General features: G+C 51.4%; 1 long non-coding RNA gene and 1 other non-coding gene across 2 annotated transcripts; one reads left to right on the top strand and one right to left on the bottom strand.

Annotated features, from left to right (window-relative positions):
• Positions 1–12,580: 12,580 nt before the first annotated feature.
• LOC138848605 (uncharacterized) lies at positions 12,581–36,648 on the bottom strand. The gene is made up of 4 exons (XR_011386618.1): positions 36,327–36,648; positions 14,378–14,473; positions 13,419–13,731; positions 12,581–12,805 (listed from the first exon to the last, which is right to left on the bottom strand). It is a non-coding gene; the product is annotated as an uncharacterized lncRNA (long non-coding RNA).
• A 2,293-nt stretch (positions 36,649–38,941) lies between these two features.
• On the top strand, positions 38,942–39,058 carry LOC127490388 (U5 spliceosomal RNA). The gene has a single exon (XR_007918350.1). It is a non-coding gene; the product is annotated as a U5 spliceosomal RNA (small nuclear RNA).
• The last annotated feature ends 31,866 nt before the right edge of the window (positions 39,059–70,924 follow it).

Raw genomic sequence — 70,924 nt, 5'->3', positions numbered from 1 at the left:
ACGGATGATTCAGGGGCCTGCTCTCCAGAAGCCAGTTTTTGGCGTTGAGGGGAACTCAGCACAATCTTCAATGCATGTTTTCAGCCAGTGATGGGAGCCACCCAGGAAAGGAGCCAGGCCTGAGGACGTGGCGCAGAGGGCTCTGCCTAGACTGGGTGTTGAGGAAGACTTCCCTAAGGAGACAATGCTGGCATCAGAGGAGGAGGCATTACCTAGAGGAAGAGGGTGAGCCGTGGTGTGCGGAGCCTTGGGCATTCCAGAGGGTAGGGGCAGCATGTGCAAAAGCCCTGTGGTAGGAGGGGCTCTGCAGTTCTATGGGACTGGCACAGAGCATGGCAGATAAGGGGGTCAGATCAGATGGGGCTTGTCCGCCAGGCTGAGGGTTTGGGAAATTGAGCAGTGTGGTAAGCAGGGTTTATATGCATTTGGGCAAGGTCTGGGGTGGTTGCAGTTGGAGGGTGTGTTGGACAGGGGAAAGAAGGGGTAGCATTGTCATGGGCATAATCCCGACTGTGGGTAAGCACCGTTGTCGTGGTAAGAGGGGGCAGAGGCTAATCATCAGCTAATGAGACAATGAATTTGAAAACATAACACAAATGCCTGGTAGTTTTTATCTGTAAAAAACCAAGAGTTTTCAATGTGGAAAACATGTTCAGGTTTTGTTACTTGGCATTTGAGCCCTTTTTTCTCTTGGCTGTGCTGGATAAGCAAGGGTTATTTATTTATTTGAGAGAGAGTGCGCCAGAGGGCACTCCCATCCATGGGCTCACTCTCCAAGTTTCCTCAACAGTCCCCACTTGGCGGTCAGAGCCAGGTACTCAATCCAGGTCTCCACAGGGTGGCAGGGACCCAAGTGTTAGATCTACGACCTGCCACCTCCAAAGAGTTTCATTATCAGGAAGCTGGAATCAGGAAGCAGTGTCAGGACTCAAACACAGGTACTCCGCTGTGGGATGTGGGCATCGTAACAGGCTTTTTGCTAAGCCACAAGCTGAGTCCTGAGGGCAGGTTAACTAGCACTGCTGTGCCACTGCTGGTGGGAAAGAGGGGTTCCCTTCCTTCCTGGAGTGTGACCCCCAAGCGGAACAGCCTCTGCGTCCCCTGTCCCTGCCCTCTTACTCTGTGTGTCCCAGAGCTCAGACTGCTCTCTCACCCTTTCCTGCAGAGAAGCAAGGGGCCGTGATTCTGGGGTACAGTGTAGAGCCAGTCCTGACTCTTAGTAAGTGTGGGAGAGCTTACAGGCTCGTGGTTCTGGACGGCAGGGGTGCCCTTGTTCAGCTTTGTGTAATGAGGAAGCCCTGGCAGGGGGGTGCAGGGGAAAGCATGTCAAGCTAGTGCCAGCTTCCACCACTCTGCTTTTCTTTTTTTTTTAAAGATTGATTTTATTTATTTGAAAGGCTGAGTTACAGAGAAAGAGTGAGAGAGATCTTCCATCTGCTGGTTCACTCCCCAAATAGCCACAACGGTTGGGGCTGTGCTGATCTGAAGCCAGGAACTTCCTCTGGGTCTCCCACATGGGTGCAGGGTCCCAAGCACTTGGGCTATCCTCCACTGCTTTCCCAGGCCATAGCAGAGAGCTGAATCGGAAGTGGAGCAGCTGGGACTCGAACCAGCACCCATATGGGACGCAGGCACCATAGGTGGTGGTTTGCCTGCTACCCCATAGCGCTGGACCCTACCACTCTGCTTTGAATTGGTGGCAATAGCCACGATAATGTGAAAGGTGTGTACTTAACAGACCACACCCTGTGTCCACGTCCAGTGTTCATTCCCTGAGATGAGTTACCATCCAGGAAGCCGACGGAGGTGCAGGGAAGCTGAATGACTGGCAGTGTTGTACCCTGACTGCCTCAAACTCGCTCGCTACCATATGCCTCCGTGGCTCTGAGGCAGCTGTTGATGTTCCAGAAACCCTGCTTTCCTCGCTGGGAAAGTGGAGGTGATGATGGCACAGGATTATCCTGAAGGTTAAATGATTGTGCCTATAAAATGCCTGGCCCCTGGTAAGTGCTCGGTGGACACTGGCTCTTGCTAGGGGTCGCAGAGCTGTCTGGCTTCGGTCTGAAGGGAGCGGCCGAGAGCCGCCGAGAACCGCCCTAAAGGTGGCCTTGATAAGATAGAAAAACAGGAACTTCGACCCAGTACTTTTCCACTGACTATACTTCCTCACCGCTCAACGACCCCCTCCCCTTGTCCAAGCTTAACAAAGAAAGGCAAGGCACGTAGGGCACGTAGCCACGCGTTTCTCCTCCTCAACGACACCCTCCCCTTGTAGTTGCCCAATGAACTCACGCCACCCTATGGTATGTTAATTTTGTGGTTTTGCCCCTTAAAAGCTGTGTGAGATAACTGCTCGGGGCTCCTCTCTTTCTCGCGGCTTGTGGCAGCCAGCAGAGGGCCCATTTGCGCAAATGAAATAAAACTGCCTCTTGCTTTTGCATCGCCTGGTCTGGAGTCTGTGTTTCTGGGGTTGTCACAAAAGGGCACCGCTTTTGGGGTCCTTCAGGTCGACTGTTCTTTTTGCCAGATTTGAAGTCAGCACGCTTATAGTGAACAAATGCATGGCAGAGTATGTTGGAAGAATTTGTAACAATATTTATCTGAAGAGTTGGCATTTGCACTATCAAACCCAGAAGTAGGGCCCTGGGGCTGACCGGGGAGAGGACTGTGGCTGCTTCTGACGAAGCTGGGTCTTCAGATTGGACCAGGAAAGGAGGACCCATGCTGCCTGCCTAGAACTGCAGCGTCCAGCACAGTGACCTCAGCTTGGGGTCAGCAAACAATTCCAGCAATTGCTAGAGGCATCGCTTGAGGACGGAATAGCACACATTTGTTCCACAATCATTCGGAGGGCACTCACTGGGTGCCAGCCCCGTGCAGGGCAGCAGGATGTGGTGGTGAGCAGAAGAGGCAGCGTCTGTGGCTGTGCCAGGGTCCCAGTCCACTAGGAACCCTGGAAGGGCTGCTCTTACCCGGGAGAATCTTGGTACCCCAGGAGCCACACTGCTGGCGGGGCAGGAGCGCTCAGGTTGGGCCTGTTAGGATCCGTTTTCTCCTCGTGGTGAAATTGTAAGCACGTCTCAAAGTCCGTTTCTTCTCAGGAAATACGTGCAGACTGGAATTGGTCACAGACATAAAGCCAGAGAGGAGGGGTCCTTCTTCAGGTGGGGGATACCCCCTGGGCTGGAGGGAGAATCCCAGGTCTCATCCCCATCGAGGCTGATCTGTCCTTTACATACTGTCCTAAAGGACCTGTGTCCTTGGCTGATAGGGTGGCAGAGGAAGCCCCATTGATTTTCCGTGAGACTTAACTCTCTTCAATGTAGATTTACAGAGAGATGGTAGCTTAACAGGGAGAGGCACGTTAGCCAAAATTCACCACTGATTGCCTGTGGTCTTGGGCTCATGGTCCTTGACACAGAGGTCAGCAGAGGTAAACCACTGGCTTGGCAGGCCTCTACCTAAGGCCACACGCTATTTCCAGGGAACACATCCAGATCCTATTTTCTAGTGTCACAAACCCAGAACTGGTACAGGCAGAAAGGACCTGGTATAATTGGTGCCATGCCCTTTTATTTTAAGTCAGGCAAATGTCCTATATAGGACTTGCATTGCAGAGTGAGCTCAGTGTCAGGTGAGATCATTTATGTAAAACACAGCACAGAACCTGACAGGTCACAGAGACTTCACACTTGCTGTCCGAGTGTAGCGGATGTCTAGTGTCAGTTGACCTTGCACTGACTTCTCATTGGAGAAAGAATCCCCCTTCCACTCTGCATGGCCATGGTGCACATGGAACCAAGACTGCGCTGATCAAGTTCTCTGTACCCCAACAGCAGCAGCAGAGAGCTGGGCCAATGAGCAAAGACAAGCAGCGAGAGAGCAGATGGACAGAGAGGCTCCCGGCTGCTACCGTCCAGCTTCTCATAGCTCCTTTCCCAAGCCCACGCGCAACCACAAGCCGCAACCTATGCTTCCGAGGTCGTTTGAGTCGGATTTCTGTAACTCGCCACTGGGACCGTGACAATGCGAGGGCAGAGTGCCAAAAGCCCACAGTAGGACAGCACACTCTCAGGTGCCCACAGTGAGAAGTGAGAGTGTTCTAGCACTCCCCTGGCTGTGCGTCGCTGACATTTAAGCAGGCTGCAGAGCGTCACTCAGACCCCCGGTGGCTTGCCACTGAGACTAACACCTTCCTCCCACGGCTCAGAGAAGTCCAGCTGAGAACTCGGAGCTGTGTGTTCGCAATAGATGAGGAAGGACATCTGATAGGTCAGGGTGCAGCCCAGGCCAATGACTGGAAGGACAGCAGGATAGGCACGGTGAGCAGTGACTATAAACAGGGAAGTACACATTCATCTCAGGACAATTTCTTTTTTTTTTTTTTTTTTTTTTTTTTTTTTTTTTTGACAGGCAGAGTTAGACAGTGAGAGAGAGAGAGAGAGAGAGAGAGAGAAAGGTCTTCCTTCTGTTGTTTCACCCCACAAATAGCCACTACGGCCGGAGCTGTGCCGATCCAAAGCCAGGAGCCAGGTGCTTCCTCCTGGTCTCTCATGCGGGTGCAGGGCCCAAGCACTTGGGCCATCCTCCACTGCCTTCCCGGGCCACAGCAGAGAGCTGGACTGGAAGAGGAGCAACCGGGACTAGAACCCGGGGTACCGGCACTGCAGGTGGAGGATTAGCCAAGTGAGCCACAGTGCTGGCCCTCAGGACACTTTCTATATTTTATTTCCTTTTGGAACCTCCACCCCCACCACAGCTGAGTGAAGTGTCAGGTTCTGGGCGCAGCTCTTCAGGGGGGTCTCAGTGAATGGAGTGGGGTGGAATCTGCTGGGGCCAGCGGTGCGTCTTGAGCTCTACTGGGTTAAAAGGCCACATGGAATGAAGACCTGGGGGTCGCAGGAAAAGGCACAAGGGCTGTCTGAGCCTTCCAGCAGCTCCACCAGTGAGAGCGGGATGAGAAGCTTCCCGTGCTGCAGAGCTCAGGAGAAATGGGGACAGGTCACAGGCTGCGCTCCCACTGGGCTGGGTGAGTCTGGCAGGGAGCATGGGGTTTCCGTTGGCTGTGGAGCACGAGTGGCAATCCCAAAAGTGGAGGGTGGAGTGAAAGGCCAGGCGCTGTGGGTAAAGGCCAGTCGGAGCTAAGCCTGGCTCAGGCAGGGAGAAAAAGCCAAACGGATCAGATGAGGAGGAGGAGGGGCTTCTAAAAATTCACGGAGAAAACAGAGTATGATAAAGCTGTGCACACATTTCGAATTGTTTTGCCCCAAATAAACTTATATTTTAATTGTATTTTCCCCAAACATTTTTAAAGGAAAGTTTTCATTCATTTATTTGGGAGGCAAAGGGTGTGTGTATGTGTTTGTGAAAGAGAGAGAGAGAGAGAGAGAGAGAGAGAGAGATCTTCCATCATTGGTTCACCTCCCAAATGGCCACATTGGCCAGGACTAGGCCAGAGCTGAAGCCAGGAGCTAAGGGTTCAATCCAGGTCTCTCACAGGGGTGGCAGGGAGCCAACCACTTGACATTACCTGCTGCTTCCAAGGCTATGGATTAGCGGGAGGCTGGCGCCAGGGATGGAGCCGGAGCTCAGAACCCAGATACTCCAATATACAATGCAAACCACTTAACCACAGTCTTAACCACTAGGCTAACCATCCACCTCCACAAACTGAAGTCTCCTCACATCTTGTCAGGCACAGGGAGCTGTTAGAAGCTGTTAGAAGCGGTTAGAAGGGAATGGCATGAGGAGCATTTTTTGCTAGTGTGTTCTGTTTTGTTATCAGGTAGTACTTGAGATGGACCTTGATCAACAGGTGGGGCAGGGTGAGGGGTCACTTTTGCAGGAATTGGGTGATAGGACCAGCAGCAACCACATCTGGGAACTTGTTTGAAAGGCAAGTTATCAAGTCCATCCCACATCTGTTGATAGTGACCTAGCCAGCTGTGTGTGTGTTTAAAGATTTATTTATTTATTTATTTGAAAGGCAGAATTAGAGAGATGATCAATCTGCTGGTTCACTCCCCAAATGGCCACAATGGCCAGGGCAAGGCTAGGCTAAAGCCAGGAGCCTGTAACTCCATCTGGGTCTCCCACTTGGTGGGCAGGGGCCCAAACACTTGGGCCATCTTCTATTACTTTCCCAGGACATTGTAGGGAGCTGGATTGGAAGTACAGCAGCCAGGACTTGAACCGGCATCTGTATGGGATGCCAGTGTTGCAAGTGGTAGCTTTTAACAAGTCCTCATGCAGTCGGTGTGCAGACTGCCTGGGGTGACCAGATGGGCAACACAGGTTGGCATCTAATGGCAGGGTCCTCAGTACCATGTTTAGGAATGAAGACATTTTCCATATTACTAGGAAGCTCCTGAAAGTTTTCAAACAAGGGCACCTCATTCATTCATTCTCAGGTACCAGATGCCAGCCCCAGGGCTGGACACAGATCCAACAGCAGATACGCCCACATGGGTTCCGGGCAGCTTTTAAGCAAGGGCTTATCTGGAGACAAGATAGCCATTGTCTGTGGTTTTAAAAAATCTTATTTCCTAGTGGAACATACACCTCTTTCGCTCTCCGGAAACAGCCCCCTCTGTGTGTGCCGTTATAAGCTGTACAGTCAAGTACTTAATGAAATTTCAAATACTACTGAGCAAACTGAGCAGGGGAAAACAGATGTGCGTTGCACACACACATGCACGCACAGCCTGCCGGAGAGCTGCTGCTTTGTGAGGACTTCTTCAGATGGACCTTGTAGCCTTTGACTTTTGCCAAGGGAGGGTCAATTGGCTCCAGGTGTCGCTGTGTTTTCCTAACCGATTCAGGAAGCTGTGGGCTGGGAGGGGGCAGGGAGCCAGGGACAAGTGAAAGAAGGCTAGAGGCGGGTCTATTCTGCCCCCCTTACCGCCCTCCCAGTTCCCTCTCCAGAGCCCTGTTGAAAACTGGAGTATGATTTCAAAGACAGGCGAGACTTCTCATCTGGATTAAATGCAAGGGACAAGGATGGGGAAGGAGCAGCGCCTCCTGGGGTCACACAGCTCCTCTGGGTTCTGGGCAGGCTGAGATTAGTGGCATTGTCCTCTGCTGGGGCACATCAAGAAAAGTGAGTTAAGGCCAGGGCCCATCGCGTCAGGTAGCAGGGAGGCTACTCTGGTTCCAGCGTTGGCTCCCTGGCCCCTGAGAAGGTAGAGACGGTTTTCTGCTGTGCTCCATCTCTTTGTCTCCACGTCAGGACTCCAGTGCCCTGCCTGCTCCCATGGTGCAGCTTGGGACTTCTTCCCCTGGACCACCCGCAGCTTTGTACCAGATCTGAGCGGGGAGGGGAGAGGCTGAGAATGTCCAAGCTCTCTGTCCTGTTTCCTAGCCCCATATTTGGGGACACAATGGCAGCCTTTCTGATGGAGGCTAACCTGTCCTTCTGATTCCCAGGGCTGGTTTATAGGAGACAGCATCTTGGAGAGTAGGTAGGCAGTGCCCCTGGGTCTTATTTTAAACTAATTGCATTACAAGGGGTGGGCGGGAAGGGAAGAGAGGGGGTAATTATAATTGGGGGAAATTTTTTTTAAGACCTAGTTTCAAAAATCTCAGACTTAATTTAGTGAATTTCAGTTCTGGGGAGGGGGTTGCTAAGCTGAAGCTCATCGCCTTCTGTCACTAATGACCGCGTCCTTTGTATCTGAGATCCTCCATAGCGACTCCTGGGCTGTTCACTGGATCATCCTCCTGAGAGCCTCGGTCCTGCGTGGGCGGAGACCCGCAAGTCAGGAATGGAGGCTGCCAGGGCTCAGCAGCTTTGGGATATGTCTTGGCCGCTGGGGCAGAGGCTGCCACCTGACCCCGCCCCTTATCCCTAGCTCTCCCCTCCTGCGTAGTGGCTCTGCTGGCTGTAGGGGGTGATTTGCATGTATCACCAGCCCGGATGTCCATCTCTAAGAGCCAGCAACCTTTGGGCCTTCCGGTTGCACGGAAGGGTGCTACTTCCTCCCGGGAAAGTGCATCCAGCTGTCCTGGCCATGGTGTCTTTATTGGAAAAACTATTTTCCAAGATCAGTGAACTCTTTAAAAAATAATAAAAAGTGGTGAGCCGCTCCACAGGCCCTGGGAGACTGTGTGTATGAAGATTGCTTTTGTAGGAGACAGGAGGGCAAAGGGCAAGGTGAATGAAGTGTCCCCTTCCCAATTCTGCCCTCAGCCAGTCCCCACCACATGGGCCCGCATGGGCAGGGAAGGTATGCATCCAGTTGACCTCACCCCCACTGCAAGGGTGCCTGAAACTGCAGATAGCACCAAACCCCATATAGACTATTTTTTTCCCTACATACATAGCTGTGATACAGTTCATCAGTAAGAGATTAGCAACAATAATAAAATAATAAAATACAGCAATTCCAACAATATACTATAGCAGAATTTACATAAAATGTATGAATTATTTATTTCTGGAATTTTCCATGGAACATTTTTGAATCATGGTTGACCACAGGTAAATCCCTGGAAGCTCAGGAAGCGAAACTGCAGACCAGGCGGGTGTGGGCACACTGTGTCGCGTGTCCTGACTCTGCAGGTGGGGAGAGTGAGGCTCAGAGTCTTGTGCAGGGAGCAATGGCGTGGTGGGGGGGCCCTCGGTCCAGGGCTGTCAACCTTGTGCTCCTTCTGATCCCCAAACCACCTGCCACTGCCGGCCAGCAGCCTGGACATGCACGCATTCATGGAGGCCAGGGTTTGGATCCCAAGGCAGGGCACTGCCCTACTTAAACTTTATTTCTGCATCTGTAAACTTAAGCAACGGTTATCCTCCCTGAGGAATCCAGGGAGTGGCCTTAGTTAGCCTCTTCCTGCAGGTGTGTCTGTCTGGCGGCGCCTGGTGGAGGAGCAGGGAGGGAAGGGTGGGACCAGCAGGGAATTTTCCCAGTTTTCCACTGGATCGGGCCAAGGCCCAGGGAGTGAGAGACAAACCCAGGATTCTCCGGGCGCCGGTTCGCCTGCCAGCCCCCGGCTCGGCGCGCTGCTGCTCCGCGGTGCTGTCCAAGGGTGGAGGCGGGCAGGCTGAGGGAGCCGAGGTGTGGATGCCAAGAGGCCAGCCACGCCTTGGCGTCACAGGGCTGGCCCCCAGCAGGCTGTGTCTTTGAGCTAGAAGGCAGCTTGTCGCCTAAGAATCTTCTGGAAGCGTAGTAGCTTCCTATGCAAGAGGGGGAGACCGCTTCCGAGCTGCATACGGTGTGCAAATCCCGCTTCTGCTTCTTAGCGGAAGACTCTTGGGAACCCCCCTTCAGCTCCCACGGGCTCAGGTTCTTCCCGACGGGAATGCTGCTGTCCACTCTGCACTGCCCTAGGGGGGAGTGGAGGCCGCCAGGCAAGCAGCACGTGCTGACTTCACTCGGTGGGGAGTGGGGAGGGGCAGCTTGGAAGTGGGAGAGCAAGGACGGAAAGCCGCTGGGCCTGCCGCCGCAGCCGGGATGGAAGGGGAGGCAGCCGTGAGTGATGCAGCGCGCAGAGACTGCGGTAAACAACCCCCTCTGCAAAAGGCGCTGCAGGAGCTCCGAAAAACCAGAAGCAGAAAAGTCATAAAATAGCACCACTGTTTTCTTGTGTGAGCAAAAATAGGCATGAAGACAAACCCAAGCCAATCTGGGACTAGGAGTCTAAATATGACTCGTGAGTCACCCCAGCTCCGTTCCAAGGGAAAGACTCCCCCAGCCCCGCACTCCACACCCTCGTCCGTGACACATCAGGGTTCTAGCTTTCCGGCTTCTCCCACCAGACTCCCAGGGGCGCCTCGCGCGCGGGCGGACCGGCCCTCTGGCGGTGGGAGTCCATTTCCCGAAATAACCCGGCGTGCGAGCGGGACCCACGCCGGCCCCGCAGCGGGCGCTAGGTGGCGCCAGATCCCGCGTTATGCGGCCAACACTGGCTCTGCCGCCAGGCCTTGTGCTTCCCAGAGACTTGGGGCGCTGTTTCAGTTTATGCCACATCCCTCGCGCCCCGCCAGAAGGCCGCTAGTTCTGCCGGTGCCCAGGCCCGGGTCGCTGTGGCTGCAGAAGCCAGTCCCCAGCCTGGAGGCTGGAGACAGCCGCAGTGCTTCGCTGAGCTATAAATAACGCCCAGAACAAGAAGTCTTTTACAGCTTCACTCTGCCCCTGGGTCAGGAAGGAAAAGAGCAGGGGACAAGGCAGCTCCTAGAGGCCCCTTTGTGAGAGCAGCCAGGCATTCTTCCCTCCCCTCTGACCTCCCCCGCTCAGGGCAACACAGATATTCGTGCCCAGGTAACGGGGGTTACAGGTGCTCTGAAGCGGCCAGTAGATACCCGCATGGCTCGGCGAGCCGCCGTCACCCGCAGGAGAGCGCCTGGACAGTGGCCGTGACTGTGGCCTTGATTGTTTAAAGCCATTTCCAGAATCTTTACTTAATATATGCTAAATTGGTCTTCTGTATATTAAGATAATTGAAAATTAATCTTGATGTGCATGGAAGGGGAGAGGGAGTGGGAGAGGGGAGGGTTGTGGGTGGGAGGGAAGTTATGGAGGGGGGGAGCTATTGTAATCCATAAGCTGTACTTTGGAAATTTATGTTCATAAAATAAAATAAAATATTAAAAAAATTTTAAAAATTAACAGAAAAAGAAAATAAAGCCATTTCCAGGAGGCAGGTGCGCAGCGTTGTCCGTTTCCAGGGATGCTGACTGACACCCCAGGGTCTCATGGGAGCTGGCGGCCCTGATGCTGTCTCTTTGAGACCATCACAGCCATTGTTGCTTCTTACAGTTGTCACTGTGTGCGAGGCACGCCAGGACATCACCTTTTGGCTCAGGCTTTCTGGTTGGCAGAGGCGGGCTGAATGGGGAGAGCCCCTGGAGGCTGGCGGTGCTTGTGGGCCACGAGGGAGTTTCCGGGACTGGGAGGCTGGGGCAGGTGTGCTGGGGGCCTCCTTGCCCCTGCCTCTGCTTGCGGCCGCAGACAGGAGATGGCCCTCACAAGCCACCGCTGGGGCTCAGTGAGCAGCGCCTGGTGTGCGGATGAAATTAAGGGCCCTTGGAGAGCAGCAGACCCTGGAAGAGGCTGGCCCCCGATCTCCCCTTCTGTGCTTAATCGGTCCCTTGTTTAGCTTTCATGAGCCAATCACCTACCCTCCAGAAGAAAGAATAACGGCCGGCGCCGCAGCTCACTAGGCTAATCCTCCACCTTGCGGCGCCAGCACACCGGGGTCTAGTCCCGGTCGGGGCACTGGATTCTGTCCCGGTTGCCCCTCTTCCAGGCCAGCTCTCTGCTGTGGCCAGGGAGTGCAGTGGAGGATGGCCCAGGTGCTTGGGCCCTGCACCCCATGGGAGACCAGGAGAAGTACCTGGCTCCTGCCATTGGATCAGCGTGGTGCGCCGGCTGCAGCGGCCATTGGAGGGTGAACCAACGGCAAAAGGAAGACCTTTCTCTCTGTCTCTCTCTCTCACTGTCCACTCTGCCTGTCAAAAATAAAAAAAATAAAAAAAGAAAAAAAGAAAGAATAACGGGTGTAACCCTACCTGGATTTTGTCACAGCCGTTGGCCACTTCCCACGCCCACTTGCTTCCCTGAGAGTCATTACCGAGTGTTATCCGAGCACTGGGCCCATTCATTCACCCATCACTGGCCACCCCTCCAAACTGTCCTCTAGGAAGGGGGGGGCGATGAGTGTGAGGGTTCCTTGGGTTGGTGAGAGTCCCATCCTGTGACTGTCCCCAGTGCGCACGAGCACGTTGGTGAACCTGCGGCTGCTCTGCCCATGTCAGGTCACTCTGGGGGGCCCTCAGAGGACGAGAGGCAGCTCTGCCTGCCCCCCCGGAACAGGCATCTTGCTGTCAGACTTTGAGCCTCCAGAACTGTGGGAAATGAGGTGCGTTGTTCAAGCCCTCCCGTCCCTGGTATTTGATTATAGCAGCCCGAACAGACTAAGGAATTCGCGAGTCTCTGTGAGGTCGCAAGAAGTTTTAAGCCCCCACAGAGCTTGTGGTGCGGTGGAGTTGAGGCAGGTGCAGTTCACAGGAACAAAAGGACAAGTAGTGACTCGGAGCCGTGCTGGCAGGAGTCCAGAGACCCGCTCCCTGGCTTGGTTGTGTGGAGGTTCCCTTTAAGGCAAAGAAAGGAGAGGGGTGGCTGGAAGGAGGGAGGCGGGAGGGACAGGGCAGCTGTTCTTGGTGGGCTTGGCTGGATCTGTGTAAGACAGGGTCCACCCTTAGATCACCCCAGAGCTCTGGCCTCACAGCTGGGGTCAAACTGTAACCGTGAGGGTGCCTGGATGACCCTTTGTACCCAAGGGGATGCTCTTGAATCTGACATTGCCAGGACTGCCTTGAACGAGGCTGCTACTGCAGGGACAGTGTGTGCTGGGGCCCAGGACGTCCGAGGGGTATCCACTGGGGGCCCGGGCACCCTGCACCCTCTTGCCTGTGTCCCCATCAGGCTTCTTCCCCAGCTGCTTGGGCTAATGTGTCACAGCCTCCGGGGAACTCTGCTCTGAACTGTCCCCCAGCCCTTCTGCACCACTGCCACCGTGCAGGGCAGGCCCTCGTCACACCTCATCTAGAGAGCTTTTCTTGTCAAAGACACAAAAATTATTCTTTTTAAAGATTTATTTTATTTATTTGAAAGAGTTGCAGAGAGAGGTAGAGACAGAGAGAGAGGTCTTCCATCTGCTGGTTCACTCCCCAGATGAATGCAACGGCCGGAGCTGCGCCAATCTGAAGCCAGGAGCCAGGAGCTTCCTTCAGGTCTCCCATGCAGGTGCAGGGACCCAAGGACTTGGGCCATCTTCTACTGCTATCCCAGGCCATAGCAGAGAGCTGGATCAGAAGAGGAGCAGCTGGGATTAGAACCGGCGCCCATATGGGATGCCAGCGCTTCAGGTCAGGGCGTTAACCCGCTGCGCCACAGCGCTGGCCCCACAAAAATTATTTTTATGAGAGATCCATGCACATGGCGATGGATGCACATGTGGAAGTCCGATGAGAGGGTTTGTATGGAGCTCGATCCCCTCCAGCCCTCGTTCCAGGAGGAAGCACTACTCCTTCCCTCCCCCCCAACTTCTGTCTTTGCTCCTGCTGCTCCTCATTGTCCTCAGGACCTGCGAAAGGCAAGCCCTTCAGCCCAGGCTGCTCTCCCACAAGCCAGGCCCAGCCACTCAGAGCCACCTGCTACCTGCGCTCTCTCACTTTGGTGCATTTCTAAAAACGGTTTTCAGTTTACTTTTCTGCATAGATCAGACACACACATGGTCCGTGTTCTCCGTCTCACGTCCCCCTAGTAACCGCTGTTTACTGATTTCTGGTATTTCCTTCCAGATAATATTTGTGCATACTTAATAAAACACAAACATTCCCTCCCCTTTCCACCCAGATAGTAATAGGTAATTCACACTTTTGATATCTACTTTTTTAAAAAAATGTAGTAACAGACCTCAGTAACCCTTCCAGGGCAGCTTGTCCGTAGCTTTGTCAGTGACTTTGCAGCTGTGTATCACTAAGGCAGCAAGCTTTCTCTGAAAAGGGCCAGGCAGTCCACACCCTCGGGTTTGTGCAGTGTGGAACGACTCAGCTCTCCAGTATGGTGTAGAATAAGCCTGAGCCCACGTGCACACCAGGGGCGTGGCTGCTCCAGAATCTTCATCAGTGGACACTAACATCAGAATGTTAATCTTGTTCATCTGTGGCACAATACAGTTCTTTAGATCTTTTTTCAACCATTTAAAAATGTCGCTGTCTCTGCCTACCTGTCAAAAAATGACAAGATGCATGCATTTGTTATTTGGATACTTGCTATGAAATTGCCCTCCAACAGGCTGGACTGGTTGATACACTCACTAGCAATGTTTGGGAATATCTGTCCTCACAGCCAACTGTGTATTTTCAAATCTGAGTTTTTCCCAAACTTAGATGGAAAAAAACATGGCATTTCAATACTTTTAATTTGCATTTTTCTTATGAATAAATTGAAGATCAACAGTGTCTTGTATTTGGTCACTGTTCTATGAGCTGCCTTTTCATATTCTTATATTTTATATTTTAATTTGAAAGGCAGAGGGATAGTCAGACATATACAGATCTCCTCAATTGTCTGAAATGGCTGGGACTGATGCTGGGAGCCCAGAACTCAATCCAGGTCTCCCACGTGGGATTTATTCTGGTATATGGTGGGAGGTATGGCGCCAACGTAACTTTTTTCTAGAGGGTACTGAGGAATCTAAAGCCCCTTATTGGGTAGTCTCTGGACTTGCAATGCTACATTTATCAGGTACTAAACCCTTGAATATTATTATGCTCCCCCCACATTGTTCCAAAGTTCCATTTGTTTATGTGCTAGTACCAGACAGTGAAGTTTTTAATTATCAAAGTGCTACGCTATGTTTTTATACTTACTGATCTAGTCCAGGGTTTCGCAACATGAGATCCATTGACATCTTGGTAAAATCATTTGTGCATTGTAGGATGTTTAGCAGCTCCTGTGGCCTCCATCTATCAGATACCATTAGCATGGGTGCCCTGCGTGCATATACAACCACACCCACCCACACACATACACACATGTGTGCACACACACACACACACACACACGAGCTACGATCAGCAAAACAGACAAATCTCTAGGTGTTGCCAATGTCAGATCACACCTATTGGTCTAGTTATTCAAGGTTGCTCTTCTTTTCACATAAACAGCTTCCTGTATATTCTTTTAAAATTATTCATTTACTTATTTATTTGAAAGGTAGAGAGATTCCATTCCCTGGTTCACTCCCCAAATGCCTACAATGGCCTGGATGCAGGAATTTAATGTCGGTCTCCTACATGAATGGCAAGGACCCAGATACTTGAGCCATCCCCTACTGCCTCCCAGGGTGTGCATTAGCAGAGAGCTAGAATTGCAAACAGAGGTGGAGTGTGAACTCAGGCACTCTGCTGTGGCTTGGGTGTCCCCTCCAAAACTCACCTTGGAATTTAATTGCCATGGTGACAACACGACATGGTAATTTTCTCTTGAGGCCACCACCACTGTGAGTGGTTATCTCAGAAGTGGGCTCCTGACAAAAGGATGAGTCTACTTGCCTGTTCTCTCTGTCTGCCGTGTTACCACCAGCAAGAAAGTCCCACCAGAGGGGCCCGGCCTTCTGCAGGTGCCCAGCCTGCAGAACTGGCAGCCTGTTACTGTCTGTTGTCATGGCAGCAAAAAGGCTGGGGGCAGCCCACCTCCGGGGCTCCTGTGAGGAGGCAGTGCAGCTGAACTGTACTGAGAAGGGTAAACAACTCCCCTCCCCCTTCCCCTCCCCCTCTCCTCCCCTCCTCCCCGCTTCCGACCTTGCACTGCCTGGGGTGTTTTTACAGCTGCAGGTTGATTTAAGAATCTCAAAAATGTTAGCACCAAAAGCATTTCCCAAAGATCTTATGTGGAGGGCAAACTTTTGGTTAAATGCAGAGGAGGAAATACTAGTGATAAGTAATTGTAAAAAGTAAAGCACCTCGGTGCCAGAGAGGGTGTGCTGCGTCACTTACACGTGGTTACACGCCCACTCTGGAGCAGGGCTCTGTCTGGTTTTAGGGAGGGCTTGCTATATCCTGCCCTGCTCCCTTATTCACTCTAGCCTGGTTTATTTCTAACCTAAAGGGTGGGCTGCGCTAGCACCTTCCTGCCCGCCATGGCCTGCTTGGGAAGCTGTAGCTGGAAGCAGACAGAAAGGAGTCAGGTGCCGGTGCAAGCACTCTGTTGGTTTCTAGGCGCTTTGTCCCGCAGCCACTCGTGGTTGGGGGCGATGCATGTTCGGCCCAGCCCCCATGCTTGAAGCCTCCTAAGGCGCATCCCTGCTGGAGGGAGAAAACATACCTGCCAGACACGAGCACCTGTGGCCTGGATGCTGAGCACATGTTGTTCTGGTCCTAGTTGTGTTTCCAAGGCTGTGGCCCAGGCGAGGCACTGGGAAAAATAGGGCTTGTCCTTTCAAAAGTTCATCTAAGAAGGGAAAACGGGGTGCCCCACTGATCTCATTCCCCCAGAAGCTTGCCTCCGTCCGTTCCTGACCCAGACAGTCTGCATGCCATGGTCCAGAGGGCCCTTCCCCTGGTTTCTCACCAGGTCGCTGTCAGCACAGCGCTGGCTGCAGCAGTGGGTGAAACTCAGCTCCTCCCGCCCTCTCCTAGTCCACTCTCATGCTGGTTCCACTCACATGCTCCGGTTTGTCTTTGCAGAACAGGGTACTCATGAGTAATAAGCAAACATCTTTGTTTTGCATGTATGCAACTTGGTAGAATAAGTTTAGAAAATGCTGAGTTAAAAGGGTTAAAGTGTTCTTTTTTTTTCTTTCTTCAAGACTTCTTTTTTAAAGATTGATTTGGAAGGTGGAATTACAGAGAGGGAGAGAGAGAGAGAGGGAAAAAGAGGGAGGGAGAGAGAGAGAGGAGAGAGATCCCCCATCCACTGATTGACTCCCAAAATGGCTGCAGTTGCTGGGGCTGGGCCAGGCCGAAGCCAGGAACCTGGAACTTTACCTGAGTTTCCCATGTGGGTGGAGGGACCCAAGCACGGGACCATCTTTCACTGCTATTCCAGGTGCATTAGCAGGAAGTTGGATTGGCAGTGCTCTGACACGGGATGCCAGTTGCAGGTGGTGGCTGCACCTGCTCTGCACGGCACTGGCCCCTGCAGGATTTCTGAGTCGCAGGTACGCTGTGACTCTCCACAGACAGCTCCAGGGAGCGTGTTCCCTCCTGCTGACCTGGCGTGGAACCCTACATGGAGCACTCTGCAGGACCAGCATTCATGGACCCCACTTGGGGGCGCCCCTGAGCAGGTGTCTGTCTGTGTGCCCTTCAGCCTTGGTTGTCCTGTCCTCCCCCTGGGAAGGCTTTCTCTTTGCCACTGTGCCCGTCCTGGCTCCCCTGTGTCTGGAACCGAGACAGACATAGCCTCTCCTCACTGCATGTCATAGTCAGTCCCAGCCCGGTCCACTCTAACATTCATTCCGTCTTCAGATACATATTTTTTTAAGTTCCTAAATTTTTATTTATTTTTATTTCATTTGAAAGGCAGAGAGAGACAGACAAAAAGAGATCTTCCTCAGCCAATTTACTCCCCAGATGGCTGCAATAGTCAGAGCTGGGCCAGGCGGAAGTCAGGAGCCCTGAATTCTTGCAATTTCCCATGTGAGTGGCAGGGACCCAAGTGCCTGAGCCATTATCTGCTGCCTCCCAAGGTGTGCACTCGCAGGAAGCTGGAATGAAAGTGGAGCAGCTGGAACTTGGGGCGTTCCAAGTAGCAGCTCAACTCTTGTACAATGCATACGCCCTAGTTATTTCTTTTACATATATTTTTAAAGGTTTATTTATTTATTTGAAAGGCAGAGTTACAGAGAGGCAGAGAGAGAGAGAAGTCTTCCATCTGCTGGTTCACTCCCCTCAAGGCTGTGATGACTGGAGCTGGGCCAATCCGAAGCTGGGAGCTTCTTCTGGGTCTCTCTCGAGGGTACAGGGATCAAAGGCTTGGGCCATCATCCACTGCTTTCCCAGGCCATAGCAGAGAGCTGGATTGGAAGTGGAACAGCTGGGACTGGAACCGGTGCCCATATAGGATGCTGGCCCTGCAGGCAGCAGTTTCATCTGCTATGCCACAGTGCTGCCCCTCACCCCATTCTTTTTCTTGTTAATTTTTAATTTATTTTTTTACTTATTTGAAAGGTAGAGAGACAGAGAGCTCCTATCTGTTTGTTGACTCCTCAAATGCCTGAAATGCCTAAGTCTGGGCCAGGTGGAAGCCAGGTGCTGGGAGTTCAGTCCAGGTCTCCTACATGGGTGGCAGGGACCCGGTTATTTGCGCCATCCCATACTGCTTCCCAGGGTGCACATTCACAAGGTGTTGGAGTCAGGAGCAGAGCCAGGGCACTCTGATATGGGATGCCAGTGTCTGAAATAGCATTTTAACCACCGTACTGAATGCCTGCCTCAATCAAATGTTTTTTGGGCACTTTATTCCAGGCCCTGTGCTGGGGGATACGACAGTGACCAGGGAACATCCCAGCAGGGGACAGACAGGTACACAGATGGGCTAAGGACAGTGTGAGAAGTACAAATACATGGACACAAAGACCAGATCGAGTCCTGGGCAGTCAGACTCCAGGAAAAAGTGACATCTACTTCCTCTTCCCCATGCTAAGTGAGTCCTTGTTGGTCTCCCATTTCCTCACTGGGTCAGTCACATGGCAGTTGCTCAGGGCTGGGCACGGTGCAGAGACATTACTCTGCACTTGGCTGAGGGTGATGGGATGGAGGGGGTGGGGGAGTGTCACTGGAAGAATCTTAAGCAGAAGAGGAAGATGATGTGTTTGCACCGATAGACGTCACTTTGGGAATAGGAAGAGTGGACGGCTGCCGGCAGGGCTTGAGCAGGAAGCCAGCTTCGGATCTCATCTGGGTGCATGAACCCGGATGAGAATGAGGACTCAGACCAAGGGAGCAGGAGAAGAGTGATTTGAACTTGATGGCTACTTAGGACCAGAACCAATGAGGACTCAGTCAGCAATGGATGTGGAGGAGAGAGAGGGAGGAGTTAGGATGACCTTTCCCCTTTTCTCCCCTCCCCGTTCCCTAGGTACTGCTGGGCTATGGGGAGTGGGGGTGGGGTGAGGGGAGCAGGTCCCAAGGGTCAGCGTGGAAGGAGGAGAAAGTGCATCAAGTTTTAAATGTACTGAGCTTACGGTTCCCATTCCTTTGGCCATTCAATTGGAGCTATCACGAGAGGAATCGAAAGGGAAACAGAGCTCTGAGAAGCAGCAGCAGCAGCAACGTGTGGCTGGCCTGCCAAGCCGTGCACTTGGCTGGCGCCATTAAGCCAGTGTGTGTGGGAGGGGTGGGTGGTGGGGATGATGAGAGAAGTTGGGGTTGTTGGCTGGGAAGGATGCCGGCTGGGGGAGGGTCCCGGGAAAGGGCCCCTCCTTGCCACGGGGGGCAGGCAGGGAAGGTGCTGGCTTCCGCCCTGGCGTGTGTCTCGTCCACTTGGAGGGTACAGAAGGAGAGCCGTGGGCAGCCGCACTGCACCAGGCCGAGCCTTCTTACTGGCCTGTGCCTCCTCAGTCCATTCTTCCACTCGGCAGCCAGAGCAATATGTTAAACACTGCGCCCCTCCACTCCCCAGCCCTCCGTACACACATACACACTCAAACACACGCACACACACTCACACACTCACACACACAATCTGTCAAAAGCCGTTTCAGACTGCTGTGGCTCCCAGCCACAGACCAGGCTCTGCATCGCGCACTGCCCCTCCCTCACTCTCTGCCACTGCCACAATTCCTGAGGCCACAGAGAGTGTGCCCTCGTCCTGGTGCTTTCCCCTCTCCCGTCCTGTCTGCCTAGCGATCTTTTTCTAATGAATTTCTTTAGCTCACAAGTGAATGTCCCTTCCTCAGAAGGCCACCTGAGTGCTCACTAGTGGCTCCCATGGCCCTGAAGTGCCATTGTCCGCCACAGCGTCCGTTATGCCTTCTACACGTGTGGTTGTCAGTTGCTGTCTTCTCCCTACTCCATGAAGGCAGGTGCTATCTTTTTTTTCTTACCACTTATCCCCAGAGCCTGACACATGCCTCTGGTGGATACTCCAAGTATATATTTACTGAGCCAATGGTGTAGTGGTAATATAATCTGGAAGATAATGCTAATATTTATGTGCCACTAAAGTTCTAAGAATGTCGCAAAGAATTATATTTAATCCTTTAATCCTCATGGCAGTCTGTAGGATAGGCAATGTTAACTCTCTTTAATGCAGGAGAAAATTTGCTTATGATCCTATAGCTAGTAAGATCCAGGATTTGAACCCAGGCACTGGAGCCTGAACGTTTAACCACTGTATTATTCAGGCCATTGCTATTCTCTTGTTGTAGTAAATCTGTCAATTTCTTTTGGCACTAGTTAGCTTTTAAATAGTGTCTTATGGTTGGCGCCACGGCTCAATAGGCTAATCCTCCGCCTTGTGGCAACAGCACACCAGGTTCTAGTCCCGGTTGGGGCGCCAGATTCTGTCCCGGTTGCTCCTCTTCCAGGCCAGCTCTCTGCTATGGCCCGGGAGTGCAGTGGAGGATGGCCCAAGTGCTTGGGCCCTGCACCCCACGGGAGACCAGGATAAGCACCTGACTCCTGCCTTCGGATCAGCGTGGTGCACCGGCTGCAGCGCGCCAGCCGCGGCGGCCATTGGAGGGTGAACCAATGGCAAAGGAAGACCTTTCTCTCTGTCTGTCTCTCTCACTGTCCACTCTGCCTGTCAAAAAAAAAAAAATTGTGTCTTATACCTCTTGCTACAATGAATTATATTTAACTTGACATGATATCAGAACATTTTCTTGACAAGGAAAAGTTTTCTCTGCCAAATAGCACCCTACGAATATACATCAAAATGTTTTAGAAAAAATAAGTTGTACCTATGAATCACAATTTGGTGGCAAATTTAGGGACACACATCACTGTACATGGTTTGAAAACTACTAGTGTACTGTCTGATGACCACTCTTTAGTACACTGCGTGGCTTCTTTCCCTTTTGGGGATGACAGATAAAATTTTGCTTGGGAGCCGGCGCCGTGGCTCACTAGGCTAATCCTCCGCCTAGCGGCGCCGGCACACCGGGTTCTAGTCCCGGTCAGGGCGCCGGATTCTGTCCCGGTTGCCCCTCTTCCAGGCCAGCCCTCTGCTGTGGCCAGGGAGTGCAGTGGAGGATGGCCCAGGTGCTTGGGCCCTGCACCCCATGGGAGACCAGGAAAAGCACCTGGCTCCTGGCTCCTGCAATCGGATCAGCGCGGTGCGCCGGCCGCAGCGCGCCGGCCTCGGCGGCCATTGGAGGGTGAACCAACGGCAAAGGAAGACCTTTCTCTCTGTCTCTCTCTCACTGTCCACTCTGCCTGTCAAAAAAAAAAATTTTTTTTTGCTTGGGAAAAATGTCTTCCTGGTCACAGTGTAGTCAGAGTAATGTGGCGCCACCTCCAAGGCCAGGCCTGCACCCAGAGGTGTTGATTTTTTACAGCTGTGTTCCTGGTTCCTCTGTACTTTGCAAAGCTACCCTCACCACCTTGTGGGAAGGGGCTGGGCATGTTAAGCCAGGGCTGTCCTGAGCCACCTGTACTTTTTCACTTTTCCCAGTGGAATTCGAGGCCATCTGCCATCCCAGTAAACAAATTGAGGACCTGTATCCTAGAGATTTGTTTGGCTCCTTGCCGAGTTCAGTCGACCCAGACCAGCGGGCATCAGGAAGTTGGCAGTGTAGAAGGGAGCCCAGGGACTCGCTTGGCGGGACTTGACCAGATTCTGCCAGGGCTCAGGCAGCTGCTGTGGGCCTGTCGCTTTTGCTGGTTTCCTACCAGCCTCTGCCCCAGATCCATTCTCTATGCTTCCCTGCCCCGCTCTGCTTCCTGGTGGGTTTGGCCATCAAGATTCACAGAAATCTGTAGGGGTTTGGAGGATGGGAGGAGTGGGAGTCTTACTATTCACCCTCCCTTCCTGCTCTGTCTAGTCAATGACCTGGCACTGACTAGAATCTTCTGTGGCCACAGTTCTGAAGAGGCTGCCCCTCCTGCCCCTCCTCTGCAGCTCTCACTGGGCTCCAGTAAAACCATCTCCTCTCTGCTTCAGGCTTAAGGGTGATGATGGCTTCTGCCCATTGCTAGCCCCCAGGTGCCTCACCATCTGTTGTGGTTCCTTTAATGCTGCCCATCTCTCTATAAACAATCCCTTCGTGAAAGTGCCTCCAGCTAAGTCTTTTTGAGTGTACCATCTTCCTGCTGGGCTACCCTGGGACTCCCTGGGGGCGTCCAATGCCTTTCTTGATGTGTGTTTGGTGCCTGACAGGTCCACTTGACTGCAGTCGCCTGGGCTGCCTCTCTTGTGTCCAGCAGCTCTGGACGAATCCTTGCGCGTGGAGAATGCCCTGTGTGCCGAGAGCGTACTGCATACTGTGGGCATCATTTCCGTGAGCACCACAGTTCAGAGGAAATCAGTTTGCACTGATTTATTTGTGGCTTGAGAATGGTCCTAAATCTCCTTCGTGCTTTAACCCACAAACAAGTTTCTTGAAGGTGTAGCCCCTGTTCCTGTCGTGATTCAGAGACAACCATAGTGTCTGTGGTTTTGCCTGCTCCGCTCACTTCCCCATTCCCCTTTTCATGGTGACAGCTCCCCACTGTGCCACGGAGGGACCTCCCTCCTCTGTTTCATGGCTGAAGTGAGACACCTGGCCAGTTGTGGAACCCCATCCTCTTGGCCACCATCTCTGGTCAAGGTTTAGACTTGCTAGATCTAATGGAAGGACTCTTCCTGGTGAGGTCCACCTGCTGGGAAGATGGGAATTTATGGGCAACCATCATGTCTGTCTGAAGCATGAAGTCAACAAGACAGGCAGAGCCAACAAACTAGAAAGAGCCCTGACAACATCATTCAAGACCCTGAATCCAGCCATCCCTGAAGCCAGTGGCATGCCCTATACGCTCAAGTCACATGAGCCAGGAAAGTCCCTTTTTCCTGATTTAGCTTGTTGGAGGTTGTTTTTTTTTTTTTTTTTTTTTTTTTTTCTGAATTACATCCAAAACCTTTCCACTGGAAACTTCTTGCTGTCACCAGTCTGTCTCCTACAATTTGCACTCTGTCTACTACTTCTACAACTTCTTTTCCACCAATTTGTGTGTGTGTGTGTGTGTGTTTAAAGATTTATTTATTTGAAAGGCAGAGTTACACATAGAGAGAAGGAGAGGCAGAGAAAGAGAGAGAAAGAGGGAGAGAGGAAGGTCTTCCATCTGCTGGTTTACTCCCTAATTGGCCACAATGGCTGGAGCTACACCAATCTAAAGCCAGGAGCCAGGAGCTTCTTCCAGGTCTCCCATGCGGGTACAGGGGCCCAAGAACATGGGCCATCTTCTACTGCTTTCCCAGGCAATAGTAGAGAGCTGGATTGGAAGTGGAGCAACCAGGACTAAAACTGGCGCCCATGTGGGATGCCGGCACTGCAGGCGGCAGCTTTCCCAGTTACGCCATAGCGCCGGCCCCATCCTGTTGTGTTTTACAGTCACCCTCCTACTACAATGCTGTGTCTGATCACATATATCATAGTGTTTAATTCCTGGGTTAGTTGCTGGTGTGCTGTCTCTCAGCCGCACACTCACCCTCTTCTTTGCTCTGTCTGGCTGGGGTAAGGCTCTCCAAACGGTATTTCCCAGGCTGCCTATCTGGCTGCTTTTCCAGTAGGAACTCTGCAGAGAACTGCATGCAGGGGGGAGGAGACGCACTGCCCCCTCTCTCCCCTCCTCCCCCTCTGCCTTCCTCCCCTCCTTCTCTGGTGGCAGCTGGGGACATTTCAGAATTCCTCTTGGTGACCAGGCTTCAGCTCAGCAGAGTGCTGTCCCAGTGCTGGCCTGGCGGCCCCTCCTCAGTGGTTCCAGCACCTTCACCCATTACTGTTAAAGAGTGCCCAGGCCTGCAGACCCTGGCCCTGGCAGCACCTCCTCCCCTCCCCACCATGGAAACTGGCTCCTGGTGACCTTCCTTTTTCATCCCGTGAGCCTTTCTAGCACTTTCCTAACTAGTTTCCTGTGTGAAACATCCAGCCCGATTCCTGTGTGCCTGGACCGCGTTGTGTACTCTGGAATTCACGAGTGATTTTGGATTTCTTCTCAACAGGATGATGCACTTCTGTCAGGCAGACTCTGTGCATCTCTCACAGACACGGCAGAGTGCAGTCATATTTAATGATTGTTTCAGAAACCCGCAGGACGGTCTGTGTCTTACAGGCATCTGCAAGCTCCAAGGGGCATGGACGCAGAAACACTGCCAGAGCAACATTAAAGGAACGTTTACGTGAACGCACCTGCCACTACTCATTTCAGCTGGGTAGCAAGTACAAGGACATGGTGTCCTTGACTGACCTTGACCAAGGCAGCCTTTCTGGAAGACAGGGAGCCTCAGGCTGGAGTGGATATAACATCCCACATGTAAAGTCCTTATATCATGGGCGTTTCCTTATCACTTCTTTGCTGCTGGGAAATGCAAACAGCCAGGAAGACCAAGGGGAAGCTAAAAGGCAGCTGACTCCACGTCAGACGGATACGTGCTTCCATTCAACAAATCTTTGCAGCCGACAATGTGTGACACAGGGGAGGCCACAGCTCTGCTGGTGCTGTCGCTGAGCATTGCGCATAGGTCGTGGTGTGTGCACTTGTGTGCCGTGACTTGCACTTAAAATATACACTTGCTCATGTGGAAAATCTGCAAATGCCTTCAAGCGGCCAGTCTTTCAAGGCAGCAAACCCAGCTGGGAGCCTGCTGCCTCTTTCTGCCTCTGACTGTAGGGCGTTTATGTCGTCTGGGCTCCAGAGGAGGTGGACCTTGGTGACGCTGTGAGCGTGGCTTTCATGTGAGCTTGATCTTAGAGAGGCATTGACTTAGACCACAAAGGTGCTTCCTGACACCTTAAGAGGGTGACCACCTCAGGTTTCCACAGGGACAGTTGCTAACCTGGATGGAAGCAAAGACCTTACTTGGTGTTTGGCCTACAGTAGTTGAAAGTATTTATACTGAAAAATTGGGCATAACCTAAATGCCTGCTAACAGGAGTAAATAGAGTACATATATTATTATGGACTGCTGTGTTTCCATTAAAAATAACTTGATAGATTTATGTGTACTGGCCTGGGAAGATGTTTAAAATATGCAGTTAAAGGAGAAAAAAAGGATTCCAGGATAGCAAATATAGTTCAAGTCTACAATATAAAAGTGCTTTTGAAAGATGTATTTTATATATTTTTAGAAGATGTATAAGCGTGTGCATATTTCTGTGTGTAGTGGGATATATGTGTATATATATGTGTAATGGGGGTATATGTGTAAAGGGGTAGACTAGAGAGAAGTTCTCTATCCAGAGTCCCCGGCATGCTTACCTCCAGGAGCACGGGTGAGAGTGAAAGGGTCGGTGAAGGGGAATTTTTCTAATTCAGGGAGTGGTTTCTCACTGAACACTTGGATCTTTACAGTAAGGCTGTACAGTCACAGGCCACTTGATGACAGCCATGCATTCTGTCAGATGGGTCACAAGGCAATTTCATTGTTGTGTGAACGTCATAGAGTGTACTTACACAAACTAAGACAACCACGCTATTCCAAGGCTGTATAATCTTAGGGGACCACCAACATTTTTGTTGCCCGTCTTTAACGGAATCATTGTTAGGCAGTGTTTGACTGTAACTCAAGTTACCCACCCCCACCCTTAAGTCAGCAAAGGAGTCCAGGGCACCCACAGTCACATGCGTCAGCCAGCGGGAAATTGGATTCGTCCTGTGCTGCCTCACCACAGCAACAGCCGCCCGCCCCTCTCTCCCAGCTGCAAACCATCTGGCTGGGGGAGGCTGTTAGGTGGAGAAATGAGAAGGGGTCACCACGATGCCCCTGTCCCATGGTAGCCGAGGCAGGAGGGGCCTGGAAGGAGCTGGGCACGCAGGGTGAGTGCTGCCTGGTCTTCCCATCCCCCCATGCCACCGGGACAGGGCTCCAGGGCTCACCTAATTAGGCACGTATTACGTATTACGAATGATGAGGGCCTTGCAGGAACTTCGGGAGATTACTTGTGTCTACTTCATCTAGCCAAAGGCTACAGGACAGCTGCTGGCCATTCTCTGAGTAGCTTTACATGGGAAACACAGAGTTCCTGACGCTGGGGCCAGGGATTAGAGCTTTGCATAATAAGAATGTAATGCCGAAAAAAGTTCTCTCAGGGAAAGTGGCTCATTTGGCACGGTGATCAAGAGGACTGCGGATGCCAGGAATCAACGCACAGGGCAAAGGTCTGCCCCGGGCCATGGGGGTAAACCGGCACAGAAATCAAGGGAGCCCTGACAGCTTCTTAATCAAGATATACACACACTATTTTAACACAGTATTTTTTAAAAATCAAAATTAATGCAAAAAAGTCCATGATGAACAAGATATTGAAATTTGAAATGAAGACCAGGGCCTGAGCAAAAGGACAGATGTGCAGCCTGGCTTTAGCAGAAGCAAAGTCATCAGTCACAGTGTCCTAACGTGCTTCTTTGCTTATCTCCTCTCCCGTGGAGAGAATTGCCATGTTTAACAACGTCCTTGACAAGAAACAGTCTCTAATAACAATTAATGAACTTAGACTCAACTAAAGTCATAATTATTTCAGTTTGGGCCTAAACCAAATATTTAAATCAAAAATAATGAAAGGTTTGAAACACTTTTCAATATTTAAATATGTTTTCAACTCCTTTAATATTTTAGGAAAAATTACTCACTAAAGAATGCATATGAGGACACAAAGGTACCTTTCCGCCCTAGGCACCACACAGCTCAGTGAGTCCCCAGTGAGAAGTGTGCTTTATATATATATATCCACATGGGTTTTCATCTATGGCTGCTGGCTCATAACTCCCTCCCCAAAGCAGTCCACAGAAACTAGAATTCTCCTCTTCGCCAAGGCAGGTTATAGAAACTCTAATCTTGCCCTGCCTCTCTGTCGTGGAGCTGGCCAGAACAAGAGTCTCCGGCCTGCCTCAAATGATGGTGGATGACGGGAGCCCGTACCCTGGAGGAAGCAACACTGCAGAGAGGTCGAGAAGAACCTGAGTGCACAGGCCTGGCTGGGTTATCTCACTCATTCTGCTCACATTGGGTCAGAGCCTTTCAGCAACTCATTTCTGCAAGTCTGTCCGTGCTTCCATCATGCCTTTGCAGTGAAGTCTCCTTCAAAGCCCAAAAGGACAGGGTTCAGAGAGCTCCCAGGTGGCTGCACACATTCCTGGAGGTTCCTGGAGGTTGGTGCACCTGGAGAGGGCATAGAAGCTCCACACCCCTTGCCCCAAGCGTCTCTTCATCTGTGTCCTTCGTAAGATCCTTACAGTAAATGTGTAAGCGTGAGTGAGTGCTCCCCCGACTTTGGTGAGCCACTGCAGCAAGTTCTTCAGCCCTAAGGAGGGGCTGCCGAAGTCCTGACTTGGAACTGGTTCATCAGACACGCAGAGTAAATTAGCTGGGGCTTGCAGCTGGCATCTCCAGGTAGGACCAAGCCCTAAGCCTGTGGGATCCGGTGGTTCCGTAGTTGAACTGAATCAGGGGACACCCCGCTGGTGCCCCCTGCTGTGGAACTGCTGGCTTGGTGGTGTGTGGGGAGAAACTGCACATCTGGTGTCGGAAGTGGTCTATCTGTGTGTGAGCGTTCAAGGATCAAAACTATGCATGGCTTTCACTTTTTTGGCACTAAAATAAACATCTTTCTTTTTTTTTTTTTTTTTTTTTTTTTTGACAGGCAGAGTGGACAGTGAGAGAGAGAGACAGAGAGAAAGGTCTTCCTTTGCCGTTGGTTCACCCTCCAATGGCCGCCACGGCCAGCGCGCTGCGGCCGGCGCACCGCGCTGATCCGATGGCAGGAGCCAGGTACTTATCCTGGTCTCCCATGGGGTGCAGGGCCCAAGCACTTGGGCCATCCTCCACTGCACTCCCGGGCCACAGCAGAGAGCTGGCCTGGAAGAGGGGCAACCGGGACAGAATCCGGCGCCCCGACCGGGACTAGAACCCGGTGTGCCGGCGCCGCAAGGCGGAGGATTAGCCTAGTGAGCCGCGGCGCCGGCCCTACATCTTTCAATTCTGTCTTTCTATGAACTTTTCGAAATACTCTCGGAGTAGGAGTAACTGAGTTTGAATTTGTTTTTCCCTCTGAATCTTCAGAGGTATGTGGGTTTCAAAGGTGGTACTGTTCTGGCTGGCGCTGGCTGGCTCCCTCTGATGCTGGGGGCCCTCACTTCACACTTTCCTCACATCCACGAGGTTATTGGAGATTGGGGACAAGATTATCCTACTTTCGTTGTCTAACATGTGAGCCCCTGGTCTTTGGAGTGAGGTGATCCTGAGTTGAGACCAAAGAACACTCATTAACTGGATATTGCACACGGGCAACTTAAAGACGGAAGTCCTTGGCTAGAAGAAACTTTCTGGAATAATAAGGTCTTTCAATTTATTTATTTTTGAAGATGTATTTATTTATTTGAAAAGGAGAGTACAAAGAGTGAGGGAGAGAGACAGATCTTCTGTCTGCTAGTTCATTCCACAAATGACTGCAACTGCCCGGGCTGGCCAGGCTGAAGCCAAGAGCCAGGTGCTTCACCCGGGTCTCCCACATGGATACCATCTTCCGCTGCTTTCCCAGGCGCATTAGCAGGGAGCTGGAATGGAAGCAGAGCAGCCAGGACTATAACTGACGCCCGCTGGCGTTGCAGGCAGCAGCTTAACCCACTGCATCACAACACCAGCCCTATTTTAAAATGTACATATATACATATGGTTTATAATTCCAAGTGAGTGAAAAGGAAAACATTGGAAGGTTTTTGTCCTGCCTTTGTTCCCCTCCCCCATAGGTAATACCTTTGGTAGTTTCTTGGAATGAATGAGATTTCTTAAAAAAAAAAAAAAAAAAAAACACACACACACACCAAAATAGGTTTTATGAGTTAGGCTAGGCTGGAACATATCAAACTCTTTCTGGAAGTCTACCTAGCTGGTGCAGAGCTGTCTTATTTTGTGTGTGGTTGACACTGGCAACTTGGAGCTGGTGTCACACTCAGTGGCCGCCAGAAGGGCCCAGAGGGAGAGGCAGCCTGGTCCCCCTTGTAGCCGGGCCTAGGAGGCTGGGGCTTCCTCCTGTGACAGCTTTGGTCTAATAATAATCCCCAGGGAAACGGTATCAGTGCTGCCTAGACACACATGACAGAGTTTGTAATCTGTCCCACATCCAGCCACGAGCAAGCTTCTGCAGTCTCAGGATTACACGCATCCTCACGACTGGGGTGACATTCCACACCGCAGGCACAGCTCCGGGCCCGTGTGGTCAGCGTGCTCCCTCAAGATAGCTGTTGCTTTCCTTCGCTGTCTGGGTTGTGGCTGAGGAGGTCAGCGGAGCGTGGGAGGGAGGAGCCCCCTTCCAGGGAGCATCCCAGGGGGCTGGAGCTGGAGGCCGGGCTGACCCGCCGTGGCATGCCCCTTCATGATGAGGGGGAGGCGGCTTCTCCTCACGCCTCTCTTGGCCACGTCCTACCCGTCACTCTTCTCTATAAAGTTGTTTCCCACTGAGTCACCCTCTGAGGCTTGCTGGCAAACGCTCAACCCCTGCGGGCCCCCAGCCCAGGGCCCCTCCCAGACTTCTCCACTCATTCCCAGCCATGGGCCCTAGAGACCGTCACTGCAGATCCACATGGTGTATGGACTCCCTGGGGCCGAGGAGAGCCCGCCATTGCTGTCTCTGGCCCATCTGTCTAACGTGAGCACAGGCAAACAGAGCTGGGATTCCACCCTCGGGCAGCTCGTCATTGCTAACTAACCTTGCCTGCAGAGAACCTATGTTCTGTGAGCATTGTGGGAGGAGCTGTTAGAGCACTGGGCCGGGGAGGAGGGGCAGGAATGGTAGCCAATGGCAGAGGAGAGAGAGCCTGCGCCATTAGGAGGCGGCGAGCAGGACACAAGGTGAGTGCTGAAGGAAGTCCACGCGGGGGGAAGGGCCTTGCGAGTGGGACTCTGAACTGGGGTTGCCACCCACGCACGATCCCACGCCGGTCCCCTGCTCTGCTCCAGCCCACGGACGCCTCTCCCCGCCTTCGATGCGTATTTGCACCCACTTCAGTGACGGACACTCAAGAATCAGTTGAAAATAATGTCTTTCTCTGCACGGTCTTCCATTTCCTTGGATATTTCTTCAATAGCCGAGGAGCTATGTAAGGATCTAAAAATCCAAATAACTTGCTCTTTGGAAGCCAGATTTCACCACGAGCCGTTTGTTTCCAGGAAGGGTTACGGGCTGTGCCCAAGGAGTAGCTCCCACCACAGGTTTTCACGCGGGACAGGCACTCGTGTCCTCACTGGGCTCCTCCCATCAGTGGGGTCTAGATGAGGTCGAAACCTCCTGAGTTAGACAAGCACAGAGGAGCAGAGGAGGATGCGGTTTGCGACACTTGCTGTGCTTTTCCTAAACCTGTCTACGTTTTTGAGGTCATGCTGACAGAATGTTCTTTTGTATTTTTGTTGCTGTCTAGTGATACTTGCTTTCATCTCAGGGATTAAAGAAAGCTCAGGTTTCTATATTGTAATAAGCATGACCTAGATTGTGGCAAACAACCTGCACTTCACCATCACCATGCCGATGCAAGAGCACACGCCGGAGATCCTGATCAGCTCCAGGCAGGAGGGCCCGGCCTGCTTCCGGCTTCCCTCCCACTCCAGGAATCCTGCCTTTAAAGGCGACTTCAGGGGCCCCTCCCCTCAGGGGGCTGGCGAAGCCAAGAAGTATTTTTCTCTCCCAGCCAAACTGGGGAAACTAACTTCCTTCCATAGGCACACGAGCTATAGTTACATAATCTGACTTTCCAAAGCCAGTTCCTCCCTCCTAGAAGATCCCTCCACCTTCCCCAGGTCTTCGTTCCTTGGGGTACCCCCTCTTTCTCCTTCCCACGGCTTTGTCGCCTGTCCCTGCCTCCTGACCCATTCCTGTCTGAAAAAAAACAAAAACAAAACAAAACAGCATCTCTCTTTCCTCAGGACCCCAGCCACAGCTGCACTTCTCTGGCCCCATCATTCTCAAGTTTCTTTTTCTTTTTTAAGATTTACTTATTTATTTGGAAGGGCAGAGTTGGAGACAGAGATATCTTCCATCTGCTGGTTCACTCCCCGAATGGCCGCAATGGCCGGAGCTGGGCCAATCCAATGCCAGGAACCCGGAACTTCCTCTGGCTCTCCCATGTGGGTGCAGGGGCTCAGACACTTGGGCCATTCTCCACGGCTCTCCTAGGCCATTACCAGGGAGCTGGATGGGAAGTGGAGCAGCCAGGATTTGAACCAGCATCCTTATGGGATGCTGACACTGCAGGCAGCGGCAGCTTTACCTGCTATGCCACAATGCCGGACCTTCTAACTTCTTGAATGACTTCTCTGCCCCTTGCCTTAACCCTCCTCCCTTTTTTATTTATTTGACAGGTAGAGTTACAGACAGTGAGAGAGAGAGAGAGAGAGAGAGAGAGAGAGAGAGAGAGAGAAAGGTCTTCCTTCCATTGGTTCACTCCCCAAATGGCCGCCGCAGCCGGCACTGCGCCGATCCGAAGCTAGGAGCCAGGTGTCTCCCTCTGGTCTCCCATGTGGGTGCAGGACCCAAGCACTTGGGCCATCCTCCACTGCCCTCCCAGGCCACAGCAGAGAGCTGGACTGGAAGAGGAGCAACCAGGACTAGAACCGGGTGCCCACATGGGATGCCAGCGCCGCAGGCGGAGGATTAGCCAAGTGAGCCACGGCGCTGACCCCTAGCCTTCCACTTTACATGCTCCTGAAATGGCGCTTGTCTAGGCCCCCAGTGACTGTCCCACTGCCATATCCAGTGGCCACAGTTTTATCCTGATCCTTTCCCATCGGACCACTCCCTCCTCGTGGAGCCTTGCTTGGCTTCCAGGCTGGGCTATCTCCTGGTACTCCTCCTCCCTCACCACCCACACCGGCTTGGTCTGCTCCACCCAGCTTTGGACGGCCCCAGGCAGCTCGGGACTTGGTCCCAACCCCTGCTCTCCTGCATTTTCACCCTCTACACCCTCTGCCTGAGCCAGCTCAGCAATGCGCAGGGGCTGCAATGCTCTCATGGGCTGCTTACTCCCAAGTCTCTCCCTACCCCAGACTTCTGCAGCCCAAGATTGGCTCAGGGAAGTGTCCGCCTATGCGCCAGCTCTCTGTTGTGTGTCCCCTGGATGTCCCAAATCTCATCCAAGGGATCGTATACCTTTCTGAGCATTTAGGAATTAAAGGAATTTGTTTCCGTTGCCTTCAGCCTGAGTGATACTGGCTGCTGTGTGTGTGTGTGTGTGCGTTCGCGTGTGCACATGTGTGTGGCAGGCACCTGAGTTCTATTCCCACTCCTCCCGTGCACAGTATCCTGACAGACAGCTGGGTGTCATTCCTCCTGAGAGGCTTACTATTAGACTCCCCATTCCTACCGGCTCTATGGCATTCTGAATCACTACCACCTACTCCTACATCAACGAAAATCCACATCCCACACATTTCTGGGAATGTTAGGACAGGCTCTCCAAACAAGCCCATCCTCTTTCAGTGGGGTGTGCAAAGAAGGTTCTCTCTGACGCAAACAAATGACCCCTCTTGGTGTTTGTCACAAACATAAAGCAACGTTTGAAAGCTTCCATAAAGTTTGTTGACCCTTAGCCTATTCCCCATTCTGAAGCCTGACCCCCTCCACCGAGAAGCCGCCCATGAAGAGGCAGTGTGTGGAGCAAGGCCACGCGAGGAGGCCTGGGAAGCTCTGGCCAGGGCTCGCAATCATGCACCTGGGGAACTTTAACACCTACTGATGGCTGGCACCTTCCCCGAAGATTCCGATGAACTTGGTCTGGGGTACGCCTTGGTGGCTGACAGTTCTCAAAGGCTCCCAGGGGTGACTCTAGCACACAGCACAGGTTGAGAGGCCTGCCCGGGTCCATGCCTGCCGCAGCTTCACAAGGTTTTCCTTCAGCACAGCTGAGTCCTAGCAGTGTGACGTCAGCCCCACAGAAAGCCCGGGGCTTGCACCTGTCTTACGGCACTGGCCTGTGGTGTGCGGTGTGGGTCTGTCTGCCCTCCACGGCCTGTGAGTTCCTTGAGGACTGGTGCTATGTCCTGGCATGTGTCTCTCCAATGTCTAGTACATGGTGGGAACTCAGTGAATGGAGGCACGTCACGAGTAGGGTAAGGGGGACAGCTGCCACCAATGCCCGCGCCCTCAGGGGCACAGCCACTGCACTTCCCATCACAACACGTCCCCAGTTGCACCTGGCTCCCAGGTTCCCACGTGGGGCACTCCTCGTGGGATTCTCTCCACTCTTCCTTTGTTCTGCTGCTGCCTCCTCCACCAGGGTGGGGGAGCTCAGCACATGGATCGGTTCCCTCCTTGCTACGGCAGAGGACTGGCGCCGGGCAGAGCTTCATCCTGCCGCTCCAAGCCTGCTCTCCCAGTGACCCAGAAACGTGGCCCCCTAAACACTGGCTGGTCTGGAAAGTAATGAATGGGTGGTTCTGAGAAAGTGCCCGGAGGCCTGGGAGCAAGTGTCCCATGAGGGATGGTTTCTCCTTGGGATGTGTCACTGGTCGACATGTCACCTGTCATTCCCCAAGTCTCGGGATGACATCACTTAGCTCAGGACTCTGGGTGTGGTGGCCAGCGGTGCCAGCCTTGTTTGGGCTTGGCCTCCTGTGTGTCTGGGGAGGGAGATCCATGACCGCCTGCAGTTGTATGGGCGGCGTTGCGTTGATGAGCTCCCAGCACGTTTCTCTAAAGAGAGACGGCCCTCCAGTTTCCATCAGACTTCGACAAGAGTCTGATGTCAAGAGCTTTGGCTCACCTGGCTCCAGCTGCCTTCCCTGTGATCTAACTTCCCATCATCCCCGGAAGGCCACAAGAGGGTGCCTTCTCACATCGTTCTGGCACAGACGTCTGGAACAGCGTTATCTAGGTTAGCCCAGCCTGTGGACACGGAAAGAGGCGCCGTGGGCTTGTGAGAACGTGGACGGTACAGGAGGGTCCTGGTGGCTGTCCTTCGTCCTCTGGATTGGACCTTGCTGGGTGCACACGTGAGTGTGTCACTTGCAGTGCTCCTCTGGGCACTGTGTACGACATCTGACAGGCAGGAGGGGCCCGTCCTGCCTGGGTTTATGCCTGCTGGCAGCAGGTCCTGCTTGCCCTGGGTTCTCCAAGGCATACTCAATGTGGCCAGCATTACATCAGGGAGCCCAGCCTCCTGCCTCCTACACTCCCAGACCCTGGCCACCTGGGGCTCTTCACACGACCCCTCCATCGTCCCTCTCTCTAGCGCGGGCTCTGTTCATTCTCAGCGAGACATGGATGCTGTGCTGTAGCCTTGCCCCAGCACCCTGAGAACACCCCCTGTAGCCAGTGCCACCTCTGCCTCACTGGGCCAGGAAAGCCCTTTTTTAAAAAATGTCAAAGGCAGAGAGAGAGAGAGAGAGAGAGAGAGAGAGAGAGAGATCCTTAATCTGCTGGTTCACTCCCTACATGCCCACACAGCCAGGGCTGGGGCCAGGCTGAAACCATGAGCCAGGAACTCAGAGTCTCCCACGTGGGTGGGTGGCAGGGACTTGGTTAGTTGGGGCATCCATCATCTACCGCCTCCCAGGGTGTACATTAGCAGGAAGCTGGAGTGGAAGCAGAACCAGGATTCTAACCCAGGCACTCTGATACGGAATGCTGAGGTTGCAAGTAGCCTCTTGGCTGCAGCACCAAGTTCCCACCCACGGAGGAAGCCTGGTCCCACCAGGGGTAGCTGTGCAGTGAGCAGCCCCTGTGCCTGCTCAGCCCCTCTCTCCCCAGCAGTGCAAAGAGTGATAAGCAAGGCCTGTCAGTCAGAAAGCCAGTGTGGGGACAGCCAAGGCTCTAATGAGACCGACTCGACTCGGAGAGAAGCGAGAGTGACCACGCCCAGGACTGAGTAATGTCCGAGTCAGCATGGGCTGGCCTGGAATGGCACAGTCAGAGCCCTTGCTCTCTGCTTGGCTGGCCCCACGCAGCCCACAGCCGTCCTGGGCCTGGGAGGCACCTCAGGGCCTTGGTCGCCGCCCCCTCCCGGGGTCATTCCTGCCTCTTCTTCATCCCCTCTTCCTGCCGAGCATCGGAGACTTTCTCCAGGTCCCCTGGAGGAAATTCCTGCCTCTGGAGGGGCCGCCCTCATGATGCTCCTGGTGCCCTTACAAGGCCAGGTGGTGCCGGGGGCACTTGTCCAGGAGGCGACCGCTTCTGAAACCTGGGAAACAGCTCCCGCGTGGGGAGTGTGGGTGCCCCGGGAGCGCCTCCTCCCTCTTCCCAGAGTCCTCCATGTAGACCCCGCAAGTGAGGAGCACCTGCTTCCGTGAGGCACTGGAGCTGGGCCCCCCTCACGGGGACTGCAGTGGAGTGTGCAGACGGCGCTGCACTCGACAGAGCTGGCAGCCGCTTCAAAACCAGAGCTGCCATGGACTGGGCACAGACCGTGCCGGACCCTACCCCGCGCGCCTTGTGAGCCGTCCGTTTTCATTCTCCCAGCATGCCTGAAGCAGTACTGCTCTTGCTGATAGTTTACCCAGGAAAGTGAGGCTCACAGGGGTCACATAAGCTGCTCAGGGTCACACGGTAGGGGAGTGGTGGCGCCGAGCGTGAGTCCAACTCCATGCCCAATGTCTGTGTTCCTAACAGCTGTCGGAAGCTGCCCTGCGTGGACGCCAGGGTGATACAGTCAGTGCTGGGAGCAGAGCAAAGGGCGGCTGATGCAGGATTCAGAGCCTGGAGAACTGCAGGGTGAGAAGAGGAAGGCACAGAGCGGGAAGGAGGAATGTGGCCTGGGCTCAGCCATGAATATCTGTTGGTGCCACTGGAAGCTTGATGCTGAGAGGGCTTTTAGAGGATCCCTGTAGTAACCTCAAAGCTGCACCCAGCTCTCCCCTCTGACCCACTGTCCCTGCCCCCGGGGCCAGCCAGCCCTTCCGCTGGCTCCCAAGGGCTCTGGCCCCCTTCGCCTGCCCCCTGTGTCACGGTACTCTGGCCATGTCTTCTCCATCCGCCTCCTGGCTGCATGAACTTGGCTTTCAGCAGCCTGCACCTGTGGCTTCCTAGGAGGCTGTCTCGGTGCCAACGAAGCTGCTTTTACCCTTCAGCAGCGGAAGTGCTGGGAAGGCCTAGCCCCTCCAGGCTACCCGTGGGCCATGACGGACACCATATAAAAACTCAGCCCCCCAGGCCCAAGCTGCTACAAGCTCCCAGGTGTTGTTTCCACTCGGAGCTCCACAGGACCAGGCTGGAGCCAGGCTTCAGGGGAGTCCCACCTTTGCTTGGCTCCTCCACGCCGCATCCACTCCCTCAGTGCCTGGCGACTTCTTGTTGCGACACTGCCTTTGTGCACAAGCCCTCATCTCAGGGCCCACTCTGGACCCCAGCTTTCGCCAGCTTGGCTGTGATGTTCCACCACCATCTCTGGGGACTCTAAGTTGGATTGAACTGACCAGGCCCCAACCAACCTGACACTCCAGCACCTTTGCTGGGTCAAAGAACCCCAAAAGGAAGAGGGAGATTCCAGCAGGTGCGATTCTCACAGGGGTCGCCTCCCCTGGGAAACCATGTTTCCCAGTGTTTCAAGGAAGGGTGCTCTACTGAGAAGACCCACCATGGGACACAGGACTCCCTCCATGGGGATCCCGCATCACCCTCTGCACCTGCACACATGGACACACACACACACACACTCGTCCCTGCCCACTGTATCCTCTCATCCACGCACTGACCTCAGTCCAGGCCGGCTAGGTCAGGTGAATTGTTGTAAACCAGGCTCGGGCTTATGAATTTGTGAGTTTTCATTCTTGGGTCCTGGCTGGCAGCCTGATCGAGGGAACCACCAGCTCAGACTGCAGGAAAAGTGGTGGAGCTGTGGGAAGGGAAGCGAGGTGCCCCAGGGCCTGGAGACCTGCGGGACAGCAGCGGGCCACGCCCCTGCTCAGGAGTCACCTGACTCTCACTCCACACCTGCTCCTGCTCCGAGAATGTGACCTGCTGCCTGGGGAATGCAGGTGCCTCCCTCCTCAGCCTTGTCCCAGAAGAACAGCTGTAGCGCCGCGGTGGGGGGGGGGGGGGGAGGCCTCCTTTCCTCATTCCCGGAGCTGTGGCAACCCCCTCCCTGCATGGAGGCAGGGATGGTCCTGGCCAGAGTTCATCATCACAGATCAGGAATGTGCTTCCTCCTCTCAGTAGGGCAAGGCCCGGGACAACGCAAGTTTTCCCTAGCCCCGTCAGCACTTCCCCTGCTACTTCTTTCCCCCACAGCCAAGTTCAAGCCTCAAGGTGGGCTGAGAAAATCTCCAGCAGGGGAGGCAGAGTTCCCAGGGGGAAATTTTTCTGCACTCACGAAAAGCAGCAAGGTTGGTGATTCTCTCAGCAATAACACAATCCACCCTTAGGGCCACTGTGGACAGTTGTGTGGATTGTACACTGCACAAATATGCCCCGTTGAGGGCATGTGCCAAAGCTGAAATTCACTAGAGCTCTACTTCCTAGGCTGTGTGTTGCGTGTGCTGGTGAGGGACTGTAACCTGTGCCTTTTAAAAATCTGCACAAAGACATCACTGGGCTGTGGGCCCAGCAGGGGCAGCCTTTCCCCATATGCGCAGGCTTGCCAGGCCAGCTTCTCAGCTTCTTCGGCCTGAACGGGCTCTCACCTTTGCCCATCCTCTCAAGGCAGCACCTTTCCCCTGGGTCAGAGGGCAGCGTGGCAGGAGCAGAGGCCCCCGGCCTGTCCCTGCCCTTGAGAAGATAACACCCACGGGCCTTGTTGAGCTCACGCCCTCGGTGCACGCAGCCCCAGCCACCGTACACAGAGCCGGCCAAGCTAGCTTGTCACCCACTCGGCCTGGGCTCCCTGCTTTTCTTCCCACGGTGGCCAGCAAGATGGTGTCTCACAAAGCCCCACCCTGGGAGAGTCACAGAGGTGGTCCGGTCCTTGGTCTGCCCCTGCTGAAAGCTTAGGAAATGGCAGGTGGGCCGCGGGGCTGGGCCTGGCTCCCTGGCCCCTCACTCTTCCCTTGGTTCGCAGCACGGGGTCTCCTCCACGGGGCTGAGAGGTGACTGAAGCCTCCCCGTGGGGGCAGTGCCCCGCCCTGTGGCATCTGGGGAGCACCTGCTGGGGTAGATGGCCTGCTGGGCTCCCCTTGCACGTCTCTCTCCGAGTCTCTGCTCCTTCTCTCGCCCTTCTCTCTGCTGCTTCTCCCCTCCGCTGTTTGCCTCGTGTTGCTGGAGTGCCTCAGATTGAACTCGGAAGTCCCCTGCTGGGCTCGCTTCCCTGGGTCCACCTGAGAGGTGGAGGCAGGATAGGGGATTTGGAGCCAGTGTGGCCTTCCAAGTAGGGCCCACCTGCAACCCCAGGCTTCACCTGGAGCTGCTCGTCCTCAATGTGACCAGAAGCATTGTGTACCCTGGGTCGGGGGCACTGCCAAGGTCACGACCAAGCCCCTGCCCGCTCATGTGTAGTGTTAGCTTAGTGGGATGAGAGGCAGGGCTCAGACAGACCCTGACCTTGGTTTGTACTCAGAAATACCGTTCACCAATAAAAGGAAACAGGGTACTCAGGAAAATAGCCCATTCGAGGCCTGGAGCAGAGAAAGTACAAGACCTGGAATATCTTGTGCCCGAGAGCCAGGTAGAGATCAAAGAACAACAGGGACAGTGAAAAGGACACAGCCTGCTTTAGGGGCCTCCCACTGCACATGTCTGGGACAATTGGAGCAACAAAGTAGTGATAATAATGGTTTATAATCTTTAATAAGATAAGAATCTTTGAGTTCATACTGATAGGAATAAATGAATACATGGAATTACGCAAATCAGGTTACTCACACAGCCACAGAGTCCTCCCCACACAATGCTTGTGAATCACCAAGGGAGATGGGACAATTTACAACAGAGGCTGGTAGACACCCCTCGATCCAGTAATGCAGGTGGATGTCACCAGGAACGAGACAAACAAATCACTTGCCACCCGGTAAGGTGCAATGGCCAGAGCAAATGTCATTGCTATCCTGTGTGACTTCGCAAGGGGTAAAACCTGGATCTCTCGGTGTGGGGATGTGAAGTCAACCTGAATTCTACCAAACCTGCGATTTCCCACCATGTCAGCATCGTGCAAGTGAAGAAGGTGGAGGAAACTAAAGGGACTTGGTGGCTCCATGCAGTGCTGGTCCTGGCCTGAGTGCTTTCCTGCCCAGAACATCTCTGGGACATTAAGGTCTAAGAGTTACAGGCAGCATTACAGTGACTGACTGACCTCAGTGGTTGCTTATGGTTATTACGTAGGAAACAGCCAATTAAGCAGTCAGGGGAGGTGGTGCACCGTGTTCTAAACATAAGCTCAATACTCTGGTTTCTCTTCAGATCGTATAAATCTTTCGCCTTTTACTAAAGATAAACGTAAGCTCAGTTGTTTCAGGGTAGAACACTAATGTTCTTGCAACTATTCTTCAAATTTGAGATTCTTTGCCAAAATATGTGTTAATTTTCAAGTTCGTAAGGTGAAGCCCCACTCTTGCAATCAAATTTAGACCTCCTTTCAAGAAGTTTAGGTGCAAGGAAGTTGTTTTGTTTGTTTTAAGAAAGTATTGTTTTAGTTATTTGAAAAAGACGTACACACACACACACACACACACATCTTCTATCCACTGGATCAATCCCCAAATGCCTGCAGCAGCCAGGCTTGGGCCAGGCAGAAGTCAAGAGCCTAGGATGAAGCTGGGTCTCCCACTTGGGTGGCAGGGACCCAACTGCTTGAGACATCACGTGCTGTTGCAGGGCGTGCATTAGCAGGATGCTGGAATGGAGAGCACAGATGGGACTCAAACCCCAGCACGCCCATGTGGGATGCAGGTGTCTCAGACAGTGGCTTAACCTGCTGTACCAAACATCAACACAAGTCCGGGATTTTACTTGGTCACAGACTCAGTATCTATATGAATAATATACAGTGATAATATATGAGGGGTCTTCAAAAAGTTCATAAAAATATGCATACTTAGAAAAAAAGTTTATCACAAGATAAACTTATCTTTTAACTCCATTTTTCCATGAATGTTTTGAGATTCCCTTGTGTTGCTGAAATGTAGGAATAGTCAGTTGCGTTAGATTATGAGGGAAAGCAGGGACTGGTCTGTTTCATTTAGGTTTGACTGACCCTTGAAGAACTTGGGTTTGAACTATGAAGGTACACTTATATATGGATTTTGGGGAGGAGATTTGCAACAATTTGAAAAAAAAAAAACTCACAAAGCACACAGCCTAGAAATGATGAAAGAATTAAGAAAAAATTAGGCGCATCATAGATGCATAAAATGTATATACATAGAAGTCTATTTTAACATCTATTGCCATAGAATGTTCATAAACCTATTATAAAAATTATCAAAACTCACACATACACAGACTAAACATGATGCCATGTGAGAAGCATAAACAAGCATAACGATGCAGTAGTAAGACATCACTGCCTAAAATTCACTGCAGCCCCTACTGTACAACTGGACTGGGTCTGTAGCCACCTCCTGTTGCTGCTGGGTGAGCTCAAGCACTACTTGAACTGCCATGAGATGCGATCAGTCTCCAAGTGAGCATTCTTCTCTCCAGTAAATTGTGTATTGCACTAAGAAGTGTTCTCTTGCAGTTCTCATGTGTCTTTCACCATATGTAATACATATGTCACACAAAATATGTGTTAACCTACCCTTTGTGTTGTCTGTAAGGCTTCTGGTCAAAAGCAGGCTATTTTTTCTCTTTCCCTCATACTCATGAGATAGCTGCCCCATCAAATCTACTTTCTAGAGAGCAAGAAAGGGTGAAATGACCATGTTACTAGCATCTATCACTTCAATTTAAAAAGCAAGAACTTTCCTAGGGGTTGGTGTTGTGGTGTAATGGGTTAAGCCACCACCTGCAATGCCAGCAAGTCCAGGCTGCTGCACTTCCAATCCCTGCTAATAGCCTGGGAAAGCAGCAGAAGATGGCCCAGGTGTTTGTGCCCCTGCACCCATGCGGAAGACTTGAAAGAAGCTCCTGGCTCCTGCTTCAGCCTGGCCCAGCCCTGGTTATTGTGGCCACCTGGGATGTGAACCAGCAGATGGAATATGTCTCTTTATTTTCCCCACCCCGAAAATAAATAATTTTTTTTAAAAAATGTACAAAAAAAAGAACTTTCCCACAAGTCCCCCATTGGGTCCCTGCTTACGTGTCAATGGTTAGACCTGGGTCCCGTGGCTAACCCCAGTTACAGGGAAGATTGGGAAAGGAGGTGTTCGGTTTTCTACTTTTTACTTTGGAGATGGCCCGAGAGAAAGGATTGCAACTATCTGCTGACCTAGCTGATGGGCAACGTTCACCATAGATGGGCTCTGACAAAGCCAACGTGTCCAGCGGAACACAATTAGGGTGCTAAGGGTGAGAATAGCGGATCAGAGTAGGAACAGCAGAAGGAACTAAGACGTCTAGGCTGAAACAAACAAACAGGAGGCTGTGGCGGCCACCTTACAGATTTGTCAGAGGAAGGGGCACTTACCCTGCACAGCAATGGCAGATGAGAGTGGGGAGCAGGTGGGAGGCACACAGGACGCCCCAGGCTTAGACTGCCCTGCCCGTTGCGGAGCCGGCCCTGTGGAATGGGCTATTTTGTGAGGAAGGGAGTAGCCAGCAGTTTCTAGACTGTCACACATCAGGGACAGCCTCTGTGGCATGTGACGTTGGGGTGAAGAATCTTTTCGATGGACACCTAAAACAGGCTACCTTTATACAAATGAGGTTTAGCAGCTGGCACTGTGGCATAGTTGGTAAGGCTGCCTCCTCCTATGATGCTGGAATCCACAATGGGCATTGGTTCAAGTCCTGGCTGTTTCACTTCCCATCCAGCTCCCTGCTAATGATCCGGGAAAGCAGCCGGAGATGGCTCAAGTGCTTGGGCCCCTCACCTACTTGGGAGATCAGAATGAAGCTCTTGGCTCCTGGCTTTGGATCAGCCCTGCCCTGGCGGTTGTGGCCACTTAGGGAGTGGACCAGCAGATGGAAGATCTCTTTGTAATCCTGACTTTCAAATAAATAAATTAAAAAAAAAAAAAAAAACGAGGATCAGAGATAGGTGTTTAGCCTAGCAATTAAGACGCTGGTTGAGAAACCAGCATTCCACGTCAGGGTGCCTGGATTCAACTCCCTGCTCTGGCTCCTGAATCCATCACCCTAGGAGGTGAAGGTGATGATGGCTCGAGTAATTGACTCAAGTAACTGCCACCCTGGGGGAGATCTGGATGGAGTTCCCAGCTCTTGGCTTCAGCCTGGCCCAGTCATAGCTGTTGTAGGCATTTGGAGGAGTGAACCAGCAGATGGAAGCTAGAGTTCTTGCTCTCTCTCTCTCTCTCTCTCTCTCACTGTATCTTCCTGTCAGATAATTTTTTTGGCCTGAAAGGCACAACACCAACAATTGGAAAGGCTTGGTGGCCTTGAGGATCATTGACCCCTTGGCTCTCCAGGAGACAGGTCCGGAGCATGTAGAAGGGGTGGGGTGGCGGTCCTGGCTGTCAGTGATGGGGGCGTGTGTGTGAGGTAGAGGAAGCCCACTGCCACTCCTGTCGCATCCCTTTTTACATGTTACAAGTGGCACTGCACTGGGCACACACAGGATGGGAGCTGACACACGGCTCCAGCCCAAGCCTGCAGTGAATGGTGGATTGCCCAGAGCTTTCGTCCATGATGAGTGAGAATCACTAGATCAGCATGACCACAACATTCCAGTTGCCCAGTCTCCCGTGGGCACTGCAGCAGCCAAGGAGTGCCATCCACTCGCCAAGTCTCCGTCCTGGCAGCGAGGCCTGGCCCCAGTTCCAGGGAGCCACCCCAGATGTGCAGAAAAGCAGTTCTGCAGAGCAGTCACGTGAGGGGCGAAGCCACTCGACTGGATCTAAGGTTTCCCAGGCTCTGCTAGGACTGAGCACCTCTGGGAGGAGGCCCCATGGCAGGGCCTACAGAGGGTGGCATTGGACATGTAGTAGTTTTCCCCTCTCTGTTGGAGGGTAGGGCCCATACCCGGGAGTTGCCAGAGGGAGAAGGAAATCCCATGGATTTTTCTCAGTGATAGTCACAGAATGGTTGTGCCTTTTTAAGGATTTCCAGAAATTCTTGGAAGACGCTGTGGAGCAGACAGAAGCGATTGGAGGATAAGGGGCTGAGGTCCGGCAATTCCACTCTATTTGAGAATCACAAGTTTGATTTCCTTTTACAACTCTACACATTTAGTTAGGCGATTTTTAAAAGCCCTACGTGCTATGACTGTTTTTTTTTTAAGATTTTATTTAATTGTAAGGCAGAGTTACAGAGAGAGAGAGAAACAGAGAGAGAGGGATCCTCCATCTGCTTGTTCACTCTGCAAATGGCCACAATGTCCAGGGCTAGACCCGACTGGAGCCAGGAGCCAGGAGCTTCACGCTGGGCTCTCATGTGGGTGCAGAGACTCAAACACTTGGGTCATCTGCTGCTGCTTTCCTAGGCACATTAGCAGGGAGCTGAATTGGAAATGTAGCAGCAGAGACTTGAACTGGCACCCATATGGGATGCTGGCACTGCAGGCAGCAGCTTAACCTGCTCTGCCACGGTGCCAGGCCCAACTCTGACTATTCTTGTATACTCTTATCCATACAAGTATTTGCACAGCAAGATATGTTCCAAGTCTGTTTTAAAATAAATAGTACATCATAACTAACTAACACCTGAGGTCCATAGTTGCTTATTGATTGTGTTTCTATTTTTCTGAAAAGTGAAATTCACATCAGGTAACATGTATAGATCAAAATGTTCTATCTGATGAGTTTGAAGAGATACATACAGCTGTGTCCCCACCACCTAAACAAGACAAGAACTGTTTCCACTGTGCCCTCCAGTTACACCCAGGCCCACGGGCTACCACTGAGCTTATTTCTTTTCGTGCTTTATTATTCTATTTTAAGGTAGAAAGGAGGAAGGTGGGGTGGTACTAACTCCCATCCTCTGGTTTACTTCCAAAATGACTGCAACAGCTGGAGTTGGGCCAGGCCAAAGCAAGGACTCCCATGTGGGTGACAGTGACTCACGTACTTCAGACGTGGCTTTCTGCCTCCCGGGCTGCACAAGAGCAGGAAGCTAGAACTGGGAGCAGAGCTGGGACTTGAACCCAGGCACTCTGATCTGTGACCCAGGCATCCCAGGCAGCTTACTGCTCTGCCAAACACCTGCCTCACACTGTTCTCATTTCTACCACCATGGGTTGGTTTTTCAGGGTTCAAAATTTCATTTTAATGGAATTCTACACTATTTACTCCTTTATAGCTGGCTGTTTGCACTGCATTGTTTAGGGATACATCTGTGTTGTGATGGATATCAATAGTTCGTTCTTCTTTGTTGCTGAGTGTATTTTTTATAATCCATCATCGTAAGGATGAATAGTTTATCTGTTCTCCTGATGATGGAGTTCGGGTTGTTTCCACTGCCTGCAACTTTAAACTGTGTTCTAAGGTGCCTCAGGGCTGTAGTGGGAGGCCTTCACCTAACCCCACTCCTATTTGTTTTACTTAGTTCTCGGAATTTCTGTGAAATAAGAGTAGCTGCCAATGTAGAGTTCAAACTGGTATAGTATGCCTCGCTAGGAAAGAATTGCTGAGCTTGGCTGGGGTGGGGGAGTGGGTAGGGAGGAGAGGCTGGGATTCTCTTGGCTTGTCCATCCTTTGGTGCAGTGTTCGTGTTAAGGGAGAGGCAACCCAGCCCAGTCAGAACCTGGTAAACAAGGTTCAGTCCCAACTGCCTGATGATTGGCTGCCAAATAGACGTGTCCTGATATGCCACTTCAGCTCCTGGAACAATGGCCTTCTATAATGAACGAAGTTCGCAAAATGAATTGGGCTCAGACGGTTTGCCCCGTTCCAAACCAATGACCCAACTGGAGGTTGGGAAGGGAAGCTCAGCTGCAGCTGAAGCTGAGGTCAGACCTGCAAATGCCAAGGAATAAACCCAAACTGAGCTGTTTGCAGTGTCTCCACCTTATCATTCCTAGGAAGGGGAATGTGGGTGATGCGTCTCTAATAGGAAGAAGGTAAGAGATGGACGACAGGGTTGGGTTCTCAAGGTGGGTCCATCAACTGGCTTTGATGAGGCCCACTGTGGAGAGCTGGGCACAACAGGTGGTGTGGCCTTCATGGAGATGAGTTCTCAGAGTGGGTCCTCTTTCCCGGTCCTCTCTTTCTCTGCACCAGCAAAATATTGGCCAAAAGAAAATGTAAGACAGGGTTCATCCACCCAGCTCTCCATAGAGATCCACAGCAACCTACATCCATCCCACCAGCCATAGGCCCACCTTCCTTTCTGCATCCTCATCTAGTTTCTTAGGGGTTTGGTGTCTTTTGCTTTTTGCCATAAGTAACCTTAGAGATATATTTACCACTCAAATATCTCAGGAGTATGAGACCCTGAAGCCTGGACAACCTACTCTAATTGATCCTTCGCCTCGTCTGTATTCATATTTCACTAATGCACTGTGTACTTCCTGTGAGCCACATCTAATCCTTTGTGGAATGAGGTGGGGATGAATAAATAGATAAGTCACCAAGCCTGACCTCAGAGCCAAATTGAAACAACCCCCACCCAGCAGGGGCGGCTGAGACAATGGCTCCTTCTTCCTGCACAACAGTGGGCAACCAGGAGCGGGGCAGCCTCTGGGCACGGTATTATCCACGCTCTCACTAGCACCTTGAATTTCCATTCATTGACTTGCCCATTCAATAATATATACAGAGGACCTAAAATATGTCAGTGACTAGGGGCACCAGCAGGGTCCCTGCTCTCAAGGAACCTACATAGTACTGGGGGAGACAGAAGAGAAGCAGCTGACAGTAAATACATCCCATGACTTGATAAGTTCTGTAGAGACAATCAGTGAGGCCATGGAGACTGTTTAGCAGGAGTGGGCAGAGAAGCCCTCTCTGAACAGACATGAATCAAAGGAAGGAGGTCCCTTCCTCTGGGAGGAAGGGGTTTCCACACAGAGGGAACAGCTGTACAAAGACCCTGTGCCGGGCCTGTGCTTGACTTGTTCTGAGAACTGTAGAGAAATTTCCAGAGTGCAGCTAGAGCATGACAAGTAAGGGGCTGAGGGACACTGGTCGATGAGGTGCCGCATCTTAGAGGGGAAGATATGGGGTTTACTGTGAGCGTAATGGGAAGCAGTGAAAGTCTTTTGAGCTAGACAGTGAGATGTGCTGACCTGGGAGGAGCTCTCTGGCCGCTGTGCCTGAATAAACTGAGGCAGCTCAACAGCAAAACCAGGAATAGCAGCCACAGGGGCTGGCCTGGGCCAGAATGTTAGGGGAGGAGATGGCCTGGATGGTCTGATATCTCTAGGGGAGGAAACACCATGAATCAAACGCCATCAATTGCAAGAAGCACTTGGAAGCCATCGATGTTATCTAGGGGCAAAGTGTGTCTTAGAATCCATGAACTATGAGATTTAGAAAGCAGAATCCAAGAGCCTTGCTGATGGCTTGGGTGCAGAGGGGCAAAGGGGAGAGGGGAATAAAGGATGACCCTTAGGTTCCTGGCCTAGGCGATGGACAAACCGTGCAGCTGTGGACTAGGAATGGGACGACGGAGGGAGGCACACACACACTGGGGGCAGCAGGATGAGGACTTTGTTTTGACCATGTTTCAAAAATGTTCATGTGTTCTCATTTTTATTTGAAAGGCAGAGAGAGAGCGCGAGCCCTTCCACTTTCCATCCGTTGATTCAGTTCCCAAATGTCTTCAGTAGCAAGGACTAAACCAGCAGTATAAAACGAGATCTGGGTCTCCCACTTGGGTGGTATGGATTCAGACAGTTGAACCGTCACCTGTTGCCTTCAGGCTGCACATTAGCAGGAAGCTGGATGGAGAGCGGGGGACTCACGCCAGGCACTGTACTGTGGGTTGCAGGCATCCCAAGTGGTGACGTAGCCACTGCCAAAGCTCTCCTGTCGTGTTTATCCAGATGGAGATGCGAAGCAAGCTCAGTTGATGGAACTGGGATGTAAGAGTCTGGAGCTTGCGGGAGGTGAAGGCTGGACTTATAAATTTGGGAATCCTCAGTACTGAGGTTGTTTATAGCCATGAAACAGGTGCGATCACTCATCTCCCTTTCTGGCTCCCCGCTCAGAGCCACTCAGCCCCCAGCTGCTACAGAAAGCAGCGAGGAAGAACAGGAGCGCGTCACGCCACCTTGCACCCCTGTCCTCTCCCCGGGACGCTTACTCTGTGCCGCATACCTGTCCTGCCTAGGCTTCCTCCAAAGGGCAAAGCCGGAGATCTTTAACAGAGGTCGCTCGTGCAAGTTGTGTTATTTCAGGAAGTGAATTAAGGAGTCAGAGTGGAGGGACTTGGTGATGAAATGAGAAAGGAGGGAAAGCCGATCCCAGGGTACTTGCGGGAGCGTCACCTCTGTGGGCAGCTGAACGCCCCCTGGGACCTTCTGAGGACCCAGGTAGAAGGCAGCTGAGGCTTGGGGCAGGGGGCTTCATCCACCCTCACCCCTGGTCTGTGACGGCCGCAGGGTGTTTACTCCCTTCCACTCCCAGGCTTGTGTTCGCTCCAGCAGCTGGGTGGGCTCCCCAGCCTCCCATTCTGCAGAGGCGGGAAGTGCTGGGGTAGAAGCACCAGATGCAGGAGCAGCTGAGGGAAGAGGCTGCCAGGCGACACCAACACACAGCTTGTTGCAGCCGTGGCCACAGCATAAAGGGGGCCAAGGGCTCTGAGCCAAGATATGATAGATGTCTGCCAACGTGCCCTTGACCCCTGTTGCAAATCTAGAGTGAGCATTTAAGGCCGTGCATCTGTGAGGACCTCGGGATACAGGGAACATAGGGACGCAGGATGAAAATGAGACAATCACGCACGGCCTACAGGCCTGCAATATTCAGTCTAAATTTCTGGAGGAGGCAGGAGGGTTTTAGCACTGATTCATTTATTACTATGAGAAAGGGTTGAAATGTTTCATTCCAACGCCATCTCCTTCCCACTTCTGCTACAGAGAACTGTTCTCCCAGGTTGGAAGCTCCCTTAGAAACTGGTGCAAGCCCAGGTCCTGTTCATCTGTGTCTGTGACTTGGGTGGACACATGGCATGGCTATGGCTCCTGACCTGGGTATCTTTGCATCTCTCCCCAGAGTGGGAAGTGACATCTTCATTGGCCGTGACACGATTTCACTTGGCTCAGCTCAAGGTCATGTTGCCCAGAACAGATGCCATCGGCCCTGGCTTGGCTCCATGCTGGGATCCACTACTATCAAGTGAGAGTCCTCATGAGTGGACATCTCCAGGGTATGCTGGGTACCCCCGTGGAGCTAACTTTCAAGTGCAAGGTCATGCATCAGGAAGATAGGAGCTCTCAGTGTGCTCTGACCCAGTCTTCATGTGCTCTATAGTTGTCACACCATCAGGCTACTACCACAATACTGCTGCTACTACTAACACCTCCATCACTGCCACCACCCTCATGCCCCCCATCATCACCGTGCCACCCCAGTCCCTAACACCACCACCACTCTCACATCACCATCACCACCATTACTGCCACCACCACCTCATATCGCAGTGAGAGCTTCTATGGCAATTACACTAGGTAACATGTACTAAACACCCGTGGTATGACATGGTGCACTTTGTACATAAAAACTCAATAAGCCTCACAATCCAGGTGGAAGGGAGATCACTGTTCTTACCGTAAATGCCCCCATTTTACAGATAATGAAATTGAAGCATGGAGTAGATGTATAATTTGCCCAAAGTTGACTAGCTAGGAAGGGGTAGAGCCAGGATGCAAACTCAGGTGGTCTGGCCCAGGAGTCCACACACTGACCCTCTACCCTGGCCGTGTTCCTGTGCCCTCCCTCCAGTGCCAGCGGCGAGAGCCGACAGGGTGTGAAGGGGTGGGGCATGGCCTCTGTGCTCCTCCACCCATCCGTGTGGCTGGGGTATGAACAAGGTGAGCTGTCCTGGACAAAGCGAATGCCCTGAATTTAGCAAATCAAAGAAACAGGAGGAACCTGGGTCTCCAGATGACAGAACCCCTTACCAGTCCTAGAGCGCAAGGGGAGAAGGAAATCAGCTTCCTGCTTACAGAAGGCCTCCACCATGCCGGGTCTTTGCTGCACCAGCTGCACCAGCGCGTGTCACCCTACAGCAGGCGGTCACTCTGGAAGAGAGATCTGCCCGCCAGCGCCCAGCCGCATCCAGGGCTCGGCCTCGGGCTTGGACCGGCCCAGGGGCCATTTCTGTCTCTTTGTGAAGACTCCTGAGCAAAGCTGCTCAAACCGGACTCACAGGCCACGGATGGGGAGGGGCCCGTCTCCATGACAACAAGGCGGCAATGTTTTTATTTATGTAGAATCATAAATGCTCCAGTAATTTTTAAGAGTGTAAAGCAGAAAACTAGCAGACCAGAGCAAGTTTTTCTAAGCAAAGAGCTGATGCTCCAAAAAGGCCTCACCTCACAAAACTGGGTGTGTGTGTGTTTGGAGAATGTAAGGTCACCGGAAAAACTAGATAGGCAATCTGATCTGATCTGAGGGCTGGGGAGAGAGAGGGATCGAGGGACAGAGGGAAGGAGAGAGGGAGGGAGAGAGGGAGGGAGAGAGGGAGAGAGGGAGGGAGAGGGAGAGAGAGAAAGGGAGAGGGAGAGAGAGAAAGAGAGTGTCGGAGTGCCAGTTACAAGGTTGGAACATGATGTTTTGGGAGGTGCAAATAATTCAAAGTGTTATTCAAAGCAGTTTTAATTGAAAAATCAATATAGTAATGAAAGAAATTTTCAAGCCTCTATAATCTCACTAATCCTTAACTGAACTTTTTGTTTCTTTTATATACCCACTGCTTCTTGTCTTTGTACCCATAATTAGCAAGCTTATCTACAAAGGTACTCGATGTTTCACTTCTAATTATAGTTTTGCATTTCTTTTTATTATTAAAATATTACTTTATTAATATTTAATAATATGTTTATTAAATAATATAAAATAGTGTTTATTTGATTGATTATTTTATTAAAAATTATTTATTTATTTGAAAGGCATAGTGGAAGAGAAAGAAAGCAAAGTAAAGAAAAAAAAATCAATCTTCCATCCACTGACTCAGGTGGCCACAACAGCCAGGGCTAGGCTAGGCTGGAGCCAGGAGCCAGGAATTCTACCCACATCTCCCACATGTGTGGCAGGAACTCAAGTATTTGAGCCACCTGCTGCTTCCCAGGCACATTAGTAGGGAGCTGGTCCGAAGCAGCGGAGCTGGAACTTGAATTACCTCTCTGATACAGGGTGTGTGTATCCTAAGTGGCAGATTCACCCACTGTGCCACGATGCCATCCCGGTAGTTCTATATTTCCACATATGCAGAAATACAATTACACAGTGCCTCAGTTTCCTCATCTTTTAAACGAGGCCAATAATATGTAAAGATGTTGCTATAAAGACTTTTATAGGGGCCAGCACTGTGGCATGTTGGGCTGGGCCTCTGCCTGCGGCACCAGCTTCCCATGTATGCGTTGGTTCATATCCTGGTGGCTCCTCTTCTAATCCAGCTCTCTGTGGCCTGAGAAGGTGGAAGAAGATGGCCCAGGTGCTTGGGCCCCTGTGCCCATGTGGGATACCTGGAGGAGGCTCCTGGCTCCTGGCTCTGGGTTTCGGATCAACGCAGCTCTGGCCGTTGTAGCTATTTGGGCAGTGAACCAGCGAATGGAGGACTTTTCTCTCTCTCTGGCTCTCCCTCTCTGTAATTGTGCCTCCAACATAAATTAATGAATAATCTTTTTTTTTAAAAAAAGGGCTTTTACAAAGTCGTGTATTGATTTATTTATTTGAAAAGCAGGGGGAGAGAGAGAAAGAGAAAGAGAGAAACACCTCCTATCTGCTGGTTTATCTCCCAAATGCTCACATTAGCTAGAAACTCGATCCAGGTCTCCCGCAAGGGTAGCAGGAATCCAAGTACTTGAGCCATCACCACTGCCCCCCACACAGGGTGCACATTAGCAGAAGCTGTAACAGGGATTAGAGGCAGGATTCGAACCCTAATGCGATGTAGGTGTTCCAACCAGTGTCTTAGCTGCTAAGTCAAACACCTGCTCCTGTTTGAAGCGTTAACTGAAATAAAGTCAAATGTGTAGCAGAACCTGCCATAGTCCTTGTTTCCAGAGCCCTCTCTTCTCTTTGAGGAGAGAAAGTTTTGCCAAAACTCTAGTTCAAGGCTGATATTACAAAACACACCTACAATTCTGTGCGTTCCTAATAGATTTCCTCAAACTTCTCTCTACCTCCATGCTTAAAAAATGCTTCTTGTCTATTCGCATCAAACTAGGAAAGGAGTAAATGAAACGAAGCATATGTGAACCAATTATAGCATAGTCCTGGGTGGAATACAGCAATAAAAAAGAACAAACTCTTGTCACACGTGGCGTGGCTGCAGCTCCTGGTCGTAATGTGAGTGAAGACGTTAGGCACAAGAAACTACAAAGTCTGTGGTTCCTGTATGTAAAACTGTGAAACAGGCCGCAGGCAGCCACGGGGACAGCTGTCAGAATGCTGGATCTGAGCTGTGTATGCTTTGTAAAAATACGTCACACAGTTCCCCCTGGTTTGTGCAGCTTACTAGATTTCACTTGAAAGGTTTACTTCCCCAGTGAAGACTTGAGGGGTGGTCGAAGATTCCCTCCTGGGGTGTGGCTTGCCTTGCTCCAGCCCTGCCCGCAGCCTCTGCCGTCTCCCATCTGATGTCCGTACACATCTCCCCCATCTCAGACAGTGAACTCGCCCAACATGTAAGGTCCGAGAGAGTGCAGAACGTACTCTTAGGTAAAGGGGTTTCTCCCCTGGAAAGCTCTTTTCTCATTTATATCATTGTGATGAGCTCCTTGTGTGTACAACATTTTATCTTACTCGAGAGGCAGACAGATGACAAAGCTCCCACGCACTGGTTCACTCCCCAGATGCCTGCTGTGGGTCTGGAACCCAATCCAGGTCTCCCACCTGGGTGGCAGGGACCCAACTACTTGAGCCATCACGGCTGCTTCCTAGGGTCTGCATCAGCTGCGAGCTGGAATCAGGAGCCAGAGCTGGGAGTTGAATCAGGCACTCCAGTGTTAGACGTGGGCATCCTAGCCGGCATCCTAATGGCTAGGCCAAATGCCCGCCCCGAGTGTGTATATTTTTCCCTTTGGGTGGATTTTCAGGAGTGAGAGTCTATCTTTCTGATTTTTTTATTCACACAGCTGTTTTTTTGTCTTAAATGGCTGCACCCAGTCATGGCACCCAAGGCGGTCATGCACACCCAGTAATTAGCTCTGTCCTGGCATGTGGACCGCGGGAAGAGTGTAGGCCTTAGGGCCCTGCTCTGGCTACTCTCAGGCCCTGGGCCCGCAGGGAAAGTTCCCCAAGTGATGCCGCTTCTCTCGTAAGCAAAGCGGTTGTTGGTCCCAAACACTGGTGCTGTCACAGACATATAGCAGGTGTCGGCGGGGCCTGCCACGTGCGTGTGCCAGGATGAGTGTGGTGGGGCCTGCCATGTGCATGTGCCAGGATGAATGTGGCAGAACTGGAACCGGCGTGGGTGGGCTTCCGCGGACCCTCCTGGGCGGCCCTGCCTGCTGGCGCGTCACCAGGGAAGAGCGAGGAGTCTGGGACCACAAGCTCCCCTCTTACAGACGTGAGCTACTTCTTGACGAACGAGAGGCCCTGCCCCCTTCCCCTTCGTTGCTGTTGGAAATTTCCTCAGGGAAGATTCGGATGGGCCCTCTGAGATTATTTGCTCAGCTCCTAGGCCAGTCACTGAGGCTGGCAGAATCACATGGGGGACAGCTCCCTTTGGACCACATGGCTCTTGGGGGAAGGGAGAGAAGCACCCCAAAAGAGGGAGGGCCTCTGTTCCCAGTAAGAAAGGGGGTGGCGTCCAGCTTCGCGCTGTAGATGCTGCTGGACACGGCCACATCAGAGTGCCGGGCTCTGAGTCCTGGCTTGGCTCCCGGTTCCAGCTTCTTGCTGGTGCGCCCCCTGGGAGGCAGCAGGTGATGGCTCAAGTGCTGAGTCCCTGCCACCCACAAGGGAGACCTGGATGGGGTCCAGCTTTGGTCCTGGCCCTGAGCTGGCCACTGTGGGCCTCTGGGGAATGAACCAGCAGATGGGAGCTCTCTCAATCTATTTGTCCCTCTTTCTGTTTCTGTCCAATACATTTTTACAAATTTAAAAAAACATCTTTATGTGCACACAGATGTACGCGCACTTATAGGAAGGCGGATTCCATCTTAACGTTGGGTTCCCCAGAAGGAGACTCTGAGACAGAATACAAGACCCCAGCGCAAGCAGTTTCTTTAAGAGGTGACCCCAGGCTCGGAAGTGGGGAAAGGCAGGCTGTCGGTGGCAGCGATGTGCCCCAGGGAACTGCAGCTTACTCCTGCTGCGGAACTCGGGGTGGCACTGCAGAGCCGTCACACAGATTTGTCGCCCCGAAGAGCTGTTTCTACCCCAGTGGCATTTGTCATCGGTAGAGGGCTGCGCTGGGGCTTGGGGGTGGTGATGGTAATTTTTTGGAACTTCCGTCTTCCGAGCACACGGGCAGTGCCGGCTCCGGCTGCAGGAGGGGGCTCTGGTGCTGTGGGCACCTGGCCGGTGCCCGCATAGCGTTAAGCCCAGGGTGCTTTGCTGGGGTCTGACAACATCAGCTTCACACCTGCCTGAGTTCCAGAGGGCTGGGGAGGCCCCATGTCTTCACAGCTAACAGCCCGGGAACAGCAATGCGTTTTTTCTCTCTCGGGGCTCCTGGGAGCGAGGCTTATTTGACAATGGCTCTTAGGGGGTGGGCAAAGGAGAACTTTCTCTGAAAATCTGCTCTCTCTGCTGCAAAAGCACACCTGTGCTGACCACCACACCCGCCTGTTGGTTTCTCTCCCTGAACAGTGGCAACCCAACCCTGGCTGGGCCATCGGTGAATTTCCTCCCCATCACATCCCCCACCTGTGGCCCCAACCAGTGCAGTTCAGAGAGGTTTCTGGAATATTTGCTGGAGTGACCAGGAAAGGGTCCTCTCTCTCCATGGGATGTAAGTGGGCAGCTATGGGGACCACCGTGTAGAGAGCCTGGCTGACAAGAGGCAACAGGAAACATGAAGAAGCCAAGACCATGCAAGGACGGAGGGCTGGTGGCCGCATGTGAGCCCCGCACGCAGCTGTGCCCCAGGACCCACCAAACCCATCTGCCCACTTTTCTGCTCTGTGGGGGAAATGCACACCCTGTTCTGCTATAACAAAGCTTATTGGTTCTCCTGTCCCTTGACCCTGGAAGAGTCCAAAAAACCTCGAATGTGAACCTGCCAAGCAGTAAGACCCCTGATTGACGGAACCGGGAGGAGGATCAGTTGCTCTCAGTGCTTCTCAGAACTAGCTGGGCTGTGAGCGTCTTACAGGTTTCCCAGGCAACAGGGTCAGTGCTTAGAAATGAGTTTAAGCCTTTCCATCTCTATTTCTGCCAGAGAAGCAATAGAGCACTTGCTGGAGAAAAGATCCACGTTTGCTGCTTGAAAAAACAGGTGCCTGGAGAGCCTTCCTGAGCTTCTGGTCCACTGTAGCCTTCGCCAGGGCTTTTTCTGCCCCTTTCAAGACCAGTTAGGACGAGACCAGATAAGATCTTGTAATAATAGTGACAACAACAATAACAGCCACAACACTACTTTTGGGCATTTATATTACATCCAGCAATGTTCTAAAATGTTTCATATACATAAACGCATAATAAACCTATAACATAGGCACTATTATTAACTCTCTTACACACACGAGGAAGCTGGAGCACAGAGAGGTTAGGCCACTTACTCAGAGTCGCACAGCTGGCACATACTGGAGTGAGGATTCAAGCCCAGGCCTTCCAGATCTAGACCTAGACTTTTCGTCGGTCACCACTCTAGGAGAAAGACTCTAAGTCCTGGTTCTGTGACGTCACCACACATGCTCCTGAGCCCTTGCCACAGAGGAGGTGGGGATCACCTTCCTCAGGGTGAGATGCTCCAGGGGCCGCTTTGTGGGATTCGTTGGAAATGCATCAGGTGCATCAGTGGGTAGATGGGTTTGGTGGGTCCTGGGGCACAGCTGCGTGCGGGGCTCACATGCGGCCACCAGCCCTCCGTCCTAGCACAGCAGGGGACTGGGGTCCGGCTGCTGCTCTGCGACCTCTCTCCTGTCCCCCTCGCTCTCATTCTTCACAGGGCCCATACCAAAGTGCCCTTGGGCCCCAAGGCCTGTGCACCTCAGTGGATGCCCTCATCATTGGCTCCACCAGGAAAACAGAGGCGTGGGATCCGCTCCCCCAGCTGCCTGTGCCCACAGACGTCCTTGCTTCTCCCACCCGCCCTGGTACCTGCGCTCAGAGCAAGAGAGGGTGTCCCCTGTCTCCTCCAGGATTCCCCCTGCACTGGCTCCTTCTCAGACAACAAGCTTGCCCGTCTCTCCAACCACAAAAGACCGATTCCACACATCAGCCCCTTTTCATCGCCACAAGCAGGAAAGGGGTCTCCAGTGGCGTCTCCTCCCTCATGCCCAGCCCTCCTCAACCGCATGCAGCCAGGGTCCTGCCCCTACCCCCTCCCTTTGCCCTTGTTCCTCTGGTGGTCCCAGGTGACCAGATCTCTCTGGACAGCCCTTTCTTCTCTGGTAGGCGTGAGCAGCAGAGTGTGCCAGGTTCAGATCCCACCAGCTACCCGTGTGACCTGGGGCGATGGGCAGGCGCCTCAGGCTCCCCGAGCCTCCCTGTCCTCAGCTATGCGACAGTGCTGATTGTTCTTGGCCTTTCAGGGCAGTGGAAAGGTTAGAAGGGAGGATAAATGGAAGGCCAGGCCCCCGCCCTTCACCTCTCCCTGCCCACCTCCTGCCCCTGAGAGCCAGCACAACCTTTTTTTTTTTTTTTAAAGATATATTTATTTATTTGAAGGTCAGAGTTACACAGAGAGAGGAGAGGCAGAGAAAAAGAGAGAGAGAGAGAAGGTCTTCCATCCTCTGGTTCACTCCCCAATTGACCACAACGGCCAGAGCTGAGCTGATCCGAAGCCAGGAGCCAGGAGCTTCTTCCGGGTCTCCAATGTGGGTGCAGGAGCCCAAGCTGTCTACTTGGGCCATCTTCTACTACTTTCCCAGGTCACAGCAGAGAGCTGGATCAGAAGTGGAACAGCCGGAACTCGAATTGGCACCCATGTGGGATGCTGGCACTGCAGGCGGCAGCTTTACCTGCTACGCCACAGTGCCAGCCCCCAGCACAACCTTCACAGAATGACTTGAGAGGTGCCCTTCAAGCAGCAGCAGCCCTGGCCTCGTGCACCTGCCAGGTGTGTTCTCAGGCTGACCCAAGGTCCTCCCCTCAAGGAAGCCTGTCCTGGACTTCCTGTCTGCAGAACCCCTCAGCCCGCCTCCCACACAATAGTGCTGACTCCAGTGGTCTCTTGGAGACCAAGTTTTTCATTTGTGACATGGCTGCCACCAAATGGCCATAACAGCTGGAGCTGTGCCGATCTGAAGCCGGGAGTCTGGAGCCACCTCTTCCAGGTCTCCTACGTGGGTGCGGGAGCTCAAGCACTTGTGTCATCCTCCACTGCTCTCTCAGGCGTATTAGCAGAGAGCTGGATCAGAAGTGGAGCAGCCGGGACATGAACCGGCACCCATATGGAATGCCGGCACTGCATGCTGGGGCTTTAACCCACTGCGCCACAGCACTGGCCTCCATCAGTGCTTTCAGTTCTAGCCATCTGAGTGCTTGGCTTTGAAATGCTATCGCACTGTGGTTTTAATAGATGTCTCCTGCTGACTGTTGGCATTGAGCACATTTTCATGCATTCTTTTTTTTTTTTTTTTTGACAGGCAGAGTGGACAGTGAGAGAGAGAAAGAGAGAAAGGTCTTTAGCCACTCATATACTCATATCTTCTTTCATGAATTGTTTAGATCTTTTGCCCATCTTTTAAAAACTGGATTGTTTATCTTTTTGTTACTGATTTGTGAGAGCTCTTGATATATTCTGGAAGTAAGCCCTTTGTCAGATACATACATTTTGTTTTCTCGACTCTGTAGCTTGCCAATTTTTCCCCAGTGATGTCTTTTAATGAGCAGAAGTTGTTAATTTTGATGAAATATAATTTATATTTTTTCTTTTAAGACTGTTTTCTTTATTCTCTCTAAGAAAATTTGCTAGCCTCAAGAAGATATCCTCCTATGTTATCTCTTGAATTCTAGAGTAGCTTTTATATATAGGTCTGTGTTCCATCTTGAATTAAGTTTTGTGTGTGGAGTAAGTAGTGATTGAAGTTCAGTTTATTATGTTTAACGTTCATGCAGCTGCTCCATATCTGAGTCTACTTCTATATTCTGCTCTGTTCGTCATCATTGGAATAACACCCAGTCACGGTTGCAGAGGCTTCATAGTAAGCACTGATCTCAGGTAGTATGAGTCCGCCAGCTTTGGCTTTGTATACTCCCCTCTCCCCTCCCCTCCGCCACGACCAAGTTGTCTTGCTCATTCTAGACTTTTTAATTTCTATGAAATTACAGAATCAACCTGTCAAGTGCTACAAACTTCTTAGGATTGTAATCGAAGTTGTGTCAAACTTTTAGGTCTTTTTAAGTAAACCTGACCTGTACCACTGTTGAGTCTTCCAATCCATGACATGTGTCATTCCATTTTATAAGTCTTCTTTTTCAAGATTTATTTACTTATTTGAATGGCAGAGAATCAGAAAGGGATGGAGGGAGGGAGGGAGGGAGGGAGGGAGGGAGGGTGAAAGGAAGGGAGAGGTCTTGCATCCACGGGTTCACACCACAACGCCCAGGTGGGGCCAGGCTGAAGCCAGGAGCCTAGTACTCCATCCTGAAGCCCCTCATGGGTGGCAGGGGCACACGCCATCATCCACTGCCTCCCCAGGCCCATTGACAGGGAGCGGAGTCAGAAGCAGAGCAGCAGCGACGAGAATCGGCACTTCCATACAGCACACCAGCGTCGGAAGAAGCTCCTTAACACTGCACCACAATGTTGGTCCCTACAGGTCTTCCTTCGTTTCTCTCAATAATCTTTTCTAGTTTTAAATGCAAATATATTACATAGTTTTAAAGTTCTTTGTTACCCGCTTGAGAGGCAGAGACAGATCTGCAGAAAGAGAGAGCCCCCATCTGCTGGTTCATTCTCCAAATGCCCACAAGAGCTGGGCCAGAGTACGGCTGAAGCCAAGAGCTGGGAACTCAACCCATGGGAAGCCAATTACTGGAGCCATCACTGCTGCCTACCAGAGTCTGCAGTAGTAGGAAGCTGGAGGCAGGAGCTTGAGCCGTGTGTCAAACTGACGACTCTGATGTGGGACTCAGGGGACTGAACTGCTAGCCCAAATGACTGCTCCTTACACTTTAAAAAAATTAAATTAATTACCAAGTGTCTTCTGTTTCTGAACTCTCTTTTCTAATCATTTATTGCTATTACATAGAATATAATTTACTTTATATATTAGGAATTGGCAAGTGACAATCTTCTCATCTGCAAATAAAGAGAGCCTGTTGCTTTATTTCCAGTCCTCAATCCTTTTATTTTCTTGTGTCAGTGTGCTGGCTAAGACCTCCAGTTGTGAGGCTGAATAGAAGTGCTGGATGTGCACAGTGATTCCTCCTCCCTGAAATATTCAGGATTTCACCACTGCCTATGTATCAGGTGTAAATTTCTCATAGATACACTTTTTCAGATTGAGGGAATGCCCTTGTATCCCTAGATTTCTGAGAGTTTTTTTTAAATCATGAATTAGTGTTTTTTTGGGAAAGCTTTTATTTAATAAATATAAATTTCATAGGTACAGCTTTTGGAATTTATTGGTCTTTCCCCCCATATGTACTCTCCCACCCCCACTCCCATCCCACGTCCTACTCCCTCTTCCATCCCATTCTTCATTAAGATTAATTTTTAATTATCTTTATATACAGAAGATCAACTCTACACTAAGTAAAGATTTCAACAGTTTGCGCACCCTCCACACAAAAGTATAAAGTACTGTTTGAAGATTAGTTTTACTGTTAATTCTGATAGTATAACTCATTGACAGAGGTCCTACTTGGGGAGCAAGTGCACAGTGACTCCTGTTGTTGATTTAACAATGGACACTCTTATTTATTTATTTACTTATTTATTTTGACAGTCAGAGTTAGAGAGAGAGAGAGAAAGGTCTTCCTTCCGTTGGTTCATCCCCCAAGTGGCCACTATGGTTGGTGTGTTGCGGCCAGCGCGCTGCGCAGATCCGAAGCCAGGAGCCAGGTGCTTCCTCCTGGTCTCCCATGCGGGTACAGGGCCCAAGCACTTGAGCCATCCTCCACTGCCTTCCCAGGCCACAGCAGAGAGCTGGCCTGGAAGAGGAGCAACCAGGACAGAATCCAGCGCCCCAACCAGAACTAGAACCCGGAGTGCCGGCGCTGCAGGCGGAGGATTAGCCAAGTAAGCCACTGTCGCTCCCCGTCTTCGTGGAGGAACGACACAGGACCCTGCGTTGTTCTTTGGTCTGCTCGGCCCTCCCCGGGTTTGCTGCTGGTCCTTCCCGGGTTGGCTACCGTCCCTTCCACCTCCGTGGAAGGGCGGTTCCCCCTGCCACATTCCCCACTTCCGCGGGGGAGCGGCACACCGCCGGCCAGCTCTCTGGGGGCTGCTCAGATGTTCCCTCAGATGTTCCTGGTGCATGTTGTCTCTCTCCTCCTTTATAGTCCTCTTCCGCCAATCCCAACTCGGCTGCCCACACGCCGAGTATGCTGCTCTCCTCCAATCAGGAGCAGGATCAGCTCCTGGAGGTCATCACTCAAGTTGGCAAGAGGCAGCTGCGTAGAAGCTGTTTCCTCCTCTCCCAGCGCCATATTGTGGGAGAGCAGATGCATAGAATAAGTCTTAATTCCAGTAACTTAGTCTAGTCCGAGTTGCTCCCCACAAGCCACGACGCCAGCTTGACACTCTGATTTATGATGTCAGTGATCACCTGAGGCTCTTGTCATGAGCTGCCAAGGCTATGCAAGACTTTTGGGTTCACAAATTCTGTCATTATTTAGATAGGGCCATTAACAAAGTGAAAGTTCTTTCCTCCCTTCAGAGAAAGTTACATCCTTCTTTGATGGCCCCTTCTTTCCACTGGGATCTCACTCACAGAGATCTTTCATTTAGGTCATTTTTTTGCCACAGTGTCTTGGCTTTCCAGCCTGAAATGCTCTCATGGGCTTTTTAACGAAATCTGAATGCCTTAAGGGCTGATTCTGAGGCCAGGGTGCTGTTTAGGGTGTTTGTCACTCTATGAATCTGCTGTGTGGCCTGCTCCCCATGTTGGATCATTCTCTCCTTTTTAATTCTATCAATTATTATTAGCAGACACTTGGTCTTATTTATGTGATCTCTTTGACAGTTATTTCTATCTTTATGATCAGTTATGCACTTAAAATAATCACTTTAACTCATAAGATGGCATTAGTACCTGCCAACTTAATGGGATTTGGAGTCCCATGGCAAATTTTTAGCTTTACCCTTAGGGGTAAGTCAGTGGGAACATGTGCCAAACTGTACATCTCTTCCCTCTCTTATTCCCATTCTTATTTTTTACAGGGATCAACTTTCAATTGGATTTAAACACCTAAGAATAATTCTGTGTTAAGTAAAGAGTTCAACCAATGGTATTAAGTAGAAAAAGAAAGTAGTAAAAGGAATAAAATAATAAGCTATTCCTCAACAGTCAGGACAAGGGCTGATCAAATCATTGCTTCTCATAGTGACAATTTCACTTCTACAGGTTTCCTTTTAGGTACTCAGTTATCACAGATCAGGGAGAACATATGATATTTGTCCCTTTGGGACTGGCTTATTTCTTTCAGCATGATGTTTTTCCAGATTCCTGCATTTTGTTGCAAATGATTGGATTTATTTTTTTTTTACTGCTTTGTAGTATTCCATAGAGTACATATCCCATAATTTCTTTATCCAGGCTTCTGTTGACAGGCATTTAGGTTGATCCCATGTCCTAGCTATTGTGAATTGAGCTGCAATAAACATGGAGATGCAGATAGCTCTTTTATTTGCTGATATGGGTTTGTGAATGGGTGTTAAATTTTGTCATATGCTTTTTCCATTTCTACTGAGATTATTAGATAATTTTTCTCCTTTTTTCTGTTAATATTGTAATTTACATTGATTTTCAAAAGTTGAATCAACTTTATATTCCTGAAATAAAACCCACTTGGTTATGATGTTATTATTTTTATGTATTACTGAATTCTACTTGCTAATATTTTGTTAAGGATTTCTGTGTCTATATTTACAGATACAGTCATCTGTCATTTTCATTTCTTTAAATATCTTTGTCAGGTCTTGGCCTCAGAGTTATGCTAACCTCATAAAATTAATTTGGAAAATTCCCTTTCTTCACTTTTTTTGAAAGAATTTGTGGAAGATTTCTAGTTTTCCTCCTTAAGTGTTTGATAGAACTCCCAAGTGAGCTCATCTGGGCTTGGAGTTTTATTTGTGGAATGTTTTTGACAATGAATTAACTTTCCTTATAAAAATAGATTAGATTTTCTATTTCTTCTAGAGTCCAATTTGATAAGCTGTGTTTTTCAAAGAATTTTTCATTTTATCCAAGTTCTCAATTTTGCTGGCATAAAGTTGCTCATGGCATTTCCCTACTATCAATATAGTACCTGAGGGATAGGTAATATTCTGTCTCTTCTTTCATCCCTATATTAGTCATCTGTATATTCTCTCTTTTTTTCATTAATCAGTTTTGCTAGGAACTTATCAATGTTATGAAAGCTAACAAAGAATCAATTTTTGACTTTATATTTCTGTTTTTATGTTTATTATTTCATTCTACTTTCTTTGGGTTTAATTTCCTTCTTTTTTGGTTTATATTTTAAAGTGAAAATTCATATTATTAATTCTAAAGCTTTCTTTTCAAATGTCATCAAATTAAAGATAATAATTTCCTCCACTGCTTTACCTACACTCCCCAAAATTTTGAAATGTAATATTGAATTTTCATACATCACTAAATTTGAATATTTTCTGACTTTTTGAAATTTCTTCTCTGATCCATGGTTATTTATGAGGATATTATTTAGTTTCCAGATATGTAGGACTATTTAGGTAATTGATATCCAACTTCATTATGGTCAGAGAACATACATGTAAGATGTCAATCTTTTGAATATAAAACAAGTGTGTGACTTACCATATAGAAGGTGAAAGTGGGGTCAAACATTTGGTGCAGCTGTTAAGTCACCACTTCAGACACCTGTGTCCCATATCAGAGGCCCTGGTTCAAGTCCTAGCTCCTCCACTTCTGATTCAGTTTCCTGCTAATGCATACCCTTGGAGGCAGAAGATGATGATGCAAGTATTTGGGTCCCTGCCACCCACATAGGAGAGCTGGATGGAGTTCCAGGCTCCTGGCTTCAGCCTGGCCCAGCCTCAGTCATTGTGGGTATTTGGAGAAATGGATAATTTCTCTCTCTCTCTCTCTCTCTGCCTTTCAAATAACATGAAAATAAATAAGTGAAAATTTAAAGTTACCCTTTGCTGATGACTAAATAAAGCAGTACTTTCTCGAAGAGGGGGAAGCAGCCAACAGAGCAGTGTGGGTACTGTGCCATGGAGTTGGAGGAGGAGGAGGTACATTCCAATGGATGTCAATCATGAAGAGTTTATGGAAAGATCAGGATTTGAACTGGGTCTCGGGAGAATCAGGACAGAAGGAGATAGAGGGACAGCAGGCAAGAAAAACTATAAATAGACTCAGCTTCCCTTAAAAGGAGGGATTGCGGTTGTCTTTCATGAGACCCAGGAGCTCAGAGCACTGCTGGGAAAGTGACACAGACCCAAGGTCCTACTGTGTACTCTCTTCAAAACTGCCGCTACACGCCCATTCCCAACCACTTAGACATTGTTTAAAGTCTTATTTATGCATTTATTTGAAAGGCAGGCAGAGAGAAAAGGAAAGGGGAAGGGATGGGAGGAGAGGGGAACCGAGAGGAGAGGGATCTTCTATCTGCTGCTTCACTCCCCAGATGGCTACAACAGCTGGAGCTGGGCCAGACCAAAGCCAGGAGCCGGGAACTCCATCCGAGTCTCCCACCTGGATGGCAGGGACCCATGAACTGAGCCATCATCTGCTGCTTCGCAGGCACATCAGCAGGGCTGGGTTGAAAGCAGAGCAACCAGGACTTGAATCAGTGCTCCAGCATGTGATATGGGCATCCCAAGTGATGGCTGAATCCATTGCACCACAACACCCATTCCCACTTCAGGCATTTCCAACTCTGGATTTGGCCACCTCTTGTTTTAGAAATGGAAGCGTTCAGGGCCGGTGCTGTGGCACAGTGGGTTAAAGCCCTGGCCTGAAGCGCTGGCATCCCATATGGGTGCCAGTTCTAGTCCCGGCTGCTCCTCTTCCGATCCAGCTCTCTGCTGTGGCCTGGGATAGCAGTGGAAAGATGGCCCAAGTCCTTGAGCCCTGCACCCAAGGGGAGACCTGGAAGAAACTCCTGGCTCCTGGCTTCGGATCAGCACAGCTCCGGCCGTTGCGGCCATCTGGAGAGTGAACCAGCGGAGGGAAGAGCTTTCTCTCTGTCTCTCTCTCTTTAACTCTGTCTTTCAAGTAAAGAAAATAAATCTTAAAAAAAAAAAAAAAAAAAAAAACACGGAAGCTTTCTTTCTCTCTATATAACTCTGGCTTTCAAATAAAAAAATAAATCTTTAAAAAAAAAAAAAAACTGAAGCACTACCATATTACTGTGAATTAACAACATTAAAGGCCAGATTCCATCACTTGAAAAGAAGTTAGGCTAATCCTCCGCCTAGCGGCGCCGGCACACCGGGTTCTAGTCCCGGTCGGGGTGCCGGATTCTGTCCTGGTTGCCCCTCTTCCAGGCCAGCTCTCTGCTGTGGCCCGGGAGTGCAGTGGAGGATGGCCCAGGTGCTTGGGCCCTGCACCCCATGGGAGACCAGGAAAAGCACCTGGCTCCTGGCTCCTGCCATTGGATCAGCGCGGTGCGCTGGCCGCAGCGCACCGGCCGCGGCGGCCATTGGAGGGTGAACCAACGGCAAAAGGAAGACCTTTCTCTCTGTCTCTCTCTCTCACTGTCCACTCTGCCTGTCAAAAAAAAAAAAAAAAAGAAGAAGTTTTTATTCTAAGATAGTCACCTTTCCCTGCCCACAGCTCTGGGAATATGATGGGTAGGATATGCTGACAAGTCCATATGCCCGGTTACAGCCTCTCCTTCCTGGGAAGTTTAGAAATCCTGGTGAAGTCATTGTCGCTGGAGTCATGTGGCAAGGGGCACCCTTGGAAGTGTCAACCACCACAGGTTCTGTGTTATTGAAAATATCTCCTGGTCAGAGGCCTCTGAGTGAATGATGCAAATAAATTTAGGCACAAGACCACTGTCCTTTAGCCACAACTGAGGGCCACAGTTCAGACCTGTAGGCCCTTGGGGCGTTTGCAGTCACCATCCCAGACCTCCAGGGTGGGGATAGTGTTTTCTTCCCCTCTCCATGCGCCCTGGGCCCCAGAATAGCATGTGGGGACATCCATCCAGGGAATGAGCAGGCCCGGGCTGTGGCTCCCTCATCCCTGAATTTGGGGCAGAGCAGGAGTGGCCTACACCCCGAGTTTCCCAATGAGAGAAGAGACTGCTGTCTTTATCTGTGGTGATTCCAAGGGCTGAGTGTCCTCGGTGTGAAAGGGTTGGCTTGGAATGTTTTCTCAGATCTACCCCGACATGCCAACACCCACGTGCCCGCCTAAACGTCATTGTGCTGCCAGCCCTGCCACATACCATGGGCTTATCTTTGCCACGGTTGCCCCAGGAGGGAAGGAGGGGAAGGACTGACCTGGAGTAAATTGGAGCCCTTGAGAGATGAGTCTCAGAAGACTGAGAAGCCACTCCCAGTAGGATGTGGCTATCAGAACATCACTGAATGCAATTCATGCCAAGAAAACGTAGTTCAAAGTCATGGTCAGGGCCAGTCTTCTGTGGTCTGATGGAGCCAGTTTGTAAAGCGTAGCCTGAAGTCTCAAGTGGCCTTGCTGAGATCACTGCCCTTTGGCGGGGGATGGTACATACGGCCCACTAGCCTGCCTGTCAGCCCACGTGTGACACTTGTCAGCCTCATGTTTACAGTGAACATACCCCAAGGACCCCACCTCCAGGGAGCCTCCCTTCTCTGACCTCTGCAACTCTGAGCAGACCTGGGGTCCCTATCTAGGAGCGCGATGAAGATGAAAGCCTCCCTAGAAAGTCCCTCTTCAGAGGCACCTGCTGATTCCACATCAGACAGACGGGAGAGCAGCAAGAACCTGCAGTGTCTTCTGGCTGTGGGCATTCAAGGCTGGGCAGTTCCGACCACCAGACAGAACCGGGCATCTGGTCCCTCACCCTCCAGGTGAGCAGGTCAGAGCTAGGAGGCTATGCGCCAGGGGCCCTCTAGGGCTGTCTAGGTGGGATGCGTCTTAGAGAGCTCAGAGACACACTTCGATCTGAAGTCCGGTGCTTTCTTCCTGACCGCTGCTTTACGATGCCTATCCCTGTATTGGCTGTCAGGGCCGCTCCCACTGCCTCAGTGCTTGTATATTGGTTATTCTTATCTGACAGGCAGAGAACACAGGGAGGGAGGAGGAGGGAGAGCAAGAGAGTGAGCAAGTGGCCTTCCATCTGTTTGTTCACCCCCCAAATACCTGAAACTGCCAGGGATGAGCCAGGCCAAAGCCCCACCTGTGTGAGAGTGACTCAAGTATTTGAGCCATCCTCTGAGCCCTCGATGTGCACCAGCGGAAAACAGAATGGGAAACAGAGTAGCTGGAACTCAACCCAGGCCCTCCAGTACGGGAGGCAGGTATCCCAAGCAGCAGCTTAAACTGTGCTCTCCGTTTGTTTGTTTTCATTTTCTCTCCTTGTGGAAAAGGCTGCTATTTGAGGAGAACAAGATTAGGAGACACGGAGGCAGACCCTGGGAACTAGAGAGAGGTCCAAGTGAACAAACTGAGTCATCAGGCCGTGTGGCGGACGATGGTCGGGGGCGAGAAGGAAGGATGGATGACACCCAGAAAGGCCACGGGAGGCTTCCTGGCTGGTGTCTCCTGCAGACTGTCATAGTTCAGCTATAAGGCCAGCCACGTGCTACAGACCAACGTGATCCAAGCTCAGTGGGACTGATGCACTGGGGGAAAGCCCATGTCATACTTGGCTGAGATATTTGCAGAATCTTCTCATGGTGCACCCAGAGCCATAACTATTACAACAACCTGCCCGAAACAGGAGTGTGCTGGAAGGCTCCACCCTCCTTATTCATTAGCATACAGCCTGGCACTTGCTAGAACTCCCTCCTGTGAACAAATACATGGACTCCAGCATAATTGGTTTGCATTTAATGCCCAAATGTGATTATATAACCTTTATTCAATTAACAGGTCCAACTTGATTTAAGCCTTGCTCTGGAGTGAGCCAAATAATCATCCAAATAATAATTAGAACAAGACAAACAGGACTTGCTGGTCTCCAACGCTGGGGATTGAAGGAACTTGCGAGTCATCAGATGGTGGTGATGGAGGCGGAAGCCAGACTCCCAAGACTCATTTGCCCATGTGGCTCAGGCCTGTGGCTCTGGGACTTCTCTGCAGTAGCCAGCAAGGGCTCTGAGAATTGCTCTTTCCCACCTAGCAGCTCAGGTTTGCTCCATCAGCTGGAAGGCTTATTCAACACAAGGGCTACCGAGCTCATTGCTTTGGGACCCCTGGCTATTGTCACACCTCTGCTTGGACTCTGTCACAAAGGAAGCCGCTAATCTTAGATGGCTCCAGCTGTAGCAATCCTTGCCTTGTTTTGACCCCAAATCCAATTTCCTATAACTTTCAACCAAAGATCTTGTTAACCATAGGCTTCCAACGTCATTTCTCGATGTCTTTAACGCCACCCCCTCAAAATAAATTCTCCATCTCAAAAGCTTCCTCCGCTGAGGTCTGCTGGTTAGCAGCTTGGGCCCATGCAATCCAGCTGTGAACTCTGTCCTGACTTTGGAACAGAATCACAGCTCCAGGGCTGCCACGGCTGGAAGGAACTGGGGAATCCAGAGCCTTGTATGCAATCATTTTGAAGAACAAAACAAAATCAGAGAGGAAAATGAAATAGCTGAGCTTTGCTAAGGTGACATATGTTGATGGGAGAATCTGAATCTTTTTTTCTGAATAGATGTTGTGTCAAACTGACAATGCCATTTATGATTAGCTCGTAATGACATGTGTGAGTTTCATAGTGTCAGCCAGAGCCAATGAGAGCATTTATAGAAGGGGAAGCTTGACCCCAATTCCTTGATTGGATGTTCTCTACCCTGAGATTAGAATGTATCACAGTTTACGCCAGGTTGTGGCACCTGTGATACTGCACTGTGGCACCTGCACACCCGCCTTCCCTGCCACTGGACTGTGGAGCCCATGGAGGCAGGAAGCATGTCTCTTCTATCGCTGCGCCCTCAGGGTTGGCACGGAGTGGGTTCTCAGCCAATGCTTCTTGGATAAACTGATTTGCAAATGGTGTTCATTCCCTGGCTGGTTTACCAGTTCCTCGGAATCAACCGTGCTGTGTTCTGACTTCAGCACTGCGTATCCCAGCACGCCTGAGTTCATCAGTGGACACTTCCTACACAGCCAAGCCCAGCATGTAGACTGGGGAGTGACTTAGACTACAGGAGAGTCACTGTTTTACAAAAGGGTTTGTCTCAGAACCGTCCCAAACAATGAACTCCCCTCTGGCATTTAAATGGTCTGATTTTTTGAAGCTTGCCAGTGGGGCCGGCACTGTGGTGCTGTAGGTTAAGCCTCCGCCTGTGGTGCCAGCATCCCATATGGGCACCAGTTTGTGTCCTGTCCCAGCTGCTTCTCTTCCAATCCAGCTCTCTGCTAATGTGCCCGGGAAAGCAGTGGAAGATGGCCCAAGTGCTTGGGCCCCTGCACCAGCGTGAGAGACCTGGAAGAAGCTAATGGCTTCGGATGGGCCAAGCTGTGGCCATTGTGGCCATTTGTGGGATGAACCAGTGAATGGAAGACCTTGTGCTCTGTCTCTCCCTCTCTCTGTAACTCTACCTCTCAAATAAATAAATAAAATCTTTAAAAAAGGGGGGGCAGCGCCATGATTTGTGGGTAAAGCCACCGCCTGCAGTGCCAGCATCCCATATGGACGCTGGTTCAAGTCGTGACTGCTCCACTTCCCGTACAGCTCTCTGCTATGGCCTGGGAAAGCAGTAGAAGATGGCCCAAGTCCTTGGGCCCCTGCACCCACGTGGGAGACCCAGAAGAAGCTCCTGGCTCCTGGCCTCAGATCAGCCCAGCTCTGGCCACTGCGGCCATCTGGGGAGTGAACCAGCAGATGGAAGACCTCTCTCTCTGATTCTCTTTCTCTCTCTGTGTAACGCTGACTTTCAAATAAATAAATAAATCTTAAAAAAATAAAATAAAATGCTTGCCAGGAGGTGAGTCTACTGACCCCTGGCAGCCTCCTGGAGGGGCATCGCGTGCTTGGTTGAGTTCAGCCCCGCCAACCTCAGGGCTCACCATTCTGATCTTGGCCCTGTTTCTGCCCGCAGATGCCTTCCCATCCAGGGGCTTGGAGGAAAATTCTGAAGGACAACTCTGAGCAGTGTGCGCTAAGCTCTGGGCAGGCAGAGCCTGGGGAGGCGCTGCGTGGAGGCCCAGGCTCCCTGCCTTGCAGCTTGTGCAGGGCATTAATGCAAATCCCCGTGACCCTGCGAGTGAAAGGAAGGAGGCCTGCCGTTCAGTGCTGCTATTCAATCGGAGCAGCAGCCTGCGAGGCGCTCTCCAGATAATGCGCTGAGGCTCAGAGAGATGAATGTCTCCCCGTCACACAGAGGTGAGGAGGTGAGCTTCCAACCCAGGCCTGCCCGTGGGCACCAGAGAACCAGCGCCTCCCAGGGCCTTTTCAGCCCCGGGCAGTCTTTCTGTGAGAAGGGGCAGTGCTGTCCTTGGCTTCTGTTGTCTTTAGGCTTTGATTTTTTTTTTAACTTGGCAGATAGAGTTATAGACAGTGACAGAGAGACAGAGAGAAAGGTCTTCCTTCCGTTGGTTCACTCCCCAAATGGACGCCACAGCCAGAGCTGCGCCGATCCGAAGCCAGGAGCTGGATGCTTCCTCCTGGTCTCCCATGCGAGTGCAAGGACCCAAGCACTTGGGCCATCCTCCTCTGCCCTCCCGGGCCACAGCAGAGAGCTGGACTGGAAGAGGAACAACCGGGACTAGTACCTGGCACCCCAACTAGGACTAGAACACAGGGTGCCGGCGCAGCAGGTGGAGGATTAGCCAAGTGAGCCACGGCGCGGCCAAGCTTTGATTTCTTATCACGTAAACAGTGTCAATTGGAATTCCTTTTCTTTCTGCCTCTATTTGTAAATTCCGTATAAAAATCCTGTCTGGGAACCCCCCAAGTGCTGTCAGGGTGCTGGGGAGCAGCGGGCACCTGGCCTGGAAGGCTGGGCTGGATTCTGCTACTCTGCGTGCCTCACCTTCCACAGCCTCAGCTGCTGTTTGAAAAGTTATCTGCTCGGCCAGCGATTGCATTTCCTGGTTCCCTTTGCTTGGGGGTGGGGCTCTGCAATGTGTTTTCCTTTGGGATGTGAACAGAAATGACAGTGTCACTGGCAGGTCAAGACAGTTAAGCACCCCAAATGTCCACTGCCGGATGAATGGGCACACAAAGCATGGCGTACACATGCAGCAGAAGGAAGTTCTGCTACCTGCTACTGCACGGGTCAGCCTTGAAGACAAGACGGTAAATGACATAAGCCAGTCACGAAAACACAGTGCATGGTCCCGTTTGTATGTGGTACCTAGGTAGTCACGTTTGCAAAGACAGAAAGCAGAATGGAGGTTTCCAGGGACTTGGGATGGGGGTGGGGGACTGGGAGTAAGTGTTGAAAGGCAGGGTACAGGGTTTCTGTTTGGAGGATGAGAGTGTGCTGGTGCTGGATCGTGGGCATGGCTGCCCAGTAATGCCCATGTGCTGTACTTGGATGTCACTGAGCTGGGCACAGAGGAGCGGATCAAATGGCAAATTGTGTGGCCTGTGTTTCACCACAGTTAGAACAAGAAGAAAGGGGGCGGCTTTGTGGTGTAGCAGGTGAAGCCACTGCCTGCAATGCCAGCATCCCATTTGAGTGCCAGTTTGAGTCCCAACTCCTCCACTTCTGATCTAGCTCCCTCTAACGTCCCTGGGAAAGCAGCAGAGGACGGCCCAAGTGTTTGGGCCCCTGCCACCCACGTGGGAGACCTGGATGGAGTCCAGGGCTCCTGGCTTCAGCCTGGTCTAGTCCTGGCTGTTGTGGCCACTTGGGGAGTGAACCAGCGGGTGGAAGATCTCTCTCTCTCTCTCTCTGTCATTCTGCCTTTCAAAAAAATAAATAGTTTTAACAAAAGGAAGAGGAGGAAGGGGGTGGGGGAGGATAAGTTGCTGTTGCCGTAGCTGTGACTTCTCTGTATCCTCCAGTTACACCAGAGAACTTCTAGGCAAGAGGATGAAAGCGGCACACAGTGGAAGGAACTTGTGGCTTATGCCCCCAAATCATGATATGGCAAAGCGGCACGCTGACCAGAAATCCGACAGTGGGTTCTTATTTCAGGAATGAGCAGACTTGTAATGTGTTGTCATGGAACTTGGGGTGCATCTAGTAGAACCCTGAGACCACCTGCAGCTAACAGCCAGGGCTGATGGGGCAGCTTGGTGACAAGGGCAGTGTGGTTCTGAGTGGCAGAGCCTGGCAGGCTGGGCTAAGGGGACACTTGTGCTGAGGGCTCACCTTCAGGTTCAGCAAAAGACTGAGTCACAGCCCCTTGACTGCCAAGTGGATCCCAAGGATTTTGTTTCTAAGGAAACCCAGAGGAACTGTCTCCTTGAAAGAGATGTCAGCCCTTCTGTGCTAGGAGCTGGATGTGGGCCTGGGGTTTGGGAGGCAGAGGGAGAAGGGAAGGTGGCCCTCAGTCCGTGAGAGGCAGACTGGAGAGCCATCCCCTCGCGCTGTCCTAGGCAGCTGTGTCCGGGGAGGCGGCTCCGTGGTTCCATTTCAGAGGCAGCCCCTTCACTGATCACAGCATGGAAAAGGGGCTGGGATCGTCCTGGCTTGTGCTCAGTTGACAGCTGTCACAGCTGTTGACTGTAACTGGAGCCAGAGCACAGAACCCGCAATGAAAGGAGTACAGCCTCTGGGGTGTGGAGGGGGCAGGTGATACCTGACTGAGCTCATCTTTGTG

This window comes from Oryctolagus cuniculus, chromosome 2, assembly GCF_964237555.1.
Source record: "Oryctolagus cuniculus chromosome 2, mOryCun1.1, whole genome shotgun sequence".
Lineage (NCBI taxonomy): Eukaryota > Metazoa > Chordata > Mammalia > Lagomorpha > Leporidae > Oryctolagus > Oryctolagus cuniculus.
Note: the sequence above shows the minus strand (reverse complement) of the source record. Positions and strands in the feature narration are given on the sequence as shown.